Here is a 72,089-nt window from a genome sequence, read left to right as displayed (position 1 = left end):
AACTCACCTGGAAGGAGGTTCCAACTCTGGAGAGAGGTAAGAAACTTCAATGCAGATGTTGTTTGCCTACAGGAAACCAAATTGGCTAGTAAAAATCATCCCAAATTTGAACATAAAAACTTTCCCCATATTTGTAGCTCTCTCAATGAAAGGAAAAAGGCTGGTGTGATTATTATGTTTAGAAACTCGATTTCTTTTGAACCAGTATCAGAAACAAAGGACAATAAAGGACGCTATATCATCATATCATGCCTTATAAACTATTGTCCTTGTACAATTGTTAATCTGCATGCACCCAATTGTGGCCAGATTAGATTTCTAAACATGGTATGTCGTGATATCCATGAAAATCAACGTGGAGACCTGATTATCCTGGGGGATTTCAATTTGATTCCTGACAAATTCCTGGACATGAAGGCTCCTATTAGAACTTATAGACATACCCTGAAACAATGGCTGCTTAATCAGGAATATTTTGACATATTTAGATGTCTAAATAACTCCTCACAGGAATATTCTTACTATTCAGACATCTACTACACCTATTAACATATCGATCTGCCACTAACCAATTCACTATCGATATCTAAATTTAAAAAGATCGAAATAAACCAACGAACATTTTCAGACCATTCCCCTATCCTCTGCGAATTGGCATTAGGCTTCCCAACTCAGAGCAGACCCCTATGGAAAAATAATTCCTATTTAATCAACTCCCCTAAATATAATAAACAAATCCAAAAGACAATTGAAATCTATTTTAAGGAAAATATCACCGAAGATATCTCACCGTTTATTCTTTGGAACGCGCATAAAGCCGTTTTAAGAGGTAACTTAATCCAGCTAGCAGCGACCCATAAAAAACTACAAAAGAAAAAACTTGAAAAGATACAATCAGACGTTAGAGGAAAAGAAATAATACAACAATTACCAACTCCATCCCCTGAACTCCATAAGGAAATCCTATGACTTAGATTAGATTTAAAAGCCCACATTCTTAAAGAGTATGAACAATTCACCAACAGCATGAATGCTAATTTCTACTCCCTAATTAATAAACCTACCTCCCTCATGGCCAAAAGAATCAAATAAATGAGAATCTAAAAACGTATTCACCAAATAAATAAGACGGATGGTTCCCTAGCCATTCACCAGAGAGACATAGTTGACTCATTTGCCGAGTTTTACACAAAAATTTATACTTTGACAAATGATCCTCTGACCCCTCAACCCACTGAAGCCATAATTAAAGGATTTTTAAACAAAGTCAACCTCCCGCAATTGTCCCATTCCCAATTGGAAACACTAAGCGTACCCTTTTTAGAACCAGAGATATTAAAAATAATTTCTGGTCTAAAAAATGGAAAAGCCCCAGGCCCAGATGGCTTCAGTGGTGAATATTATAAGGCCTTTTCCGCAATCTTGACACCTCATCTGGTTGAGGTCTTCAATAACGCATCTCTGATGGGTTCCTTCCCGAAAGAGATGCTTGAAGCGGTTATCATAGTGATCCCTAAACCAAAAGGAGATACTGATCTGGTCAAGAACTATAGACCTATATCACTCATAAATACTAACATAAAAATTTATGCTAAAGCAATTGCCACTAGGCTTAAAGCAATCCTTCCTAAACTTATCAATTTTGATGAGATGGGCTTCATCGAAGGACGTCAAACCTCAGATGGTGTCAGGAGAGTGTTAAACCTCATCTCACATATTAATACTAAGAAAAACCCCTTTTTACTGTTTGCACTCGATGCGGAAAAGGCCTTTGATAGGGTAAGCTGGCAATGCCTTGAATCCACCTTATCTAGATTCGGCTTCATAAACCAAATTATAAAATCCATCATGGCTCTCAGCCAAGGTATTCGCAAATAATCACTTATCACAACCATTTGGAATTACAAATGGTACAACGCAGGGTTGCCCCTTGTCACCGCTTCTTTTTCTATTGGCCATCGAATCCATGGCGGTTTTAATCAGAGAAGATTCGGACATTCAGGGCATAAAAACTTAAAGAATTATCACCATAAGGCCCCTTTCACACGTCAGTGATGTTTCACTGCACGTGTCTCCGTGCGGCGTACCCGCGTGTGCGTGATTGCCGCACGGAGACATGTCCATTTTTTTCTGGCATCACTGATGTCCCACGGACCATGCAGTGGTGTGGTCCGTGAAACACGTGCCAGAAAAAAACATGCTTTTAAAATAAAAAACATTTTAACTCACCCGGCATCCAGCGATGTCCTCTGCAGCCCGTTCTCCCTGCTGCTTCTAAGCCGGCTCATTATTGTCGCGCATATTCATTATGCGCGACACAGCCGACCCGGAAGCAGCTGCTGCAGGGGTCACCGCCGGCCGGATGCTGCACCGCGGGAGCGATCAGCACCATGGACAGCGGGAGCGCGTACAGCAGGTGAGTTGTTTTCTAAGTGCAATCACGGGCCACGGACAACGGAGCCCGGATTGCACTTAGACAACCCACGTGTGCCGTGATTCACGGCACACACAGGGACATGTGCGTGTTTTACACGCCAGTGAAAAACGTCACTGTTTTTCACTGACGTGTGAAACGGGCCTTAGATACGCCTTTTTGCGGATGATGAAATTCTCTCATTGTCTGATCCTGTAAACTCCATCCAAAACGCTCAATCTATACTCCATGAATTCTCCATTGTTTCCTATTACAAACTAAACATAGATAAATCAAAAATTCTCCCATTTTTCGTTGATCACTCAACCATCCAAACCATAAAAAAATTGTCATCTTTTTCCTGGGCAGAGAATTCAATAATATATCTGGGAATTCAAATAACAAACAACCTACATACTTTAGTGAAATATGGAAAACCTCCTAGAAACTACAAGTAAAGAAACAGCCTCCCTGTTCAAAAAGGATATTACATGGCTTGGCAGATTACTATCCTTTAAAATGATCATTCTACCTAAGATTCTCTATTTTTTAGAGCTATTCCGCTCACTATACCCCCGCTATATCTAAACAAACTCCAAAACATTCTAAATGGCTTTGTCTGGGATCACAAGAGGCCTAGAGTCTCCAAATCCATCCTAATGAAGCAAAAAACGAGTGGAGGGTATAGTCTGCCGAATTTAGAATGCTATTACAAGACTACTATCATTAAACAGAGCCTTAATTGGCTACAGAACAACCATTATTTACCTTGGGTAGATCTTGAACTTGCAGCAAACAATTATTCTTCCCTCAAATCACTCATTTTACTTTATATTCTCAATCCTAAACTACCCCTAGCTAAGTCCTCCACATTGGCTTCTACCATATTTGCATGAAAAAATTTGTGCAGAAGAAAAACAAAAACCCCGACATTCCAACAAATTAAAAATTATCCACTAAAATTACTCGCACATATTTCTAAAGAAAACATTTCCTCCAATTGGCATGACTTAGAACTCAGATGTATAGGTGATATACATACTGGCCACAATTACATCCCTTTCTTAGATTTAAAGATAAGACATAAAATTAATGACTTGGAATTTACTCTACTCATTTCCCTAAGAACTTCCCTTCACAAAATTTTAGCCAACAATATCTCTATCCCTGAGACCGTATGCCTTCTTATCTGCAATCCCGACAAGAACACCATCTGGAAAACTAAAAACATTTATGATGCCATAAATGATGATATGGAACCAGTTACCCAAAGCTATATGTTGTCGTGGGGAAAAGACCTCCAAAAGAGTTTCTCAGTAGAAAACTGTCAGTCAAGCCTAAAAATTACATACTCCTCAACCTCCTCTGCTGTCTTGCATGAATCCTATTATAAAGTAGTAGCAAAATGGTACTTTACTCCCTCTAAACTAAACAGAATAAATGCTGGACAATCAGCTTTGTGTTGGCGGAATTGTAATAAAAAAGGCACCCTACTCCATATCCTATGGGAATGCCCGAAGGTTAAAGCTCTCTGGGAAGAAGCTTCAAAACTAATAAATCAGATCACACACTCTAAAATAAAACTCTTACCTCAGATGGCTTTGTTATCACTAGACCTACAAGATATAAACTCCTCTCATATCTCAGTTGTGATTCACATCTTATTAACAACTAAGCAATTAATTTTGTCCAAATGGAGAACAGACCATGTTCCCAACATCTCTGATGTCATTCATCTGGTATCTATCCATCATGATTATGAAAAACGGCATGCGATAATCAATAACTTGTTCCCTTCATACCATAGAAGGTGGAATAGCTGGAATCTCTTTATAAAAGCAATAATCCCTAGAAAATATTGATTATGTACCAGCTCTACCTCCTCTCCAGACATACCTCCCTCCCACCCCTTACATACATACATCCCCCCCTCCCCTGGTGTTCTTTTTTTTATTTTCTTCTTCTCTCTTTTTTTTGTTCTATTTCTTTCTCTCTTTTCTTTCAATATTATACCTAGATTAGTTTACAGTTATTTCCTGTTATTTATAATAAGGTTAAATCACCAATATTAATTAGATACTTATTTGAGAAACCTATGCACTGTAATTAGTAGGTGATTATTCTTCCTTATCCTTTCTCCTTCCAACTTCTCCTTCCCTGTTCCCTTGTTCCCCAAATAAAAAACCTTTTCCTTAATTTTTTCACCCTATATTTCCTCCCCCTCCAAGGTATTGTTAATCTTCATGCTTAGTTCAAATGTTATACTATATGGATTAACAAATTCTTATTTAGAAATTCTCACAACTGTTGTTCCATACTTTACTTTGCCTAGCAAACAATAAAAATTATTGAAACACAGATTCTCAACTAGCTCAAAGAAAGGTCAGTTTTATAGCTTCTCTAATCAGCAAAACTGTTTTCAGCTGTGCTAACATACTTGCACAAGGGTTTTCAAGGGATTTCTAAACATCAATTGGCTTTCTAACTCAGTTAGCAAACACAATGTACCATTAGAACACTGGAGTAGTGGTTGTTGGAAATTGGCCTCTATACACCCATTTAGATATTGCATTAACCCCTTAAGGACGAAGCCAATTTTGTACTTAATCCCCAGGCCATTTTTTTGCAATTTCGACCAGTGTTACTTTCACAGGTTATAACTCTGGAATGCTTCAGCAGATCCTGGTGATTCTGAGACTGTTTTTTGTGACATATTGTAGTTCAAGACAATTATAAATTTGGGATGATATATTTTGTGTTTATTTGTGAAAAAATCGAAAATTTGATGAAAATTTAGCAATTTTCAAACTTTTAATTTTTATGCCCTTAAACCAGAGAGTTATGTCACACAAAATAGTTAATAAATATCTCGAATAATAGTTAATAGTTTACATTTTCCACATGTTACTTTACTTCAGCGCATTGTTTGAAACAAAATTTTTTGGGGTTAGGAAGTTAAAAGGGTTCAAAGTTCATCAGCAATTTCCCATTTTTTCAACAAAATTTACAAAACCATTTTTTCCTTTCGCCACGACAGCACCCACGAGAGAGAGGGATCCGCCCCCTTCAGGACAGGAAACCTACATATAAAAAGGGGTGGTCTCCCTCCCCCATCAGTTGGTTTCCTGTCCTGAACGGATCGGAACCTACAGTACCTGGGTCCGGTAGGGTCCGTGCGGGTTCCGGGAGAACGGTGGAGCTCAGGATCCAGAAGCACGGTCGGTGGAGCTCCCCTCGTGGACTCCATCCTCCTGGTGCAACTGGTCCTCTTTCCCTCGGTCCGGCTTGCCGCCAGGGAAATAACGCCTGCAGGAAAGCGCTGGTGAGTATGCTGTACGCAGTGGGGCCGGAGGCTCTCCCTGTGTCATGTGCCTGCTTCTTCCGGGTTGCATGGTGTGTGGGCGCAGGGGGGGGGGGCATGTCTGGGGCCTGCCGCGTCAGTGCACGCTCTGCACTGCAGTGATCCGGAAGTGCAGAGGAACACTTCTGGGGGTAACGGACCGGGGGAGGTGCCCTGGAGAAGCCCGTGGACCCCTCCCTCCTGACTGAGAACGCGGGCTCTGGCAGAAGCCGCTGTGCGCGGTGGGGCCGGAGGCCCTCTCTGTGCCATGTGCCTGCGACTTCTGGGTCGCATGGCGTGTGCGCGCAGGAGGGGGCGTGTCCGGGGCCTGCCGCGTCAGAGTTTGTCCCCGCTGTGGTACCCAGAAGTGCACAGGAGCCCTTCTGGGGAGGGGAGGAGGAGGAGGTGACTGGAGAATGGACACTACAAAACGGAGAGCGGAGCCTGCAGGAGCGTGCTCCGGCCCTCTCCATAATGGGAAGCCCTCTCACCTCTCCATCCCAGGACCCTTCTCTGTCCAGGGATACTGGACACAAGGACTCCAGCGACTCCAGAGGTTCTGCAGGTCGCAAGAGGAAGGAGGACCGCACCGACTCTGCATCCTCTAAGGGTCGCCTGACGAAGCCCTCGTCTCCACCTCCAAAGCCGGTATCCGTCTTTTCCTGGTATGGGTGAGTGAACTACGTGAATGTCCCCCCATACTGATGTTCCCTTCCGGTTCTGTTCTAGGCCCCTAGGAAATGCGCTGCTAAATTGAATAATAAAGAGTGCCCCCTGTGTGCCTGTGCGCCTGTCCCCTCTCAAAAGATTACAAACAGCGCCTTTGTGGGCCCTGCATCCAGGCTATTTGAGGGGAAGCTACGGCTTCAACTACCCCCCTCCAGATCTACGGGAACTGTTCCGCTCGGAGACTCAGGCCTCTCTTAAGTCCCTTCAGGGCTCTAAGAAGCACAAGAAAGCTCGTCGACAGCCTTATTCTCCCCTGTCTGAGTTGGACTGTAGCCACAGTGACTCGTCTTCAGCTTCTTCTTCGTCGTCTTCTTCTGACGAGGCGGGGAAAGCATGCTTTTCCTTGGACGGAATGGATGGCTTTGTAAAAGCCGTTCGCTCGACCATGGGAATAGCAGAAGAGAAAACCCCCAAGTCTGCGGATCATACCCTGTTCGCTGGTCTCACTCAGAAGAAGCGGAAATCCTTCCCTGTGAATGAGGCCCTTAAATCCCTTGTGCGTAAGGAATGGCAGAAGCAAGATCACCGTGGGTTCCTTCCATCTTCTTCAAAATGGCGATATCCCTTTGATGACGAGGACCTCTCACAATGGTGCAAAGTACCGAAGGTGGATGTAGCCGTGGCGAAATCTTCAAAGAAGTCTGCACTCCCCTAGGATACGGAATTCCTGAGAGATCCTCTGGACCGCAAATCAGATGCCTTCCTGTGGAAAACCTGGGAAGCCTCTGCAGGGGCACTGAAACCGGCCATTTCTGCCACATGCACAGCCAGGTCCCTTTCAGTCTGGCTAGACCACCTGGAGAAACAGCTTAAGTCCGGTACCTATCGGGATAAAATCATTTCATCTCTTCCTCTGCTCAAGGATGCGGCTAATTACCTGGTGGACGCGTCAGCCGATTCTGTCCGTCTGGCGGCCCGGTCAGCAGGCTCCTCTAATGCGGCCCGGAGAGCCCTCTGGCTAAAATCATGGAAGGGGGACTCTTCCTCAAAATCCAGGCTGTGTGCACTTCCCTGTCAGGGTGAGTTCCTGTTTGGGCCCCAGCTGGATGACATCCTCACCAAGGCTGGAGATAGTAAAAAAGGGTCCCCTAACGCGTTTCCTCCTCCATCTAGGCACCCGTTTCGCAAACGCCGCTTCCAGCCCACCAGGCCAGACCACAGGCACAGGTCTGACAATCCCACTTCGGGGTCCAAGGGAGCCCTGTTTGTCAACCCTTCCTTCCGTCGGAAATACCCCAAACAGTGATGAGGTTTTTTCAGTTGGAGGCAGACTCCGTTTTTTCGGGGACGTATGGCAGTCCATCACTTCCAGCTCTTTTATTCTGGACCTACTCTCGCAGGGTCTCCGACTGGAATTCACGTCCCTCCCTCCTCCAATTTTTTGTGTTACACCCACCAGTAGATCGGCGGCACAACATCACGCATTGGTGTCAGAAGTTCTCACTCTCATGGATAAGCAGGTCCTGACACCAGTTCCGTTACATCAGAGAGGCCAAGGGTTCTACTCCCCCCCTTTTCTTGGTCCCCAAACCGGATGGGTCCTTCAGGACCATTATTAATGTGAAGAAAATAAACTTCTTCCTGAAATACCGGCCGTTCAAAATGGAATCCCTCCTGTCCACTATGAAACTGCTCTTTCCCGATTGTTACATGGCGGTCCTCGATCTGAAAGATGCGTATTACTACATCCCAGTCCACCGACATTATCAGCAATACCTTCGGGTGGCACTTGTGATTCACAACTCCGTTCACCATTTTCAATTCACGGCCATGCCCTTCGGCATTTCCCTTGCCCCGCGGATTTTCACCAAGGTCATAGCTGAGGTCACGGCTCACCTTCGCGAACACCAGACCTTCATCGTCCCATATTTAGATGACCTCCTGGTTGTGGGTAGCACGGCAGCGCAATGTTCACTCCACCTCAGTCATGCTGTATCGACCCTGGGAAGTCTCGGGTGGCTATTGTATCTGCAGAAGTCTAGATTCACGCCTTCCACCTTTCAGTCTTTCCTAGGCATGCTCCTGGATTCCCAACGACAGCGTTGTTTTCTTCTGCCAGACAAAGTGGCGAAGATTCAGAGGGTCATACGTCACGCGCAAAGTCACAGCTCACTTTCTCTCCGGACCGCCATGTCTCTGCTAGGGTCACTGACTTCCTGTATCCCCACTGTACAGTGGGCCCAGCTTCACACCATACAACTACAGTGGGAGGTCCTGGCGGCTGTGAGGTCCCATCACGGGTCGCTCGATTGTCCTCTGACCTTGACAAACGCCACCCGTGCTTCCCTCAACTGGTGGCTGTCGAATACGAACCTGACCTGTGGGAAGGAGTGGCATGTTCACCCCACCAGTCTCATCATGACCGATGCCAGCCCCTGGGGGTGGGGGGCTCACCTGGGGGACTCTATGGCCCAAGATCTCTGGTCCGGTCAGGAGACGAAAGCCTCCTACAACCTGAAAGAACTCATGGCGGTCAGTCGAGCACTGATGTCCTTCCTTCCCCTCCTCAGGGGCACCTATGTACGGCTCTGTACGGACAATCGGACGGTGGTCGCCTACATCAACCACCAGGGGGGGGACGTGGTCATGTTCCCTCATGAAGACGGTGGTTCAAGTCCTGGAACTCGCCGAAACACATCTTTTGTCCCTCTCTGCCGTGCACATCCAGGGGGTGGACAACGTGAAGTCAGACTTTCTCAGCCGTCACACTCTCCGTCAAGGGGAATGGGTTTTACATCCGGAGGTTTTCACTCAGATAGTCCAGTGCTGGTGCCTACCGGTTATAGACTTATTTGCTACCAGAGACAACAGGCAGTTGAAACAATTTGGGTTCCTGAACAGGACAGATCGGCCGACGGTCCTCGATGCCCTTCAAGTCCCTTGGCAGTACAGTCTAGCCTATGCCTTTCCTCCGCTGATTCTCCTGCCTGCGGTCCTCCGGAAGATCAGGGAGGAACGGGCTCGGATAATCCTTATAACTCCCTTCTGGCCAAGACGTCCCTGGTTCTCCTTCCTGAGTCACATGTCGTCACAGACCCCTGGGTTCTCCCATCCCGGCCAGACCTCCTGTCGCAGTGTCCTTTCCTTCATCCCCGCGTCGAGGGACTCCACTTGACGACGTGGAATTTGAAAGGGCGTTACTAGCATCCCACGTTTTTTCCAGCCGTCTTATCGATACCCTGCTGCAGAGTAGAAAACCGGTCACCACCCAACAGTATGGTCGGATATGAAAACTCTTCCTTGCCTCCTTTCCTGGTTCCTCGCCTGCATGTTGTCCCGATCTCCTCTATTCTGGAGTTTCTCCAGTCTAGACGAGATATGGGTCTCTCGGTCAGTACCCTCAAGGTTCATGTTTCTGCCCTGGGCGCCCTCTACAATTCCAATATTGCAGGTAATCGGTGGGTCATACGTTTCATTAAAGCGTGTGACCGCAACCAGCCGGTCCATATAACCAGCACATCTCCCTGGGATCTTACTCTGGTTCTGGATGCCCTGAACCTTGCACCCTTCGAGCCCCTCTCCTCAGCGTCCGATAAATTCCTATCCCTAAAGACCTGCCTCTTAGTCGCCCTTACTTCTGCCCGGCGTGTTAGCGACCTTCAGGCCCTGTCCGTAGATCCTCCCTTCCTTAGAATATTATTGGATCGGATCGTTCTCAAGACAGACCCGGCTTATTTACCTAAGGTGGCGTCCCAGTTTCACTGCAGTCAAGAGATCATCCTCCCTTCCTTCTTTCCTGCCCCTGCCACACCGGAAGAAAGACGTTTTCACACCCTAGACGTCAGGGAAACCGTTCTCACCTATATCGCTATGACAACCCCTTGGAGACAGGATAGGGCTTTGTTTATTGCCTTTCAGGGTTCCAGGCGAGGTCGCAGGTGACGAAGCATACTTTAGCCCGATGGATGAGGGATGCTATTTCCATGGCATATACGGTGAAGCAAGAACCTCTGCCTTCCCCTGTACAGGCTCACTCTACTAGAGCGATGGCCTCCTCTTGGGCTGCCATGGCGGATGTCTCCATTGACAGTATTTGTAAGGCTGCGACCTGGTCCTCTCCTTCTACCTTGTACCTTTTACAAACACTACTGGCTGGACCTCTCTTCTTCCTCTGACCTTGTGTTCGGTAGATCGGTTCTTGAAACGGTTGTCCCTCCCTAGGTGTATATTCTCTCTAAGTCTCTCATGGGTGCTGTCGCGGCGAAAGGAAAAGACTAAATTACTTACCGGTAATGGGATTTTCCAGAGTCCACGACAGCACCCTTTACACCCCTACCCTTCTTTTTTTTTTCACCCTTCGGTGTTCTTGGTGTTTTCTTTAATTGTTTACTAATCCATGGCGGTTCCTCTCACGTTCTCTGCAACCAACTGATGGGGGAGGGGGACCGCCCCTTTTTATCTGTAGGTTTCCTGTCCTGAAGGGGGCGGATCCCTCTCTCTCGTGGGTGCTGTCGTGGACTCTGGAAAATCCCATTACAGGTAAGTAATTTAGTCTTTTTTAGGGACCACATCACATTTAAAGTGACATTGAGAGGTCTAGGTGACAGAAAATATGCAAAAGTGACACCATTCTAAAAACCGCACCCCTCAAAGTGCTCACAACTACATCCAAGAAGCTTATTAACCCTTCAGGTGCCTCACAGGAACTAAAGGAATGTGGAATGAAAAAAATATATATTTTACCTAAAAATGTTGCTCTAGTCCCAATGTATTCCCTTTTAGAAAAAATAATACAACAAAATGGACCCCAAAATGTGTTCCTGAGTTTCTCCTGAATGTGGTGATACCTCACATGTGGTTAGAAACCTGTGTTTGGAAAATTGGGAGGAGCCGGAACAGAAGGAGCAATATTTGAATTTTAGAACACAAATTTGGCTGAAATAGATTGTGGGTACCATGTTCCATTTGCAGATCTCCTAAGGAACCTAAACAGCAGAAACCCCCCCATAAGTGACCTCATTTTGGAAACTAGACCCCTCAAGGATTTTTTTCTAGGGGTATAGTGAGCATTTTGAACCCACAGGTACTTCACAGAATTTGGTAACATTAGGCCATTATATTGAAAATGTTTATTTTTTTCCCCAAAAATGTTATTTAGCACCAAATTTCTCACATTTTGTTACCCACTTTCTTATGAGCGCGGTGATACCCCACATGTAGTCAGAAACCTCTGTTTGGACAAATGGGAGGGTGTGACACAGAAGGAGCAATATTTAAATTTTGGAAAGCAAATTTGGCTAAAAAAGATTGCGGGTACCATGTTTAATTTGTAGGACCCGTAAGGTACCTAGACAGCAGAACCCCCCCCCACAAGTGACCCCAGTTTAGCAATTAGACCCCTCCTGAGTTTCCCGATATCTCATATGTACTGTAAATCAACTGTTTAAGTGCATGGCAGGGCTCAGAAGGGAAGGCGTGCCATTTGACTGCAAAATTGTCTGGAATCATTATCAAACACCATGTCGCATTTGGAAAGCTCCTGAAGTGCCTAAACAGTGGAGCTCCCCCACAAGTGACCCCATTCTGGAAACTAGACCCCTCAGGAATTGTATCCAGTGGTATATAGTGCGCAATTTGAAACCACAGGTACTTCATAGAATTTGATAACCTTAGGTCGTCATATTGAAAATTTTCATTTTTTTCACAAAAATGTTGCTTTAGCACCAAATTTTTGACTTTTTCAAGAGGAAACACCAAAAAGTGGACACCACAGTTTGTTATACAATTTCTTATGAGCACAGGGATACCCCATATGTGGCCAAAAACCTCTGTTTGGACAAACGGGTGGGCTTGGAATGGAAGGAGCACCATGTGAATTTTGGAAAAGCTGAAATAGATTGCGGGTACCATGTCGCATTTGCAGGGCCCCTGGGGTACAATAATGACATTCTGCAGCACCGGATGTCAGTTTATGCTGGGGAGAAAATAAGCACAGTGGGCAGGAGATTTTGTTTTAAACAATGCAATTTTTATTCAAGAAAGTTTTAAGTTCACAACCATAAAGCAAAAGTAATATTCCCATCTCGCCATTACATGGCTGATCATGTAAACAATTTTTCAATAACATGAACCAACTAAACAATAGGAGTAGAAGACAAGTAAAGAAAGGAAAATAGAAAGAAAAGAGAAAAAGAAGAGCAGCATTCCTGTGACCTACGAAAACCTATGCCCTGCAGACTTCTAAATCAATATCAGATTCAGCAGATTATCAAGCCAGAGACCCCAAATCTGAAGATATGAGTGGATCGAGTTGTTTGTGTATGCAAACATTTTTTCAAAAGAGCAAGTAGAATTTATGTCTGCTTTTATGTCATCTAATGTTTCTAATGTTGGTAATGTTGAGCTCTTCCAGTGTCTCGTTATAGCTAGTTTGGTCGCTGTGACAAAATGTGCTATTAATGCTCTATTTTTAGGTAGGTTCGCTTGAGTATTTAACAGCAATAACGCTAATGCCGGTGAGGGGTGAATCTCCTTTCCCATAACTGAGGACAAAAGATTAAACATCGATGTCCATATTGGGTGTATCTTTGGACAATCCCATAATATATGCAGTAGTGAGCCCCTACCTCCACAGTCCCCCACAACAATGATCTGAGACCTTGGGGAAGAATGTATTAAGTTTTTGTGGAGTATAATACCACCTTAGTGTTGTCCCAGGCTCTTTTTTTTATAATTATTTATAAACAACTAATAAAAAAAAACATGGGGTCCCCCCAAATTGAATCACTAGCCAAGGTAAAGCAGACAGCTGTGGTCCAGTATTCTCAAGGTGGGAAAGTCCAAAGTTATTGGCCTTTCCTAGCCTAAAAATAGCAGGCCGCAGCCACCCCAGAAGATCCATTAAATGTGCCAATCCTGGTGCTTCGTCCCGGCTCACCCCGTGGCCCTGGTGCGGTGGCAAACAGGGTAATAAATGATACCAGCTATGTAATGTCAACTGGCATCAACACCAGCAGTTAGTGACATCACGGCATCTACCCGCCATCGAACTGTCAGTAATAATAATAAAAAAAGACGAAAAAAAAAAATTAATTGAAAAAAATACTCCCCAAAACATTCCCTCTTTCACCAATTTATTGTAAAGGGAAAAAAAATCCGGTCCGCAGTAATCCAATAAGGGGGTTCCACGACAACTCTGGACCTTCCAGAATGGGGGGGTACACTCAGGGAACGTATCTCCCATTTTCTGGAAGGGCAGACCCTCCATGTAAGGAGTGTGGGTGCAAAGATACTGCATCCACTCTCCCCTGGTCCACAGCAGTAGTGCGCATGCAGCCAGCACAGCATTTCTGAAAGCAGGAAGCTGAGGTGACAGCCGCTCTCTGCGCATGCGGCCAGTGTCCATTGAGAAGGAGGGGGGGATCAATGCTGTGCCAGGTACCGGGAACTCCACGGAACACCGAGGGGGTTATAGGGGTGACATAGCTGGACCCGGGGAGGAGTTTTCTGTCACATGTGTAATGGCACATGCGACAGAAATCAGAGGAAGAGGGTGAATGCGGCAAGCGTGCTAGTATGCGTGCCGCCATCTTGGATTATCGAGAGGGGATTGGGGTTGGGGGGGCACTTTGGCGACACCGGGGGACCGGGGTAGGAGATCTATCTCCCATCTGAGATGTGTGATCATGCCAGGTGGGAGTTAAATCATTTTTTACCAGCACCGCCATTTGCTGTCACGTCATCACGGTTACACGGTGTGTACCGGTGATCATGTGACCGGGGACCAGAAAAACTGGCCTGAATCATGAATTCCAGGGTCTCAGCTACCCCCGGCAGCTGAAATCCCAGAGATTTTCTGATGATGGGGGGCGCTATTCACTTTTTTCTGACCGCCGTATGTGCTTTTTTGACACAATATATTTGTATACAGTGTGTCCACCCATATCCTGTCCACCGCCATTAACTTGAGAACGGTGGCAGCTATAGGCATAAAAGTGGCGTCTAGGTATAGTAAAGTAGCCATGCGCTATGCAATGAAAACCACCTATAGCGCCACCTGGTGGAAAACAACGGAGTTAGGATTTTATCTTGAAAACGGAACGAGATAGAGAAAAAAAGTGAATTACAAAGTTGTAGGGCATCATCAATTCAATACGATTCGACACCTTGCATAGAGAAATGCTATGATATGAAACCCATGACCCCCCCCAAAATATTGAATGCTGGTCACGCACATGGCGCTCATTTAACTTTGATGCTCAAATTGGCCCCCGTCAGCTGCAATACACATCTGAACTCTGGACAGCATACTGTATTTTGCTGCATGTTGTGCAATATGGTAGGTGACACGTTTGCACAAGCATCTGTGATACGTCGTCGTAGGTCCTGCAATGTTGGTGACGGGGTCGCATACACCTGCTGGTTGATATGACTTCACAGAAAGAAGTCCAATGGGGTCAGGTCAAGTGAGCGTGGAGACTACTCCACGCAGCCACCATACCCAATGACTTGTAGGAAGGTCTCCATGAGGTATCGCTTCACGTCCGTAGCCTTGTGAGTTTTACACGTTCTAATCATAGCATTTCTGTAAGCAAGGTGTCGATTCGTATTAAATTGATGACCTACAACTTTCTAATCCACTTTTTCTCTCTATCTCGTTCCGTTTTCGAAATAAAAATGCTAACTACGTTGTTTTCCACCAGGTGGCGCTAAAGGTGGTTTCATTGCGTAGCACATGGATACTTTACTATACCTAGACACCACTTCTATGCCTATAGCTGCCGCCATTATTAAGTTAATGGTGGTGGACAGGATATGGGTGGACACACTGTATAAATGAATTCCTTCCATTTTCTGGTCTGCTATGAGTAAGGACGCACCTTGCCTGAAACATGTCGGCTTTAAAATGGATCCTGCATAAATTTTAATCCCTGGAATAAACTTTTGGATTTATTACCGTACGGATTATGCTGGAAATTGTCTTTCTACTCTGCATTATAGGGATTATTACTATGACCCCATATAGTGCAGTGATCTGTCCAGTGCTTTTTTTGCTGCGGTACGTGGCGGTACGGTGTACCGGAAAATTTGAAGAGCACCTCTGGCTCTGTCCACATGGCTAATTTGTAAACTATACAAATTAGCCATGTGTGGAGTGGAGGCACAAGCCAGAGGCGTATCTAGGGGGGAGCTGGCGGGGCGCTGTCGGGCTACCTGATGCGGCGGTGTGGAAGTCTGCCTGGGTGGGAGCCGCTATTCTCTGAGCGCAGCTGTCACGCTGTCAGCCGCACTCATAGAATCTTCAGTGCACGGCTCCCACTGCTCAATTGTCCTTGTATCTGGCAGACGCGAGGACAATTGGAGCGGTGACGCCGGCACTGACTTCCAGGTCAGAGAGACGGCTTTCATGTGATCAGGTCAGCTGATCACACTGCTGACCCAGAAGCCAGCGCTGCAGTGCGGAGGTGGCAGAGAAACGCTAATAAGTGATCCACTGAGGAGCTGAAGACACGGAGGAGGAACATTATGGGGTGAGAGGGGAGTATTTATGAAACAGTATGGGGGAGAGAGGGTGGGGGAGGGAACTATCTGTGGACACACTATTCGGGGACAGAGGGTGGGGAATGGGAACTATCTGTGGACACACTTTGGGGGGACAGAGGGTGGGAAGGGAGCAATATCTATATACACAGTATGGGGGGTGGGGGAGGGAACTATCTGTGGACAGAGTATGGTGGAAAGAGAGGATGGGGAGGGGGAAGCATCTTTGGACACAGTATGGGGAGAGAGAGGATGAGGGTTCATGCATGGGGACAGAGAGGATGAGGGGTGATGCATGGGGACAGAGAGGATGAGGAGTGATGCATGGGGACAGAGAGGATGAGGGGTGATGCATGGGGACAGAGAGGATGAGAGGTGATGCATGGGGACAGAGAGGATGAGGGGTGATGCATGGGGACAGAGAGGATGAGGGGTGATGCATGGGGACAGAGAGGATGTGGAGCGAACTTTAAAGAATTTTTGAAGACACAGAATAAAGAGTGACATGGTATGAGGAGCAAATGGGCAGGATGGGGAGTGAGGTGGAAACGTATATGGACACACAAGAGGTAATGAGGAGACAGTAAGGGATGAGTAGAATGTGAGGGGCACAGAATAAAGACTGGGTAATGGAGGGGGTGGTATGGAGAGGGGGCAGAATGGGAGGACAGTGTGAGGTTATAGCAAGGAGGGGAGATTGTGATGAAGGCACAGTATAAAGACTGGGCAGTATAAGGGGACACAGTGTAAAGGACACTGTAGACAGTAGGCTCAGTTTGGAAAGAGGGAATATGGAGGGCATGTACCATAAGAAGGACAGTGTGGGTCATATTTTGTGCAGAGAATACTGTGAGGGACCATTATTTATTCTGGGGCACAGCATAGGGCAGATATTTTTAAGTATTATAATCATTCTGCTACTTTTAGGGGCATCATGTCGGGATGTGCTGCAGAAGACCGGAGAAGATGGAAATCTGCAGAGACGAGATGTGAATGTGAAAAGTAATCATGGCGTCATGACAAGATGAAGAATAGAAAGAAATGACTAGAGATAACATCATCTATAAGGTACCTGAATGTAAATATTTATTTGTGATACTGACAATGCCTTATCATTAGGCCTTGGTCCCACTTGCACTTTGCTTCTTATGTGAGCGCAATGGGACCCCCACTGATCAGCTGATTATGGTGCAGGTGGCCGGAAATGCTTATTTCTGGATCTGCTCTGTCCTCTGATGGTGTCCGCGGCCGGGTACTGCACATCCGCCTCATTGATTTTAATAGGAGACTGCTGCCACTATCAGAAGACAGAGCAGAACTGAGCACTTCTGGCCACCTGCCACCACCGACACCTAGAGTAGGGAATTGGCGGGGTTGAGAGGTGCCGGACCCTGACCAGTCAGACATTGGTGACCTATCCTAAGGAAAGGTCATTAATGTTAAAGTAGTGGACAATCTTTTTAATAAAGTCTTGTGCTGTCTGACAAGTTAAGGGTTACTATGTTTTTATTTATGTTGTTAGGAGCATTAAAGGTGTTCAAATTTGTGATGAGTCTGCAGTCACTCCATGTATCACTCTGTGACTGCAGCCTTCTGAGTTCACACAGTGCGCACACTGCATGCTGTCAGAATTCTCTGGTGCCGGCAGTGAGAGTGGGAGGTTACGAAGCTGCAAGTATGCGATTTACATACATGTGGTCACGTGCTGAACAGCCATGCTCAATGAAAATGAATTGACTGAGGCTGGACACATCAAACCCAAATGTGGCCAGAAGTAAACAAATCTCTCACTTGTGCTCACATGATCGTCCACTCTCTCCACTGGCACCGGCCGGTGGCGCATGACAGCACCCCCCCTCCCACCCAGAGATGCATACCGGCAAATATTTTTTTAGAAAATAAGAACTGGATCTGTCCATGTTCTTTGGTGCAATGTATGGTTATATCTTCTTCTATGTACTCTTTACATTAGTATATTGTATGTTCCTCTCTATTCCTCCTGGATACTCTATACATACTTTTAGGGGCCCTTTGCACACTACGACATCGCAAGCCGATGCTGCTATGCCGAGCGCAATAGTCCCCGCCCCCGTCGCAGCTGCGATATCTTGTGATTGCTGCCGTAGCGAATATTATCGCTACGGCAGCTTCACATGCACTTACCTGCCCTGCGACGTCGCTCTGGCCGGCGACCCGCCTCCTTCCTAAGGGGGCGGGTCGTGTGGCGTCAAAGCGACGTCACATGGCAGGCGGCCAATAGAAGCGGAGGGGTGGAGATGAGCGGAACGTAAAAATCCCGCCCACCTCTTTCCTTCCGCATTGCAGACAGGACGCAGGTAGGAGATGTTCCTCGCTCCTGCGACTTCATACACAGCGATGTGTGCTGCCGCAGCAACGAGGAACAACATCGTACCGTCGCTGCAGCCAAAATAACGAAAATGACCGACACTACACCGATCATACGATAACGACGCTTTTGCGCCCGGTAAATCGTAGTTAAAATGATTTACACACTATGATGTCGAGAGCGACGCCGGATGTGCGTCACTTCTCGACTTGACCCCACCGATATCGCACCTGCGATGTCGTAGTGTGCAAAGGGCCCCTAATACTTAGTGGATACTTATACACATATATGTCTCCATAACTTGCATCCTATTACTGCTGTATATATTGCACTATGCTTCTACCTTTCCTTCATTTATTGTGGGTGTATATATGTGCATATTATGATGGGTCTATATAGCTTTGTCCCATGGTAGATATTATTACTCTGATGTTTGCCTGTCCCCGTCTCTTCTTCATACAGACCTTGTCTTACACGCTAACCTTTGCATGTTATATTTGTATTCCATATATTTATACCTTCTGAGATATTTATTCTGCCTCCTTTTCCTTTGGAGACTTGAACCTGCAATGGTCGTTACAAAAGTGTAAAGAAAAAATCATTGTGGGATAGAAATTGTGTGTAATTGTGATGTAAAATAAAACCCTGAGGAGATAAAGGCCGCACTTTTTATACATCTGTGGGGAACAATCAGACCCTTCCTGAATTCCTACATCTAGATGGGTGAGAAATGGATTTCATCAGGTATTACGAGACTCAGCCGCCTATTGTCCAATAATGATTTCTGCTCGTTTCAGCAATTAGAAGAATTTATCCTCCTCATAGATGTTGTTATCGATATATTCAGGTCTGATCCAGTAACTAGATTTTAATACACAAAATACAATTAAAGACAGGGGAGTAATTACCGCAATCGCAGAGGTCGCCATTGTGACCGGGCCCGCAGGGTTAGGGCCCAGCCTGCAGAGAACCAGCCGGTTCCTCTCTGTGGTTGAGCTGTTCTGTAGCAGACCACACGGCCGCTACGTCCCTGTCAGACAGGGGTCTGAATAAAAAGTAAAAACAGGGAGCGCATGTAATGGGAGTCTCAGGACAGGAGTAACTGTGAGACCGGTAATTAAAACTGCTCACCTGGAGTGGTTGTGCAGCCCTCGCACAACCACAGTGTTAGACAGGAGTGTATTATTCCGCTGTCAGGAGGATTATCCGTGAAATCCTTGAGATCCTTCCAGGGAGACAGATTCCTGTAAGCCTGATCCAGCCGCGGGTTAGTGGAGGGAATAGGCGTCTAAAAGGTCCTGGTTTTGATGAAGCCTCCGTTCAAGCAGCTCTTGCCATGGACCCCCAAAGAGGGAAATAGGTATCAATAAAGGTGAACCATGGTGTAATAGAGCGCTAAGGAGGCCACAAAATCATTTAGTAAGATTTGTTTTATCAAAGCCACAACGCGTTTCCATATACACAATATCTTCGTCATGTGGATATAAAAAATGAAGTGTGGAGAGTATCATTTAAAGGGGCAGGTGTAATATCATTGGCCAGCGACATTCCAAACCGTTAACCCTTGGTGTGTTACACTGAAAACTCTAACATTTGTGTTATGGAAATAGTTTAAAAGTTATATATAATGAGAACAAGATTAAAAGAAAAAACATCAATATTGGTATTAATATAATCATAAAATTATACTCATATTAAAATTTTATATATATATATATATATATATATATATATATATATATATATATATATATATATATACACACCTTCTTATCTTAAAATTTTTAATTTTTATTTTTTTTTTAGCATACAGAAACATAAGAACAAAAAATTAATAAAAATTCACAGTGGAAGAGATATATAAAAGGATAAAATTAAAACCGGTATATATGGAGTAAGGGTATATTCAGAGAATAATCAGTATTTGTGAAATAGGAGTATATTCAGAGGAAAAAACCCTGAGGGCCTTAATTTGACAATTGAAAATGTGGTTAAACATTGAAAGATTTTTTCCTCATTTTTTCCAAGGGAATCATAGCACCTATTGTGCTGACCAGTCTATTCGGTTTTAATGTGTGGTGATCACTCGAATTCACCATTAGGTATTATCAAAATAAATGAATTTCATTTTTTCCTCTGCATATACTATTTCACATATATTGATTTTTCTCTGAATATACCCTTACTCCATATATACCGGTTTTAATTTTATCCTTTTATATATCTCTTCCACTTTGAATTTTTATTAATCTTTTGTTCTTATGTTTCTGTATACTAAAAAAAAAAAAAAAAAAAAAAATTAAAAATTTTAAGATAAGAAGGTGTATATATATATATATATAATTTTAATATGAGTATAATTTTATGATTATATTAATACCAATATTGACGGTTTTTCTTTTAATCTTGTTCTCATTATATAAAACTTTTAAACTGTTTCCATAACACAAATGTTAGAGTCTTCAGTGTGACACACCAAGGGTTAACGGTTTGGAATGTCACTGGCCAATGATGTATTCCAAAAAGGTAGAGCAGAAAGCAGGTTTCAAAATCCGCGCCAGACCACAAAGAATCCAGATGCTTGTCAGTAAATTCTTTCTTTATTTATTTTTTCACAGGTCTACGCGTTTCGAGGACATATCCGTCCTCATCATCAGGACAAAGTACAAAGAAAGACTTAATAGTATAATACTACATCTATACTGCGGGACTGCTGCCTTCCACAGTTACTACGTGCCTTCATAGGGGTTGTGACTTGCACAACCCCTTCAGGTGAGTGTACTAACCCACACTTGCCCCCACGTGTCATACCGGGTAAGACCCTATTTTGCGCCTTTTTTTTCCACAGTTATCCTTATCACTGGCCAATGATGTTACACATGCCCCTTTAAATGATACTCTCCACGCTTCGTTTTTTATATCCACCTGACGAAGATATTGTGTATATCGAAACGCGTTGTGGCTTTGATAAAACAAAACTTACTAAACGATTTTGTGGCCTCCTTAGCGCTCTATTAGACCATGGTTCACCTTTATTGATACGTCAGACAGGTCATCAGCAACTTGTGAAGAAACAGAGATGTGAGTATATACTGATTGGGTCTGTCTGTTTGCTTTTACATACATACCTATGTTGCTTGTACTGTATATAATTGTGCATGTGTCTGTCTATATATGTATGTGAATGTATATATAAGTGAAGGTGCATGTGTGCATACAGTAGATATCTCTGTGCATAAATAGTATGTGTATATATAGTATGTATAGTATATGTACTTCTGTGCATAAATAATGTGTATATGTGTGTGTCTGTATATGTGTGCGTGCATGACTGTGTATTTATCCTCCTCTGAACCAGCAATTCCTCTTTGCCGCTGCTCTGGTCTATGTTTGCAGCTGTGATGTCATGACTAAAACATGTGACTGCTGGAGCCAATCACTGAGCTCAGCCGTCACGCCATGGTAGATGGTGTCAGTTGCGGAGCCCTGTGATTAGGTAAAGTGGTCACACGTGTGACATTATTACTGCAGCCTGTAAACATAGACGGAGCAGCAGAGAGACATCACTGGACCAGGTGAGAATGAGTAACTCTCATTTTATTATTTTTTCCAAGTGCAAGATGATGAGCACAACAAAACTTAAAATGGTAAATTGGAAAACCCCAAGAGGCAGAGGGAGGGGTTTGGGAGGGGTTCGGGAGGGGGGGCATGGTCAATTCTTACACAGGGGCTCTTTGCTCTCAGTGTCCGCGTCCGCCCCTGGAGGATTTGTTTATTATTATTTATTTATTTATTTTTTTTAATCAGTGAGTATACGGTGGCCAAAGGGCTATGGGGGTGCATTAAACGGTATGGGGGCTGCATAATACAGTATCAAAAGACAAATTATGCATACTTTGGGGGGTGCATTATAATATATGGAGGCCTATGGGGGTGCATTAAATGGTATGAGGACTGTATAATACAATATGAAAGACACCTTATATATACTTTGGGGATGCATTATAACACATGGAGGTATATGGGGTGCATTAAATAGTATGAGGGCTGCATAATATAATATGAAGGACTATGGGGTGCATTATAAAACATTCAGGACTATGGAGCTGCATTATAATATATGGAGGACTAGGTGTGTGCATTAAATTGTATGTGGGCTGCAGAATACAATATGAAGCTCTATGGGGGCTGCATTATTATTATTATTATTTATTATTATAGCGCCATTTATTCCATGGCGCTTTACAAGTGAAAGAGGGTATACATACAACAATCATTAACAGTACAAGACAGACTGGTATAGGAGGAGAGAGGACCCTGCCTGCAAGGGCTCACAGTCTACAGGATTATTATTATTATTATTTATTATTATAGCGCCATTTATTCCATGGCGCTTTACAAGTAAAAGAGGGTATACGTACAACAATCATTAACAGTACAAGACAGACTGGTATAGGAGGAGAGAGGACCCTGCCTGCAAGGGCTCACAGTCTACAGGATTATTATTATTATTATTTATTATTATAGCGCCATTTATTCCATGGCGCTTTACAAGTAAAAGAGGGTATACGTACAACAATCATTAACAGTACAAGACAGACTGGTATAGGAGGAGAGAGGACCCTGTCCGCGAGGGCTCACAGTCTACAGGATTATAATATATCGAGCACTATAGGGGCTGCATCATAACATATGGAAAACAGCAGGGTGAATTATAATACATGGAGGACTGTGTGGTGCAGTATAACATATGGAGGACTATGGGGTGCAGTATGATACATGAAGGACTATGGGATGCATTATAATACATGGGGGACTATGGGGGCTGCATTATAATATCTGGGGGACTATGGGGTGCAGTATAACATATGGAGGACTATGGGGTGCATTCAAATATATGAAGGATTATGTGGGACCCATTATACTATATGGAATGGTATGTGGGGGGCTATTATAGTACTTGGAGTGCTATATACGAGGGAGGACAAAGATACAAGCATGGGATGAGGTTTTGAGGCTCTTTCCCTCAGCACCCAGGTTTCCCATGCTCTGATATGGGAAAGCTGGGTACTGAGGCAAAATGTATAGCAGAGCATGGGGAAGGTGGATGCTGAGGACAAGATATCAGAACATAGGAAAGCTGGGTGCTGATAAAAAAGGAATTTCAGATCATGGGAAACCTGGGTGCTGAAGGAAAAGAGCCCAGTATCAGCCACACTATCCTGTACCCCGAATGTCAGCGTTATTATCCCATACCCCAAGTGTTGGTGTATGGTTGGGGGTGCGAGGTACAAACTTTGCATCGGGGCCCATCAAACTCTTGCTTAAAGAACTTGGACTGCGGTCAGACTTGATGTTGAGCCCAATATCTAATTCATGGAGAACGTCTGGCGAAATTTCTGGATTTTATCAAGTGCCGCTATCGAAATATGCGGAAAATTATGCTCCTGCTATTATGTGTAAATGGGAAAGGAACATTTGGTCGTTACTGACACACAAGGATCCCTGAAAAGCTTAGATCTGTATCCCCAGTGGACATTGTAGACTGTCAGATCTATAAATCATCTATAAGAGATATATGACCCTCTGTTCCTCCACAAGGTCGGCCATACGTACAGAGGACAAAGGTGGGAAGTGCTGAGCGGAAGCTGCAGATCTTATACACAGGCTGCGGAGTATAAATACTTTTTTGGAGTAAAGTTATTACGATTGTAAAATCCTAATCAGCAGGTTTGGTCGGAGACACCAAGTTTTTACATAAGGGAATATAGAAGAACTGACACTGGAAACAAGTGGGAAATCTGCGGTAGGACGATTATTGTTTCTTACACATAAATTGATAACATTTAGATGGATTGAGTAAAATAGAAACTGCCTAAATATGAGGAGCTTGTCTGATCTATAAGTCAATGTATAAAGAACTATGGAGACAGCACTACTCTTCTGTATAACATATGTGATGTCGCTGTAGCCCTAATATTTCTGTACATGACGTCTCTGTATAGATAAACCTACACCAGCATTCCGGATTGGGAAAAGGTGGAAGGGGAGGGGGAGGGGCATTTTATTATCATTTCTCTTAAAAAAAAAATAGAATGATCTAAATAGGAAAAAAAGACTATATTACGTACCGGTAATGGGATTTTCCTGAGTCCACGACAGCACCCACGAGAGAGGGATCCGCCCCCTTCAGGACAGGAAACCTACAGATAAAAAGGGGCGGTCCCCCTCCCTCATCAGTTGGTTGCAGAGACCGGGAGAGGAACCGCCAAAGAATTAGGAAATAACACAGACCAATCCCAGGACACCGAAGCGTGAGAAAAAACAAACAAAGAAAGGGCAGGGGTGTAAAGGGTGCTGTCGTGGACTCAGGAAAATCCCATTACCGGTACGTAATATAGTCTTTTCCTTTCGTCACGACAGCACCCACGAGAGACTTAGAGAGAAGACACACTAAGGGCGGGATAACCACGGGAAGAGCCAAGCTGCCAAACGGAAGGTTAGTGGAAGAACCAAAGGCCAGCCGGCAGAGCCCGGAAAAGTGGAAGAAGACCAGGTCACAGCCTTACAAAACCGTCGAGGAGACATCCGCCACAGTCACCAAGTAGGAGGCCACCTCGCAGGAGAACGATCCGTCACTGAGGAGGACAGGAGAACAGGCTGGACCACAGACGCGAGGGAAACAGTAGTCCACAGCCATCGGGGCAAGGGACAGCACGACACCAGAGGAGCACAGCCGGAACCCTGAAAGACAAAAAACAAAAGACCCATCCAGCCGCCAAGGGGCCGCCGAGCGACCCAGAAGGGGGGGTGGGGACAGCGCCCCCCCAATCAAGGACGCGAAAAGAAGGAAGGGAGAAAGAGCACATGACAGAGAGGGGCTAGAAGGGCGCAAAGGGTAGGGCGCCCAACCCCAGAGCAAGACCCCAGGGAGGAGAGCCGGTAGACGGACCGGCTGGCAGCGGCCCCCAGCCGGAAGGAAGCGCACAACCCCTCAGAACCCGCAAGACGGGATGTAAACAGGGCGCCCAGGGCAGAAACAGTCACCCGGAGGGGACCGACCGAGAGACCCATAACCCTTCCTGACAGGAGAACGGCAGAACAGAGGACAACGGAAGACAGCAGATGAGGAGGGAGGAAGGGAGGGCAGGATGAGCATCCACAGCCGACCACAAGGTTGGGTGCGGACTGGCGGCCTACAACGCAGCAAGGACGGGAAGGCAGCAACGCCCCGACAAAAAACACACCGGCAAGGGGAGTCCTGTGACGCGAGGGGAAGGAAGGGACTCCGTGACAGGAGGGCTGGCCGGGACGGAAGAACCTAGGGGTGCCCGAACAAGCACGGCACCCAGGAGAGAGAACCAGGGACGGCAGGGCCAGATGGGAGCAGCAAGGAACACCAGAAGCGAAGCAAGAAGCCCAAGGCGCCAGGCCCGGCACAAGGCCAAGGAGGCGCAAGGCGGCAGAGGCGGAAGACCAGAACACAGGCCCCCGCGGTACAAAGGCCAAGAGGCACAGAGGCCAAGAGGCCCAGAGGCCAAGAGGCCCAGAGGCACAGAGGCACAGAGGCCCAGAGGCACAGAGGCCCAGAGGCACAGAGGCCCAGAGGCACAGAGGGCCAGAGGCACAGAGGGCCAGACGCACAGAGGGCCAGACGCACAGAAGCCCAGAGGCACAGAAGCCCAGAGGCACAGAAGCCCAGAGGCCAAGAGGCCAGGAGGCCAAGAGGCCAGGAGGCCAAGAGGCCCAGAGGCCCAGCTGCAGGAGACGCAGAGGCCTAGAGGCACAGAGGCCAAGAGACACAGAGGCCAAGCGGTACAGAGGCCAAGAGGCACAGAGGGCAGAAGGCACAGAGGGCAGGAGGCCAGGAAACACAGAGGGCAGGAGGCCAGGAAACACAGAGGGCAGGAGGCACAGAGGCCCGAGGCCAGGAGGCACAGAAGCAGGAGGCCAGGAGGCACAGGGCCCGGAGGCCCAAGGCCGGGAGGTCCAGAGGCCAGGAAGCCACAGAGGTCAAGAAGCCACAGAGGCCACAAAGGCCAGGAGGCCCAGAGACCAGGAAGGCCGGAGGCAAGGAAGCACAGAGGCCAGGAGGCCCGGAAGCACAGAGGCCAGGAAGCACAAGACCCGGAAGCACAGAGGCCGGAGACAAGAGACCAGGAGGCAACAGAGGCACGCGGCCATGAAGCACAAGGCACAGAGGCCCGAGGCCAGGAGGCACCGAGGCAGGAGGCACCGAGGCCAGGAGGCACCAAGGCCAGGAGGGAGAGAAGCCCAAGGCCAGGAGGCACAGAGGCCCGAGGCCAGGAGGCACAGAGGCCCGAGGCCAGGAGGCACAGAGGCCCCAGGCCCGGAGGCACAGAGGGACAGAGGCACGAGGCCAGGAAGCACAAGGCCAGGAATCACGAGGCCCGGAGCACGAGGCCAAGAAGCACGAGGCCAAGAAGCACAAGGCCAGGAATCACGAGGCCCGGAGCACGAGGCCAAGAAGCACGAGGCCAGGAAGCACGAGACCAAGAAGCACGAGGCCAAGAAGCACGAGGCCTGGAGGCACAGAGGACCGAGGCCCCGAGGCACAGAGGACCGAGGCCCCGAAGCACAGAAGCCCGGATGTACCGAGGCCAAGCGGCACAGAGGCCAAGCGGCAGAGGCCAAGCGGCACAGAGGCCAAGCGGCACAGAGGCCAAGCGGCACAGAGGTCAAGCGGCACAGAGGCCAACAGGCACAGAGGCCAACAGGCACAGAGGCCAACCGGCACAGAGGCCACAGAAGCCCGGAGGCCCAGAGGCCACAGAAGCAAGGAGGCCCATAGGCCACAGAAGCCAGGAGGCCCAGGAGGCCACAGAAGCCAGGAAGCCAGGAGGCCAGAGGCCACAGAAGCCCAGAGGCCACAGAAGCCAAGAGGCCCAGAGGGCACAGAAGCCAAGAGGCCCCGAAGCCACAGAAGCCAAGAGGCCCAGAAGCCACAGAAGCCCAGAGGCCACAGAAGCCAAAAAGGCCCAGAGACCACAGAAGCCAGGGGGTCCGGAGGCCACAGAAGCCAAGAGGCCCGAAGGCCACAGAAGCCAAGAGGCCCGGAGGCCACAGAAGCTAAGAGGCCCGGAGGCCACAGAAGGCAAGCGGCCCGGAGGCCACGAGGACACAGAAGCCAGGAGGACACAGAGGCCAGGAGTCCACAGGGGCCAGGAGTCCACAGGGGCCACCGAGGCCAGGAGTCCACAGGGGCCAGAAGGCCACAGGGGCCAGGTTCCACCGAGGCCAGGCCACAGGGGCCAGGAGTCCACAGGGGCCCAGGAGCTCAGAGGCAGGAGGGCACAGAGGCCACCGAGCACAGACCAAGAGGGCACCCCAGCGCACACCCCAGTGCAGACACCACCAGGATGCCTGCCACAGCACAGCATGAGGGACGCTGACGGCAGAGGGACCGTCCCAGAAGGGGACTAACCCCGGACAGAAGGGCAGGGGGAAGGGCTGGCAGAGATCCACAGCCGAGCCCCCCCGATCCGCAGAAGCAGGAGCACAGCCGGGCCACCGTCGCGGAGACAGAACGCGGACGCGGCAGGCCCAGGACACCCCTTCCCGCGTGCACACGCCGTGCAGCGGTGAAGACGCAGGCACGCGTCAGGGAGAGGCTCCGGCCCGACCGCCATAGCAACTCACCAGCACCGCAGCGTCCGGCCAGGATGAAGGGGACCACGGGCTTCACCAGGAACCTTCCCGGCCGCTCCCCCGGAAGCGCTCCTGCATACTTCCGGGTCACTGCAGCAGGGAGCGTGCGCTGACGCGGCAGGGCCCCCCCCGCCGCGCACACGTACCGGTAGAAGCACGCTCTGCTGCAGGCGTCATATCCCTGGAGGCAAAGCCGGACCAGGAGAAAGAGACGAGGTGCACCGGAGGACGGAGTCCACGAGGGGAGCTCCACCGACCGTGCTTCCGGATCCTGAGCTCCGCCGTTCCCTTGGAGACCGCACGGACTCAACTGGACCCAGGAACTGTAGGTTCCGATCCCTGCAGGACAGGAAACCAACTGATGACGGAGGGGGACCGCCCCTTTTTATCTGTAGGTTTCCTGTCCTGAAGGGGGCGGATCCCTCTCTCGTGGGTGCTGTCGTGACGAAAGGAAAAGAATACTTCTTTTCCCCATTTTTGTTGTGTGCTCAAAGCTAAATTTGGAATTTAAAAAAGTATTTAAAATAATAGAAAATGTAATCAAGGACCTCGTGTGGAGAAGTAAATAGCCGAGGAAAGGAAGGAAAAGAACGAGGAGTTCGTATTGTGTTAAAAAGGCCAAGAGTATAGGGTTAAATTGTTACGTCAGGCCTTACAGAGGAATAATGGTAATACTTTTGGAACAATTAACAGACAGTTAAAGCTTTGTTAGTGAGAAATTGCAGTAATAAGAGTATTGTATCCAAGACATTTACTGCCATAATGAGGGAACAGGTTGGGCGACCTCTGCTCCAGCAAAAAGAAATGAAGGAAGAAGAAATGAAGAACATTAGTTTAGATACTCAGACTTTATTGGAAAAAATGTTTTGAGTGACAGGTTATTGGGACAATTTAGTAAGTATTTATAATCAAAGCCCCCTTAGAGCAGGGGTCTCAAACTCATAGAAAAAAAAATGAGAGGGGACGAATACTTTGCAGGTCAAAGTGACATTTTTAATTATTCCATGTTTTTGTCTATACACCTTTGGATCACTTTTTTTAACATTTTGCTTGTTTCTTATGACATGACAAACCAGCACTTTTTTGTTTAGTTAAGTTTATATATAAAAAAACATTTTAATGCCAAAAAAAATTTGTGCTCTATTTTGTTGTTTTTTTTTTACATTTTATCCCCTTCTTGTAATATTGTTTTACAATTAACAACATCATACAGTAATCTTAGCTAACATCTTTTAGTAATGTCCCCCATCCTTGTAGTATTGTGCCCATCCTTGTGCCCTGTAGTATTGATTATTTTTGTGCCCTGTAGTATTGTGTCCATCCTTGTGCCCTGTAGTAATGTGCTCATCCTTGTGCCCTATAGTATTGTGCCCATCCTTATGCCCTGAAGTTTTGTACACAATAGTATTGTCCATCCTTGTGCCCTTTAGTATTGTGATCATCCTTGTGCCCTATAGTATTGTCCATTCTTGTGCCCTGTAGTATTCCATCCATCCTTGTGCCCTGTAGTATTGTATCCAATCTTGTGCCCTATAGTATTGTGCCCATCCTTGTGCCCTGTAGTAATGTCCCCTATCCTTGTAGTATTGTGCCAATACTTGTGCCCAGTAGAATTGTGTCCATCCTTGTGCCCAGTAGTATTGTGCTCATCCTTGTGCCCATCCTTGTAGTATTGTGTCCATCTTTGTGCCCTGTAGTATTGTGCCCATCCTTACGCCCTGTATTGTTCCCATCCTTGTAGTATTGTGCCCATCCTTGTAGTATTGTGTACATCCTTGTGTCCTGTAGTATTGTGTACATCCTTGTGTCCTGTAGCATTGTACCCATCCTTGTAGTATTGTGTCCATCCTTGTGCTCATCCTTGTAGTATTGTGCTCATCCTTGTACCCTGTACTATTGTGCCCATCCTTTAGTAATACACCAAAAAAACCATTCTCCTCACCTTTCCTCACTTCCCTCTTATTAGGCTGTGTGACAATGATCACTGTTGGCAGCGTTTTGGGTGCAGCATATTTCAGCTGCGTCCAAAACGCTGCGATATACAGTACAAGCAAAAAGGATTCTTAAAGGGCCAGCATGCCCTAACCTGGAATAACATCTCAGCCAAGGGCTGAGAGGCACTAGATAGTTAAGGCATCCTCCCTCTATGGTAGATACCTGAGCAATATGGTATAATCTTTGAAACAAGAAGAGGGAGGAGGAATGTTGGGTATTTTTGGGGGAGGGTTACAATACTCTTGTCCATATAGTGAATATATAACAATGTGAAATGTTCAATGTACATGGAATATTACTTTGATTTTTAGAAAACAGACATCTATTAGTAACTGTATATATTATAATACTAATGTAACTTCTAGCAAGCTTTCCCTTTCTAGTTCACTTGCTTTTTTTTTTACACTATCTCTTGTGTTTTCTTGTTCAGTTTGTCAAATATATAGTTTCTTCTCATGTGAATTTTCTTAGTGGTCATCAAATTAAAATTTAAGTAACACATTTGTCATCTTCTAGGTATGATAATGGCTTCTGCCCTTGTGAGTTTTGTGATGTTTAAAAAGATCACATTTGTGTGTAAAATATTTACCTCATTCTAAACATGTCAAGGGTTTCTCCCTTGTGTGAATTCTTTGGTGTTTAGAAAGATTAGATTTTTTGTTAAAACATTTCCCACATTCTGAACATGAATATGGCTTCTCCCCCGTGTGAATTATCTCGTGTTTAACAACACATGTTTTAGATGCAAAACATTTCCCACATTCTAAACATGAGAATGGCTTCTCCCCTGTGTGAGTTCTCTGGTGTATAACAAGATATGATTTCTGTACAAAACATTTCCCACATTCTAAACATGAAAAAGGCTTCTCCCCCGTGTGAGTTCTCTGGTGTGTAACAAGATCAGGTTTTTTGTTAAAACATTTCCCACATTCTGAACATGAATAAGGCTTCTCCCCCGTGTGAGTTCTTTGATGTGTAACAAAATTTGATTTCTGTGCAAAACATTTCCCACATTCTGAACATGAGAATGGCTTCTCTCCTGTGTGAGTTCTTTGATGTATAACAAAAAGTGATTTGTGTGCAAAACATTTCCCACATTCTGAACATGAATATGGCTTCTCCCCAGTGTGAGTTCTCTGGTGTGTAACAAGAACTGATTTATTGTTAAAACATTTCCCACATTCTGAACATGAATATGGCTTCTCCCCCGTGTGAGTTCTCTGGTGTCTAGCAAGATCAGGTTTTTTGTTAAAACATTTCCCACATTCTGAACATGAAAATGGCTTCTCCCCAATGTGACATCTTTGATGCACAACAAGATCTGATTTTTGAATAAAACGTTTCCCACATTCTGAACATGAGAATGGCTTCTCCCCCATGTGAATTCTCTGGTGTTTAACAAGACATGTTTTAAATGCAAAACATTTCTCACATTCTGAACATGAATATGGCTTCTCCCCAGTGTGAGTTCTCTGGTGTTTAACAAGATCGGATTTATAGTTAAAATATTTCCCACATTCTGAACATGAGAATGGCTTTGCCCCTGTGTGAATTCTCTGGTGTATAACAAGATTTGTTTTAAATGCACAACATTTCCCACATTCTGAACATGAGAATGGCTTCTCCCCTGTGTGAATTCTCTGGTGTATAACAAGATATGTTTTAAATGCAAAACATTTCCCACATTCTGAACATGAGAATGGCTTCTCCCCTGTGTGAGTTCTCTGGTGTATAACAAGATTTGCTTTTTGTGTAAAATGTTTCCCACATTCTAAACATGAATATGGCTTGTCTCCAGTGTGAATTTTCATATGTGTAACTAAATGTGATTTATGTGCAAAACATTTACTACATTCTGAACATGAATATGGCTTCTCCCCCGTGTGAATTCTCTGGTGTATAACAAGCTCTGATTTTTTGTTAAAACATTTCCCACATTCTGAACATGAATATGCCTTCTCCCCTATGTGATTTCTCTGGTAACTAACAGAGTCTGAAGAAAATTGTTTCTCCCCTGTGTGCATTTTTTTATGGATTTTTCGATATTCTGAAATTGAAAATGGCTTCTTTGAAATATGAGCATTTTGATTTTTAATGCCTCTTTTGTTTCTGTTAATAGTATGTGATGAATCAAAAGGTAAGACTTGTTTAAAAGAATCAGATGATAGATCTTTGCTGTGAAGGGATGATGGTATATCTTGAATAGTGGGATTTGCTTCAGTTATATCTTGTGGCATATTAGGGTCATCTGATTTAAAAACTGAAGATGTCAGTTGTGCCTCTAATCTCCTGGTGTAGTCATCTGCCAAGAATAAAAATAATTTTTAATAATATATACAAATTTAAGGATATAATTTATAAAATAGCTTGTAACACCGTAACCAGCATCCCCTTACTGTCCTGCCCCCTTTCCTAGGTAGAGACACCGGCACACTTACTATCCCGGCTGCTTATAATGGTTTCCATGTCCCCGCTGCCATCTCCCAGGGCCTGCGCACACCAAGCAGGTCTCCTGTGAGTTTGCACAAATGTATTCTTAAAGGGCTAGCGTACCATAACCTGGAACAGCATCTTAGCCTAGGGCTGAGAGGCACCAGATAGTTAAGGCATCCTCCCTCTATGTTAAACCTACATTAGACCTGCATCTTAGTACAAGTATATCAAAGAAGCAAAATAAATCCAAAAACTAATTACATCTTTATTAATATGATACAAAAAACATCATAAATTTATCACATAATCAGAGATGGGTATCAAAACACACACAGTTAAAAAATAACCCCTTAAAAACAGAAAAAATCCTGGAGCAGTGTGGTTATTAGCTATTTCATAAGGGTGGTCAGAAGAGAGAATAATGCAATCAATTAAATATACCAAACATGATACCACAAACTGACAATCTGGCAGTTTTAAAGGCGAACTTATTCACCCATAATGGGGTTTCAATTTTAAAGTGACGATGCCTTAGAGGTACATGATATACAGGAGCATCACTGCAACCTTACACATATATACATAAAATAGTATGGCACAATGTTATTATAGAATTCCCCATATATGCAAAATGCCCACATTCAATTCAATATACCTCCATATATCATCATCATCAATCCTGCAGAGCAGCCAAGAGAAGGGGAACATCAGGCTGCCAGAAGACAATTTGAAAAGTTAGAGACCTCTACCTGAAGAACCACACTGCTCAGCACCTCTACGCGTGTTTCACACTCGCTTCGTCAGGAGGTGCTGTGACAGGGGAATGGTCACCATTATATAGCGCTAGACTCACCTGAGGCCCATTAGTGGCGTGCACTGCATGGCGGCGGCCATGCCGCCCACTTCAGCTGGCGTCCCGGAAGGTACGATGCGCATGCGCGCTAATCGCTTTACATCTGGATGATGATCTTATAATGATGACTGCTGATGTAAAATCATTATATACGTCTATTGCACACTCTGATGGGTTAAGGGCTGTTGAATTCTATTTGGGCACTACCTCTCTGGATAGTGATCTTGTTTCTCTCCTGCTCACCCTGCTGAAATTTATCCTCACCCACAACTTCTTCCTGTTTAAGGGGCGCTACTATCTCCAGGAGAGGGGCACTGCCATAGGGGCGTCTTGTGCGCCCTCGCATGCGTGCCTCTTCTTGGGCTATTGGGAGCGCTCCATTCAATATCCTGACAGTGATAATGGTTCAGTCTTGTTGTGGGTAAAGTATATAGATGATGCGTTTGGCAGGGTGGGCAGGAGGAGCTAAAGGGGTTTATGCAGGGGCGTAACTACCGCGGTCGTCATTGCAACCAGGCCCGGGAGCTTAGGGGCCCGGCGGCCGCCCGGAAGTTCAGCATCCAGCTCCTGTCAGTGAGGGAGGAGCTGCGCTGATCTGTCACAAACCACGTGGCGGCTACATGACCGGCTACCGCCGACATCGGCCCCCCCTGCCTGGTGTCAGCGGCGGCAGCGGGGCCCCCTCCCCCGTCACCGCGCACAGTAATGTTGAAGCATAGAGCTGCCGGCGGCACTCTATGCATTATCATTCCCCTCCCCCCCTGTGCCTGCACGGTGACGTCACTCCTGTGCGACTGCTGTACTCAGTGTGCAGAGCGCACAGAGCGCAGGACGGGAGGATGCCGACCGGAGCACCGGGAGAACGAGAAGGGGGGAGGACGAGCAGCGGTGGAAGAGGAGGGCGGTCAGGACACAACAGCGGCTGGGGAATGAGGGGAGCAGTGAGGACGAGCAGCGGCTGGGGAATGAGGGGAGCAGTGAGGACGAGAAGCAGTGGCATGAGGAGATGTGAAGACAGAGCAGGAAGAGAAAGGGTGAGTACTTATATATATATAAATTAGTGAATACACGGTGGCCAGAGGCCTGAGGAGGCTCATTATACATGGAGGCCTGGAGAGGCTGTCTGCATTAGTATACATGGAGGCCTGGAGAGGCTGTCTGCATTAGTTTACATGGAGGCCTGGAGAGGCCGTCTGCATTAGTATACATGGAGGCCTGGAGAGGCCGTCTGCATTAGTATACATGGAGGCCTGGAGAGGCCGTCTGCATTAGTATACATGGAGGCCTGGAGAGGCCGTCTGCATTAGTATACATGGAGGCCTGGAGAGGCCGTCTGCATTAGTATACATGGAGGCCTGGAGAGGCCGTCTGCATTAGTATACATGGAGGCCTGGAGAGGCCGTCTGCATTAGTATACATGGAGGCCTGGAGAGGCCGTCTGCATTAGTATACATGGAGGCCTGGAGAGGCCGTCTGCATTAGTATACATGGAGGCCTGGAGAGGCCGTCTGCATTAGTATACATGGAGGCCTGGAGAGGCCGTCTGCATTAGTATACATGGAGGCCTGGAGAGGCTGTCTGCATTAGTATACATGGAGGCCTGGAGAGGCTGTCTGCATTAGTATACATGGAGGCCTGGAGAGGCTGGCTGCATTAGTATACATGGAGGCCTGGAGAGGCTGGCTGCATTATTATACATGGAGGCCTGGAGAGGCTGGCTGCATTAGTATACATAGAGGCCTGGAGAGGCTGGCTGCTACATTACACATGGAGGCCTAGAGAGGCTGGCTGCATTAGTATACATGGAGGCCTGGAGAGGCAGGCTGCATTAGTATACATGGAGGCCTGGAGAGGCTGGCTGCATTAGTATACATGGAGGCCTGGAGAGGCAGGCTGCATTAGTATACATGGAGGCCTGGAGAGGCAGGCTGCATTAGTATACATGGAGGCCTGGAGAGGCTGGCTGCATTAGTATACATGGTGGCCTGGAGAGGCTGGCTGCATTAGTATACATGGAGGCCTGGAGAGGCTGGCTGCATTAGTATACATGGAGGCCTGGAGAGGCTGGCTGCATAAGTATACATGGAGGCCTGGAGAGGCTGGCTGCATTAGTATACATCGAGAGAGGCTGGCTGCATTATTATACATGGAGGCCTTGAGAGGCTGGCTGCTATATTATACATGGAGGCCTGGGAAGGCTAGCTGGTATATTATACATGGAGGCCTGGAGAGGCTGGCTGCTATATTATACATGGAGGCCTGGGGAGGCTAGCTGGTATATTATACATGGAGGCCTGGAGAGGTTGGCTGCATTATCATATGTGGAGGCCTGGGGGGGCTGCATAATAAACATGAAGGACACCTTATACATGGACTATAGGGGTGTATTATACATAGAGGTCTATGAGGCTGCATTATACTGGAGGTCTATAGGGCTGCATTATACATGGAGGTCTATAGGGCTGCATAATACAAAATGAAGGACACCTTTTACGTGGAATAAAGGGGTGCATTATACATGGAGGAGTATGGGGCTGCATAATACAATGTGAAGTTTTATGGGGTTGCGTTATAATACATATAGGTCTATGGGGGATACATTATAATATATGGAGGACTATGGAGCCTACCTTATACATGGACTATGGGGGTGCATTATAAAACACGGAGGACTATGTGGTGCAGTATAATATATGGAGTACTATGGGATGAATTATAATACATGGAGAACTATGGGAAATGCATTATAATAGATGGAGGACTATGGAGCTGCATTCTAATATGAAGGGTTATGTGGGACCCTTTATATTATATGGAGGGCTTTGCGGGGGCCATTATTGTATTTAGAGAACTTTATACAAGGGGGACAAAGATACAATCAGGGGATAGGAACGTTTTGTGCTGAGTGAAAAAGGCTCTTTCCCTCAGCACCCAGCTTTCCCATGCTCTGCTATACATCTCTCAGCACTCAGCTTTCTCATGCTCTGATATGGGAAAGCTGGGTGCTGATAGAGGGATTTCAGGGTGCTGTGGGCGAGAGCCAAGTGTCAGCGTCATTATCCTGTACCCCAAGTGTCAGTGTCATTATCCCCTACCCCAAGTGTCGGTGTATGTGGAGGGGGGGAGCAGGTCTGAACTTTGCACCGGGGCCCATCCAACTCTAGTTACGCCACTGGGTTTATGTGCTCATTGAATGTAAATGATTCTAATATAAAACTAACTTATTACAGCACTGACTCAACAGAGTTTCTGGACATCAGAATAAAGAAGGGAGCGGATGGTTCCGTTGTGACGGATATCGTTAGAAAAGGAACAGCTGTAAACTCCCTTCTTAGTGCAAAATCATCTCATCCACCACAAGTTATAAATTCTATACCAACAGGTCAGTTTTTAAGAGCCCGCAGGGTATGGTCAGACATTGAGTTATTTGAGGGGCAGGCGAGGGATCTTAAGAGACGGTTTAAGTCCCGCCACTATAGTGATAGGTTGATTCAATCTGGCTATGAGAGGGCAAGAAATACCCCGACGGATAACTTGCTTAAATCTAACATCAAAAAATAGGATAATCAAGTCAGATTTATTACGGCCTATCATTCTCAGTGGAGGAAAATGAATGAAGTTGTTGCACGCTATTGGCCGATACTCCTATCTGATGGTGATCTAGCAAAAGTCAATTCGGATAAACCATCAATAACACCACAAAGGTCAAGGACCCTTAGGGACATGATAGTGAGAAGTCACCATGTCCCACCCCCCTCTACGTTTCTGGGTGTGTCAAAAGGACCCAGATGGGGTTCATATTCTTTTGGAGACTGTGGGGCTTGTTCCCAAATGGAAAGGTTTCATAGTTTCATAGTTTTTAAGGTTGAAGGGAAACTCTAAGGGGTACTTTGCTCACTACGACATCGCAGGTGCGATGTCGTTGGGGTCAAATTGAAAGTGACGCACTTCCGGCATCGCAGGCGACATCGTAGTGTGTAAAGCCTAGATGATACGATTAACGAGCGCAAAAGCATCGTAATCGTATCATCGGTGTAGCGTCGGCGTAATCCATAATTACGCTGACGCGATGGTCCGATGTTGTTCCTCGCTCCTGCGGCAGCACACATCACTGTGTGTGAAGCCGCAGGAGCGAGGAATATCTCCTACCGGTGTCACCGCGGCTCCCGTAGGATATGCGGAAGGGAGAAGGTGGGTGGGATGTTTTCATCCCGCTCATCTCCGCCCCTCCTGGCCGCCTGCCGTCGCAGTGACGCCGTACGATCCACCCCCTTAATAAGGAGGCGGGTCGCCGGCCAGAGCGACATCCCAGGACAGGTGAGTCCATGTGAAGCTGCCGTAGCGATAATATTCGCTACGGCAGCTATCACGAGGATATCGCAGCTGCGACGGGGGCGGGGACTATCACACTCGACATTGCATCGGCTTGCGATGTCGTAATGTGCAAAGCCCGCCTAAGTGCATCTAGTTCAACCCGTAGCCTAACATGTTGATCCAGAGGAAGGCAAAACAAAAATCAATGTGGCAAACAAGCTCCAATGGGGAAAAAAAATTCCTTCCTGACTCCACATACGGCAATCAGACTAGTTCCCTGGATCAACACCGTCATAAAATCTAATATACATAACTGGTAATATTAAATTTTTCAAGAAAGGCGTCCAGGCTCTGCCTAAATGTTAGTAGTGAATCACTCATTACAACATCATGCGGCAGAGAGTTCCATAGTCTCACTGCTCGTACAGTAAAGAATCCTCGTCTGTGATTATGATTAAACCTTCTTTCCTCAAGATGTAGCGGATGCCCCCGTGTTCCAGTCGCAGGCCTAGGTGTAAAAAGATCTTTGGAAAGGTCTCTGTACTGTCCCCTCATATGTTTATACATTGTGATTAGATCCCCCCTAAGCCTTCGTTTTTCCAAACTAAATAACCCCAAGTTTAATAACCTGTCTTGGTATTGCAGCCCACCCATTCCTCTAATAATCTTGGTCGCTCTTCTCTGCACCCTCTCCAGTTCAGCTATGTCCTTCTTATATATCGGTGACCAGAATTGTACACAGTATTCTAAGTGCGGTCGCACTAGTGACTTGTACAGAATAAGAACTATATTTTTTTCATGAACACTTATACCTCTTTTAATACATCCCATTATTTTATTAGCCCTGGCAGCAGTTGCCTGACACTGTCCACTAAAGTGAAGTTTACCATCCACCCATACACCCAAGTCTTTTTCTGTGCCTGTTTTACCCAGTGTTCTACAATTAAGTACATAATCATAAATATTATTTCCTCTACCCAAGTGCATGACCTTACATATATCTACATTAAACTTCAATTGCCACTTCTCAGCCCAATCCTCCAATTTACATAAATCTCCCTGTAATATAAAATTATCCTCCTCTGTATTGATTACCCTGCAGAGTTTAGTATCATCTGCAAATATTGAAATTCTACTCCGCATGCCCCCAACAAGGTCATTTATAAATATGTTGAAAAGAAGCGGGCCCAATACTGACCCCTGTGGTACCCCACTATGAACTGAGTGAGCAAGGATGGTTGACCTTAGGGAGATCAACATCCACCACTGCGGAGACACCATCACGTGTTTCTCAACGCAGTGATTCTAGAGCAATGCCCCCTGGGAAATATTCAAAGCAAGAATGCCTGCGGAGACACCATCACGTTTCTCAACGCTGGCAGGAAACTAGCCAGGTCTTTCACCGGGAAGGAACAACCACGGGAAGGGCAGTCTCCAGTCAAGGAGACCACCTATGCCAAACATGGTATCCATCCACAGACAGCCGTTTCGGGGTATTTGCCCCTCATCAGTGTGGAGTAGGAATCTGGCTAGTGGGACATTGCCTAGTAAAAGACTATGTGAGCAAGGATGGTTGACCTTAGGGAGATCAACATCCACTACTGCGGAGACACCATCACGTGTTTCTCAACACAGTGATTCTAGAGCAATGCCCCCTGGGAAATATTCAAAGCAAGAATGCCTGCGGAGACACCATCACGTTTCTCAACGCTGGCAGGAAACTAGCCAGGTCTTTCACCGGGAAGGAACAACCACGGGAAGGGCAGTCTCCAGTCAAGGAGACCACCTATGCCAAACATGGTATCCATCCACAGACAGTCGTGGTTGTTCCTTCCCGGTGAAAGACCTGGCTAGTTTCCTGCCAGCGTTGAGAAACGTGATGGTGTCTCCGCAGGCATTCTTGCTTCCACTATGAACTGAGACCCAGTCCGAGTACGTACCATTAACCCCTTAACGACCGTGGGCAGTAAAATTACGTCCTAGCGGTCATAACGTTACTGTCCGCGGTCTGCTTGCAGCAGCATGCTGCGATCGGCACACATCTCAGCTGATTTTCACAGCTGAGATGTGTGCCTGCTAGGCACGAGCAGAATCGTTATCTGCTCGTGCCGTTTAACCCCTTATATGGCGCTGTCAATATGTGACAGCGCCATTATAAGCGCGATCGTGGTAAAACTTTTATACTTACCGCCCGATACCGGAAGTCACGTGACGCGATCACGTGACTTCCGATAGTTGTCATGGTAGCACAGGGTCATGTGATGACTCCTGTACTACACATGACTTGCTTTCACTTTCGCTGTGCCCGCTGCACAGTGAAAAAGACAGTGAGCGTATCTGCTGTTTACAGCTAGGTAGCTATGATCAGCAGATAGTGCAGAGCGATCGGATTGCTGATCGCAATAGCCCCCTAGGGGGACTAGTAAAATAAAAATAAAAGTTAAAAAAAGTTTTAAAAAATTAAAAAAAACAAACAAAAAAACCTAAAAGTTGAAATCACCCCCCATTCGCCCCATTGAAAATTAAAGGGTTAAAAAAATAAAAAATACACACATTTGGTATCGCTGCGTTCAGAAACGCCCGATCTATCAAAATATAAAATCAATTAATCTGATCAGTATACGGCGTAGCGGCAAAAAAATTCCAAACGCCAAAACGTTTTTTTGTCGCCACTACTTTTGCGCAAAATGCAATAAGAGGCGATCAAAACGTAGCATCTGCGCAAAAATGGTACCGTTAAAAACGTCAGCTCGAGACGCAAAAAATAAGCAGTCACTGAGCCATAGATCCCGAAAAATGAGAACGCTACGGGTCACGGAATATGGCGTAAAACGTGCGCCACTTTTTTCGGACAAACTTCCGATTTTTTTTAACCCCTTATATAAAAAAGTAAACCTATACATGTTTGGTGTCTACGAACTCGCACTGACCTGAGGCATCACACCCACACATCAGTTTTACCATATAGTGAACACAGTGAATAAAAAATCTCAGAAACCATAGTGCTATCGCACTTTTTTTGCAATTTTTCTGCATTTGGATTTTTTTTTCCATTTTCCAGTACACTATATGGTAAAACTGATGGTTTCATTTAAAAGTATAGCTCGTTCCGCAAAAAATGAGCCCTCACATGACCATATTGACTGAAAAATAAAAAAAGTTACGTCTCTCAGAAAAAGAATAGCGAAAAAAAATACGGAAAGCGAAAAATCGGCCGGTCGTGAAGGGGTTAATAACCACCCTTTGTTTCCTATCACTGAGACAGTTTTTAACCCAGTTACACATATTTTCCCCTATCCCCATTATTCTCATTTTATGTACCAACCTTTTGTGTGGCACCGTATCAAAAGCTTTTGAAAAGTCCATATACACAACATCCACTGCATTTCCCTGGTCCAGACTTGAACTTACCTCTTCATAGAAGCTGATCAAATTAGTTTGACAGGATCGATCCCTCATAAACCCATGTTGATACTCTGTCATAAGGTTATTTTTCTTGAGATACTCCAGTATAGCATCTCTCAAGAAACCCTCAAGGATTTTACCAACCGTAGAGGTTAAACTTACCGGCCTATAATTTCCCGGCTCAGTTTTTGTCCCCTTTTTGAATATTGGCACCACATTTGCTATGCGCCAGTCCTGCGGTACCGACCCTGTTATTAAGGAATCTGAGAAGATTAAAAATAATGGTCTGTCTATCACAGAACTCAATTCCTGTAGTACTCTGGGGTGTATGCCATCCGGGCCCGGAGATTTGTCAACCTTAGTGATTTTGAGGCGGCGGCGTACTTCCTGCTGGGTTAAGCAGGTAATATTCAAGGGTGAATTTATGGTATCACTGGTCATGTCATCTGCCATGGCATTTTCTTGTATAAAAACCGTAGAAAAAAAGTCATTCAGCAGGTTGGCTTTACCCTCATCCCCCTCCACCAAGACTATTTTTAAGGGGGCCAACACTATCGCTTTTCACTTTTTTACTGTTCATGTAGTTAAAAAATATTTTAGGATTATTTTTACTTTCTCTCGCAATGAGTCTCTCTGTCTCAAACTTAGCTAACTTAATTTGCTTTTTACATATTTTATTTAAATTTTCTATAATTATATAATGCCTCATCACTACCTACCCTCTTTAATTCTTTTAAGGCTTTCTGTTTTTCTTTTAATACTTCCCTTACAGCTCTATTTAGCCATAGGGGTTTCCTCCTATTTCTAGCATGTTTGTTCCCATAGGGTATATTTTCTGCACAAGCCCTATTCAGGATGCTCATAAATGTCTCCCATTTGCTTTGTGTACTTTTATTACTTAGTACATCATTCCAGTTTATTGCACTAAGATCATCTCTCAACCATTTAAAATTTGCTTTCCTGAAGTTTAGTGTCCTTGTAGCCCCTCTACTAGACATCTTACTAAAGAATACATGAAAACTTATTATTTTTGATTACTATTCCCCAAGTAACCCCCAACTTGTATATTTGATATGCGGTCTGGCCTATTGGTTAGTACAAGGTCTAGTAGTGCTCCCCCTCTTGTGGGGTCCTGTACCATTTGTGAAAGGTAATTATCTTTCATTGTTATCAAAAATCTATTTCCTTTGCTGGAACTGCAAAGTTTCTGTAACCTAATTTATATCAGGATAGTTAAAGTCCCCCATAATAATTACGTCTCCGAGACTCGCTGCTTTATCAATTTGCTTGATTCCTCCAATACTAAGTCCTAAAAAATTGTGCATAACATCAATTGTAGGACAACTTTTGTAGTCTACTGGGCAAAGTGTCCTTGTGGACTTATATATGTAGGATTGATCTCCTGGGAATTTAGGGTTGGGGTCCTTATCACATTAGGGATATCAAAAAAACGGCAAAGGTTGAGAAACCAGAAGACTTTGAGGCCCTTAACAATATACCTAAACATTTTAGGGAAAAACATAGCTGTAACTGGCGCCTCCTCAAGTTTAGAGGGATAGAGTTTATTTTGGTACAAGGGGAGGTGATCACAGGAGGGTTTTGGACCAGAAGGAGGTAAAGTGGATCACCATGCTGGAACCTGTGAAATCACAGGGTTTGAATGATCTGGTGTCTTTTAAGCCTTTCCTGTGATCATCTTCCCTTTAAAATACTAATTGAATTTTGATCTATGTCCTCGTGCGTTTGTTGTACGTTCTCTTGACTAATTCATGTTCTGCACGTTATCTGCTATTTGAGCCCTTGACCTGAGTGGCCCCCACCAATTCTTCACTCTCTGTTTGATTTTTATGGTCATTATTTTAATTTTTTATTTTTAATTTTATGTTGTCCTATTTTGTACATCGTTTGGTGGGAGCAGCCGTTTAAGAAAAAAGGGAATTTTGTTTACTTACCGTAAATTCCTTTTCTTCTAGCTCCTATTGGGAGACCCAGACAATTGGGTGTATAGCTTCTGCCTCTGGAGGCAAAAGGCACAAAGTATTACACATAAAAAAGTGTAACCCCTCCCCTCTGCCTATACACCCTCCCGTGGATCACGGGCTCCTCAGTTTTGGTGCAAAAGCAGGAAGGAGAAAACTTATAAATTGGTCTAGGGTAAATTCAATCCGAAGGATGTTCGGAGAACTGAAGACCATGAACCATAAGAACAATTCAACATGAACAACATGTGTACACAAAAGAACAACTAGCCCAAAGGGCACAGGGGCGGGTGCTGGGTCTCCCAATAGGAGCTAGAAGAAAAGGAATTTACGGTAAGTAAACAAAATTCCCTTTTTCTTTGTCGCTCCATTGGGAGACCCAGACAATTGGGACGTCCAAGAGCAGTCCCTGGGTGGGTAAAAGAATACCTCAATCGAAAGAGCCGAAAAACGGCCCCCTCTTACAGGTGGGCAACCGCCGCCTGAAGGACTCGCCTACCTAGACTGGCGTCTGCCGAAGCATAGGTATGCACTTGATAGTGCTTCGTGAAAGTGTGCAGACTAGACCACGTAGCTGCCTGACACACCTGCTGAGCCGTCGCCCGGTGCCGCAAAGCCCAGGACGCACCTACGGCTCTGGTAGAATGGGCTTTCAACCCTGAAGGAAGTGGAAGCCCAGAAGAACGGTAGGCCTCGAGAATCGGTTCCTTGATCCACCGAGCCAAGGTTGACTTGGAGGCCTGAGAGCCCTGACGCTGGCCAGCGACAAGGACAAAGAGCGCATCTGAACGGCGCAGGGGCGCCGTGCGAGACAGGTAGAACCGGAGTGCTCTCACTAGATCCAAAGAGTGCAAATCCTTTTCACACTGGTGAATTGGATTAGGGCAAAAGGAAGGCAAGGAGATATCCTGATTTAGATGAAAAGGGGATACCACCTTAGGGAGAAATTCCGGGACAGGACGCAGAACCACCTTATCCTGGTGAAAAAGCAGGAAGGGAGCTTTGCATGACAGCGCTGCAAGCTCAGACACTCTCCGAAGTGACGTGACTGCCACCAAGAAGGCCACCTTCTGCGAAAGACGGGAGAGAGAGACATCCCGCAGCGGCTCAAAAGGCGGCTTTTGAAGAGCCGTCAGGACCCTGTTAAGGTGCCAAGGTTCCAACGGACGTTTGTAAGGTGTGACTATGTGGCAGACCCCCTGCAGGAACGTGCGGACCTGCGGGAGCCTGGCTAGACGCTTTTGAAAAAACACGGAGAGCGCCGACACTTGGCCCTTGATAGAGCCGAGGGACAAACCCTTGTCCATTCCAGATTGGAGGAATGAAAGAAAAGTGGGTAAGGCCAACGGCCATGGAGAAAAAACGTTATCAGCGCACCAGGACAGGAAGATTTGCCAAGACCTATAATAGATCTTGGCGGATGTTGGCTTCCTGGCCTGTCTCATGGTGGCAATGACATCCTGAGATAACCCTGAAGACGCTAGGAGCCAGGACTCAATGGCCACACAGTCAGGTTGAGGGCCACAGAATTCAGATGGAAAAAACGGGCCTTGTGACAGCAAGTCTGGGCGGTCTGGAAGTGCCCACGGTTGACCCACCGTGAGATGCCACAGATCCGGATACCACGACCGCCTCGGCCAGTCTGGAGCGACGAGAATGGCGCGACGGCAGTCGGACCTGATCTTGCGTAGTACTCTGGGCAGCATTGCCAGAGGGGGAAATACATACGGCAGTCGGAACTGCGACCAATCCTGGACTAACGCGTCCGCCGCCAGAGCTCTGTGATCCTGAGACCGTGCCATGAAGGCCGGGACCTTGTTGTTGTGCCGTGACGCCATGAGATCGACGTCCGGCGTTCCCCAGCGGCGACAGATCTCTCGAAACACGTCTGGGTGCAGAGACCATTCCCCCGCATCCATGCCCTGACGACTGAGAAAATCTGCTTCCCAGTTTTCTACGCCCGGGATGTGAACTGCGGAGATGATGGAGCCTGTGTCTTCCACCCACTGCAGAATCCGCCGGACTTCCTGGAAGGCTAGACGACTGCGAGTGCCGCCTTGGTGATTGATGTAGGCGACGGCAGTGACGTTATCCGACTGGATACGGATCTGCCTGCCCTCCAGCCACCGATGGAAAGCCAATAGGGCTAGATATACTGCCTTTATCTCCAGAATATTGATCTGAAGGGACGATTCTATCGGAGTCCAGGTTCCTTGAGCCCTGTGGTGGAGAAAAACCGCTCCCCAACCTGACAGGCTCGCGTCCGTGGTGACCACAGCCCAAGTTGGGGGTAGGAATTATCTTCCCCCCGACAGAGATGTGGGTAGGAGCCACCACTGAAGAGATGTTTTGGTCGCAAGGGAAAGAGACGTTCTTGTCGAGGGAAGCCGCACTCTTGTCCCATTTGCGAAGAATATCCCATTGGAGTGGCCATGGATGAAATTGTGCAAACGGCACTGCCTCCATAGCTGCCACCATCTTCCCCAGGAAGTGCATGAGGCGCCTTAAGGGGTGTGACTGACTCCGAAGAAGTGATTGCACCCCTGCCTGCAGCGAAAGCTGTTTGTCCCGCGGTAGCTTGACTAACGCTGGCTGTGTGTGAAACTCCATCCCGAGGTAAGTCAGTGATTGGGTTGGGGTCAACTTGGATTTCGGGAAGTTGATGATCCACCCGAACTGCTGGAGAGTCGCCAGAGCGACGGTAAGGCTTTATTGACACGCCACCCGAGAAGGGGCCCTTACTAGGAGATCGTCTAAGTAGGGGATCACCGAGTGGCCCTGAGAGTGGAGGACCGCCACGACGGACGCCATGACCTTGGTGAAAACCCGTGGGGCTGTCGCCAGGCCAAAGGGCAATGCGACGAACTGAAGGTGTTCGTCCCCGATGGCGAAACGTAGGAAACGTTGATGTTCGGGTGCGATCGGCACATGGAGATAAGCATCCTTGATGTCGATCGATGCCAGGAAGTCTCCTTGTGACAACGAGGCGATGACCGAGCGGAGAGATTCCATCCGAAACCGTCTGGTTCTCACATGTCTGTTGAGTAGCTTGAGGTCCAGAACGGGACGGAATGACCCGTCCTTTTTTGGCACTACGAACAAGTTGGAGTAAAAGCCGCGACCACGTTCCTGAAGGGGAACGGGGATCACAACACCTTCTGTCCTTAGAGCGTCCACTGCCTGAAAAAGTGCGTCGGCCTGAGCGGGGGGCGGGGAGGTTCTGAAGAAACGAGCCGCAGGACGCGAGCTGAACTCTATCCTGTAACCCTGAGACAGAATGTCTCTCACCCATCGGTCTTGAACATGTGGCCACCAGGCGTCTCCAAAGCGGGAGAGCCTGCCACCGACCGAGGATGCGGTTAGGGGAGGCCGAGAGTCATGAGGAGGCCGTCTTGGAGGCAGTGCCTCCTGCGACCTTTTGGGGGCGTGACTTGGACCGCCACGCATAGAAGTTCCTCTGGCCTTTCTCCGGCCTGTTGGACGAGGAGGATTGGGGCTTGGCGGAGGGACGAAAGGACCGAAACCTTGATTGTATTTTACGTTGCTGAGGCTTCTTAGGTCTGGACTGGGGTAAGGAGGATTCCTTAATAATCTCATCCAATCGTTCGCCAAATAAACGGTCGCCAGAAAAAGGCAGACCAGTTAAGAACCTTTTGGAAGCAGAGTCTGCTTTCCATTCGCGCAGCCACATGGCCCTGCGGACTGCCACGGAGTTAGCAGATGCTACAGCCGTACGGCTAGTGGAGTCCAGGACGGCGTTCATGGCGTAGGACGAAAAGACAGATGCCTGGGAGGTCAAAGACGCAACATGCGGAGCAGAATTCCGTGTGACAGCATTAATCTCACCCAGACAAGCCGAGATCGCTTGGAGAGCCCACACGGCGGCAAAGGCCGGGGCGAAAGACGCGCCCGTGGCCTCATAGATGGACTTCACCAAGAGCTCTGTCTGTCTGTCAGTGGCATCCTTCAGGGATGAGCCATCTGCAACAGACACAACGGACCTAGCAGCCAATTTGGAGACTGGAGGATCCACCTTGGGAGAGTGAGCCCAGCCCTTAACAACTTCAGATGGAAAGGGATAACGCGTGTCAGTATGCCGTTTAGCAAAGCGCTTGTCCGGGACCGCTCTGGGTTTCTGGACAGCATCCCTGAAGTTAGAGTGATCAAAAAACGTATTGCGTGTACGCTTGGGGAACCGAAACTGGTGTTTCTCCTGCTGAGAAGCCGACTCCTCCACGGGAGGAGGCGGGGGAGAGAGATCCAACACCTGGTTGATGGATGAAATAAGATCATTTACTAAGGCATCCCCCTCAGGTGTATCAAGGTTAAGGGCGAAGTCAGGGTCAGAGCCCTGAGCTCCCACATCCGCCTCGTCTTCCTGAGAATCCTCCGAGCAGCGTGAGGAAGACGGGGAAGAGTCCCAGCGAGACCGCTTAGCCGGTCTGGGACTGCGGTCCGGGCAGGAGTCCTCCGCCTGAGACCTAGGGGCCAACCTGGGAGCGCGCTGCGGCGCGGACCGAGAGGGGCCTGGAGGAGACAAGCTAACAGGAGCCGGGGCCTGTGAAGGGTCCGGTCTGGACTGCAATGCCTCCAGGAGCCTAGAAGACCATTTGTCCAAAGACTGTGCCATGGATTGAGAAAGAGACTGAGAGAGTTTCTCAGCGAAAGAGGCCAACACCGGTGACTCTGTCCCTGCAGCCTGCTCAGGGGGATCAGGGGAGTCTCCCTGAGCCGAGGGGTCCACCAGTGCCCGAGGCTCCGGCTGAGCAAGCGTGGCAGGAGTCGAGCACTGCTCACAGTGAGGGTACGTGGATGCCACAGGCAACATAGCCCCACAAGAGGTACAGGCCGCGAAAAAAACCTGTGCCTTAGCAGCTTTGCTCCTTGTGGACGACATGCTGTTGTCTCCTAGGAGAGTGACCACTGAGGGTATATGGGGAAAAAAGTATACGGACTGACCGAACAGATATATATATCTATTATATATATATATATGTATCTATTCCGGCACCCCAGGGGGGCCAGCACCGGGTGACCGGTGTGGCTTACCGACCGCTAACGAGCAGAGTGTGTCCTCCAGATTCCCTGCCTTGGATCCCCCGGAGCTGCTGAGCTGTGTTCACTGAGAAGCATCCACCGGCAGAATGCCAGAAAATGGCCGCCGGAGCTCTCAGGGGAGGAGTGGGGCCGAGGGAGGCGCCAGCAAAGAGCGGGAATCTGGGGTCCCCACAGTGGTCAGTGAGGGGGGAGGAAGACATGCAGGATGCTCCAGCCCTCACATCCGACGTCATGTCGGAGAACCCGCCCTTACCCCTGACAGGCAGGCCCGGGGGCGGGATTTTTGCGACTAGGCCGCGGTGAAGCCGGGGACTAAATTTGAGGCCGCGCCTGACAAGCAGGCACGGTCGGCGCGGAAGTCCACCGGCCTCCTCAGTTTTACAACTACCACGGCTTCCAGGAAGAAGGTGCGCTCTCTGCACGATCCCCTACGGGGACACAGAGTACCTTTAAGTTGCAGGGCCCGGTCCCTGGGGTTGAAGAGGCTCCGGTCCGGCAGGTTCCCTCAGGGGCTGCGGATGGAGCACGGTCCCGGTAAATGGAAGACCGCTCAGGATCCCACTTCTCCCAGAGCCGCATAAGGGATGGTGAAGGAGACGGCATGTGGCTCCAGCGTCTGTACCCGCAATGGGTACCTCAACCTTAGCAACACCGCCAACATAGTGGGGTGAGAAGGGAACATGCCGGGGACCCCGTGGGGGTCCTCTTTTCTTCCAACCGACATAACTAAGTCTGAGAATTCATGAGTGGATGTGTGCCTCCTTCCACACAAAGCATAAAACTGAGGAGCCCGTGATCCACGGGAGGGTGTATAGGGAGAGGGGAGGGGGTTACACTTTTTTATGTGTAATACTTTGTGTGGCCTCCAGAGGCAGAAGCTATACACCCAATTGTCTGGGTCTCCCAATGGAGCGACAAAGAAAACTACCATATGTGAATATGTGCTCTACATCTATGAGGGAATTGTACCTGAATGATCCATTAATTAAACTGTTGTATTGTAATATGTATTTTTGTATGATAATATACTTGGATTTGGTTCATATGCATTATCTGGTTATGGCTATGTGGCGCACAATCTTATCTTGGGATAATTAATGGGTTTTTTTTATAACCTATATGGGTGAATGGGTGTCCCTTGGAACCCTTATGTGCTATATTGCCATATCCTCTTTGTTTTCCTGTATGGATTTAACTGAATTGAAATAATGATTGATTTGTACCCAATCTGTGTATTTTCTTATGTGCACAATAATGTCGTTGTCTCAGATCATTGGTACTGTATATATTTTTCATAAACTTTCCCGTTTATGGTGGGTTGCCAGTACTGCTGCCCTCACCTAAGATGGCGCTGGACGCGCTGATGCCTGTGCGCACTCTGTGTGCTGGTTTCTGTCCCTCCCCTCCGGTTGGCGCCCAATGAGTGAAGCGTTTAGCGCGCATGTGCATCGTACCTTCCGGGACGCCAGCTGGAGTGGGCGGCATGGCCGCCGCCAAGCGATGCGCACCACTAATAGGCCTCAGGTGAATCTAACGCTATATAATGGTGACCATTCCCCTGTCACAGCACCTCCTGACGAAGCGAGTGTGAAACGCGCGTAGAGGTGCTGGGCAGTGTGGTTCTTCAGGTAGTGGTCTCCAACTTTTCAAATTGTCTTCTGGCAGCCTGATGCTCTGATGTTCCCCTTCTCTCCCTTGCTCTACAGGGTTATATGATCATATATGGGGGTACATTGAATTGAATGTGGGCATTTTGCATATATGGGGAATTCTATAATAACATTGTGCCATACTATTTTATGTATATATGTGTAAGGTTGCAGTGATGCTCCTGTATATCATGTACCTCTAAGGCATCGTCACTTTAAAATTGAAACACCATTATGGGTGAATAAGTTCGCCTTTAAAACTGCCAGATTGTCAGTTTGTAGTATCATGTTTGGTATATTTAATTGATTGCATTATTCTCTCTTCTGACCACCCTTATGAAATAGCTAATAACCACACTGCTCCAGGATTTTTTCTGTTTTTAAGGGGTTATTTTTTAACTGTGTGTTTTGATACCCATCTCTGATTATGTGATAAATTTATGATGTTTTTTGTATCATGTTAATAAAGATGTAATCAATTTTTGGATTTATCTTGCTTCTTTGATTATACTTGTACTAAGATGCAGGTCTAATGTAGAGTTAATATGTTTGGTTTGGTAGATATGCATTCATAAAATATGGATCTCTATTTCCGTTTTTGAATTTATCCTCCCTCTATGATAGGTGCCTGAGCACATCGGATCGCACACACAGTCAGATCGCACACATAAGCAGATCGCACACACAAACATTGGATCACACGCAAACATCAAATCACACACACACACAAACATCGGATCGCACACACACACACACACACATCGGATCGCATACACACTCACCTCATCCAGCGACACCGATCTCTTCTCGCCGGGAGAATCCTGGGAGGCAGTGCAGTGGAGCGCACTGAACAGGACCTGCGGCGGGACACGTGACTTGTCTCATTCCCTGCTGCCGTAAGTGCTGGATGTGATGTGAGTGTGTGTGTGTGTGTGTGTGTGTGTGTGTGAGATCTGCTGTGTCTGCAATCGGCTGTGTGTGTGCCTGCGATCGGCTGTGTGTGCCTGCGATCGGATGTGTGTGCCTGCGATCGGATGAGTGTGCCTGCGATCGGCTGCGTGTGCCTGCGATCGGCTGCGTGTGCCTGCGATCGGATGCGTGTGCCTGCGATCGGATGCGTGTGCCTGCGATCGGCTGCGTGTGCCTGCGATCGGCTGCGTGTGCCTGCGATCGGCTGCGTGTGCCTGCGATCGGCTGTGAATATCTGCGATCTGCTGTGTGTGTGTGATCGGCTGTGTGTGTGTGTGCCAGCGATCTGCTGTGTGTGCCAGCGATCTGCTGTGTGTGCCAGCGATCTGCTGTGTGTGCCAGCGATCTGCTGTGTGTGCCAGCGATCTGCTGTGTGTGCCAGCGATCTGCTGTGTGTGCCAGCGATCTGCTGTGTGTGCCAGCGATCTGCTGTGTGTGTCAGCGATCTGCTGTGTGTGTCAGCGATCTGCTGTGTGTGTCAGCGATCTGCTGTGTGTGTCAGCGATCTGCTATGTGTGTCAGCTAGCAGCAGGGTAGGACGGCGTGCAGCACCCACCGGAGATCACAGGAGGACCTTGGAACCACGCAGACGTCCTGGTCTGGTGAGTATGAGTCTCCTGGGAAGTGGGCGTCTGCTTTTTTGGGGGGTAAACTTACCCCCAACCTTGTTTCTCCAAGAATAAGACCTCCTCCAAAAATAAGCCCTAGTTCTTTTTTGGGGAGCAAAAAAATATAAGACAGTGTCTTATTTTTGGAAAAACACGGTAGTTGTCAGGTCCCATTAAACTTTTTGAGTTGTATGCTGTCTGTGCAAATGTAGTGCCTATGACTATATCAGGGTGCTGCAGGGAACTGCACCTTCTCTTTTCTGGTGCAGGGCCCACCTCCCATGGTTCCAGGTACCTGAAAACTAGTGTCACATCCACTAGCACCACAAATTCCAAATCACATCTCACATCATGACCTGTCAGACACACCAGTGGGTTGGTCTAGCTGGAAAAGGGCCACTCACGTAGGGGTCAGGCAGACTGGTGGGAGGAGACAGAGTGTGTGCTCCAGGGGAGCAAGAAGAGAGGGAGTTCAGTGAGAGCCCTCAAAGAGTGAGGAGCTGGGGAGTAGTAGCTCCCGGGGAGCGAGACCAAGGTTGGGTCGCAGGCAGTGGTCCCCAAGAGTCGGGGACCGGTAGCAGTGACATTGGAAAAAGGGTGCGACGGACATAGTCGTGAAGGACTGTCGGCATCAGAGAGTACAATAAACGGAACGGTACCGAGCACAACGGGGTACAGGACCCTAAGTCAGGAACAGATTCAACGACCTGATAATTAACCTGGAGGGAGAGTGTCTTTATGAACTTTTCTAAGAGCTCAGAGATTGAAGGCATCAGCACAACCAAAGGGATAGGGCTTTCCAGACAAAGCAATTTACTACACATACTACACATACCACTACACATAGGGACGAGGGCCCTGACAGCTTCAAGCCAAAGGGCCACAACAGACAACTAAAATTGTGCACGGAGGCAGGGTCCGGACTATCAAGTGACACCGGTAGGAGTATTACCTGGACGGGCTCCCCGCAGCGGCAGTGGTACACAGAGACCTTGGTTTACTACAGTGTGTGCGTCTGCTTTATAATCCTCATCCAACACCACAGCAATCACAGTGAGCACTCTGACCCTGCACCCTGTCCTCCCTATCGTACCAACAACCCTGAGCCCGGGGCCATCCCTACCTGTGGAGGGACTAACAACTGGCTCCTTAACGCCATCTGCCCCAGTGCTCCCCACAGCAGCGGCGGTACTCCCATTACCGCAACCCACAGATGGCGTCACAAACTCTTCCCCTGTAAATATCCCACTTTTAAAAAAAGATTCAAGTGTCCGCCAAACCGGGTCCGGAGACCCCCCCCTGATCCTGGAACCAAGCAGCCCGACCAACACCGGGGCGGTACACAAACATGTATGGAACCTATTATCCGCTGTGCCAGCTGTACCTGCTGCATCTATCTATCTGTACCAGCTGTGTCTGCCGGACCTGCAGAATCTACCAGTAGACCATGATGTTCAACCCTCTTTGTTCATTTTGCCTCCTCTATACTGGAATAATAAGCCATTAGATAGTGTTTTGTTGGCCAAAATTATACCAAACTGCTACTTTGTCAGTGGAGTAATGGAGGGTTCCACAATTGTGGTAGCTGAAAGACTCTTGATTATAAAGAGATATGGCTTCATCATCCAATCCAGCAAAATCCCAAAGACAAATGTCCTCGATGTTTCTCAGCCTTGTAGTGGCTCAAACACTGTTAGTATCTACATGTTTGGCATTGCAAGAAACCACATAAAAATTTACAGATTGCGTGTCTCGTGGAGCAAGAGATGGGTACTGTATATTCTGCACTAAAATGCCATTAATACAATTTTCAGTCTACATCATCCACTTCTTGCTAATTTACTGAGACTGTCTGTGGAGTCAAAAGTAGTCATTTACACTAAAGAAGAAAACAGTAAATGCTATTTACTGACTGTATGTTGTGGTATTTGACCACTTTTAATTCTTTAAATGTTTTGTCGAATTTCAGTTTTTATATTTTTTTAAATAAATGGAAAACACATCAACCTTACATTACAGCTAAGAAAGTAGAATATGCCACAGAAAAAAGGTCTCAGAAACACTGGGATCAGATTCAGCATTACAAAGGTGTTATCATGTAAAGTGACAGATGTCAGATTGGAGAAATGGGGCCTGGATAGGAGCAGAAAACTGGCTGCAGCGGAAAGCCATGATATAAGAGCGGCTTTGGTACTAACTACTATAGAGAAACTGTGACTATAGACAATAACACATCTACTAAAATGACCGCCCTCCCCCCGACAGCCTTCACCGTCAGTGATTTAGTAACTAGAGGTGACACATCTGGAGTAATTACAGTATGTGGCTCGGGGGCTCTCGGCAATCCAAACTATTGTAGGGGCCAATATCTTCTGTCAGATGAGTTTCTTGAAGAAATATTAGACATTAACTTTCTGCCTCTCGGACTCCACAATGGACGGCTCCAGTACAAGTTCTTATATAATGGACATTTGTAGAATTCAGAGAAAATATCTTTCAGGCTCTTCAAGGTAAAAATATCAGATCTTTGTGTGTTATTACTTTCCTTTTTTTTCTAATTATATCTTTGAAATCATGTGGGTGGGCTGCCCGGCCTCCATGTACCCACTGTGGGGTAATTCTAACCTCCCTCATATGTTACAGTTACCCTGTGCCAAACTCTGGATATAAACGCCCCTATCAGCACATTCATCAGAAGGGAGAGAAGGAAGATCCATCAATAAGATGCTGAGATTCTAGGAAGATGGAGTCATTGCTCTCAGTGGGAGAAACAATAAGAATCTTGTAGTTATGATACTTATTAATGAAGAACAAAAATAAAATAAATGATGTTACAAAGCAAGCTTTCCAGATACTGAGGACTCTTCATCAACTACAAGATTATTATTCTGTTTCTCCCACTGAGAGAAATCAATCTTTATTCACCTGGTGAACACGGCACCAAACTAAGAATCTAGGACGTCATCAGCATAATTACCCTCCGCTTTCTCTTAGGGGTCCACCATACAGATTAGATTTTTCTTTGCAGATTAGAAATCTGGGCAGCTAAAGCCTGCTTTACACGTTACGATTAAGCATACGATGTCGTATGTGATCGTAACCGCCCCCATCATTATGTGCGGCACGTTCAATTTGTTGAACGTGTCGCACAAACGATTATTTCCCGTCACACGTACTTACCCGTCCATACGACCTCGATGTGGGCGGCGAACATCCATTTCCTGGAGTGGGAGGGACGTTCGGCGTCACAGCGACATCACGCGGCAGCCAGCCAATAGAAGCGGAGATGAGCGGGACGTAAACATCCCGCCCACCTTCTTCCTTCCGCATAGCCGGCCGGGAGCCGCGGGACGCAGGTAAGCTGCTGTTCATCGTTCCCGGGGTGTCACACACAGCGATGTGTGCTGCCCCGGGTACGATGAACAACCTGACGTTCAATTTTTAGGAATTGAACGACGTGCATGCGATGAACGTTTTACCTTTCAATCGCAATTGCACGTAGCTGTTACACGCTACAATGTAACTTACGATGCCGGATGTGCGTCACTTGCGACGTGACCCCGCCGACACATCGTAATATATATTGTAACATGTAAAGCGGGTTGAAGAGTCAACAACTTCTATTTCAGGGGATAGGATGGATCCTACCTGTAAGATCTGGCTGATACAGATCTCACTCCAACAGAAGGGCGTCCAATGCCCAAAATAATGAAGATACTTTTGGGTGGAGGAGCATGTGGTGGTCTAGCAGCAGAATGGTGACCATTTGATATGGCCGTACTACAACCCTGATAAAGCAGCCACAGCCGGTGACTTAGAAGAATCTGTGACTTCTCTGCATTTAGTGGTCACTACTCACCTGGGCGGTCATATGTAGGAATCTCCTCTTTACTCCGCTCATCACCCCTCACATATGTCTCTGTAGTATTAATATGGGGCAGATCTTCCCCCTGAAACAAATATTGTAAAAGTCACAGACAGATGGAGAAGTCCCATCTATGATCAGCTCTAATCCTGCCATCTCCACCGCTCTCATTACACAAGTATAACACATATAATACTGGAGGATAAAACAAGACTGAGCACAAGACCTTCACAGCCGTCTACACATCATAGGGAGATTTCATGGCTCCTTCTCTCCATCTACCTGATGGTCCTGAGGAACATCGGGATCTTCTTGGTTACAGTCCTGTGGGAGAAGAGGACGGGGACATCTCTCTGGTGTTGTCCTCTTACTGGATAGACCTGGAGGAGACACATACAGGGACTGAATTCATTCCTTACATACAGATAATTATAGGCCGTGTGTATTTAGTCCTGTATTACCTGGTGATGTGAGGGGCTGGGGATCCTCCATCATGACGTCCTTGTACAGATCTTTGTGTCCTTCTAAATACTCCCACTCCTCCATGGAGAAATAGACGGTGACGTCCTGACACCTTATAGGAACCTGACACATACAATGATACCGTCACCCCCGATCCCTTCATAGCGTTACTGTATAATGTCCCAGCATTCCCAGCAGTGTCACCTCTCCAGTCAGCAGCTCAATCATCTTGTAGGTGAGTTCTAGGATCTTATTGTCATTGATGTCCTCATGTATCGAGGGGTGAGGTGGAGGCCCCGTGATTGGGCTCAGGGGTATTCCCCATCCCTCAGACACCGGGGCCTGACAGCGCTCACTAGAGGTCTTCTTCACTACTGTGTAATCCTGGTTATGGAGAGACACAGTAATAAATCTCACTCCAGACATTTCCAGAGTCCTCACCTCTCCAGTTCTGTCCATCTGTTATTCCCATAGATAAGAATGATGTAATGTGACGTCATCAGAATCTCTCACCTCTCCAGTAAGCCGGAAGAGGATCTCTAGGGTGAGGTGTAATATCCTCTCCGCCATCTTGTCCCTGTCCATATCCATCCTTGATGGGGCAATCAGGAGAATTCTCTTATATAGATCTCCACTGAGAGAATCCGATATTGTAGGGACCTGAATGGGGAGAAGATGACGATGTAACTTCATAACGAATCCTGTATAGTAATATAATTATTGGAGACTTTATATCCGATCACTGGCCGCAGAAATAACACTAACATGTATGACATGAAGAAGAAGACAATTCATGGTTTTGGGCTGCGGGAACCGAAATTAAGATTCTTGATTCAATAATATTGAGAAGTGGGTTTTACTCCACATGTATGGCACGTGACTATTTTATAAGTATTCGCCTGTTGGGTTTTTTGTATGTTTGCAGGGTTTTAGCTTCTCAGATTTTTTCGTCTGACTCTTAGACTGCAATGTTTTTAAACTGTCTCAAAAATACTGTAGAAAATTGACACTAAAAAAGACGTGGCTGGACGAGAAAACCAACCAGTGCCAGGAAGCTGCTGCCAAGGCAGATAACATAATAGGATGCAGTGAATGAGGCACAGATGCTCCGGACAAGAACAGTTTTGCCTCTATACAAGTCACTAGTTCGGCCACACTTACAATATTCTGCACAATTTCGGGCTCCAGTGAATGAGGAGGACATAACTGAACTAGAGCGGGTGCAGAGAAGAGCGACCATTAACCCCTTCATTACCATGGACGGATATATCCGTCATGGAGCGTGTCCCGTTAAGCCCCGCCCCCTGCCGCGGGCAGGCAGCGGCGGTCGGCACACATATCAGCTGTTTTCAACAGCTGACATGTGTGCCTGCTAGCTGCGGGTGGAATCGCTTCCACCCGCGGCCATTAACCCCTTAAATCTTGCTGCCAAAGTCTGGCAGCAAGATCTAAATGCGCGCGGCCATGTTTTTTACTTACCGCTGCCCCCACCGGAAGTCACGTGCGTGATCACGTGACTATCGGTGGTTGCCATCGTAGCACAGGGTCATGTGATGACGCCTGCAGCTACGAAGTTTCAGTTTTGTTTTTCCTCGGCCGGGAGCAGAGGGAAAAAGAAAGTGACTATTTCTGCTGTTTTCTGCTGTATAGCTGTGATCAGCAGATAGCGATCAGCAATCGGATTGCTGATCGCGATAGCCCCCTAGGGGGACTAGTAAAATAATAATAAAAAAAACCTAAAAGTTCAAATCACCACCCTTTCCCCCCATTGAAAATTAAAGGGTTAAAAAATAAATATACATACACATATTTGGTATCGCCGTGTTCAGAAATGCCCGATCTATCAAAATATAAAATCAATTAATCTAATTGGTAAACAGCGTAGTGGCAAAAAAATTCCAAACGCCAAAATTACGTTTTATGTTCGCCGCAAGTTTTACGCAAAATGCAATAACAAGCGATCAAAGCGTAGCATCTGCGCAAAAATGGTACCATTAGAAACGTCAGCTCGAGACGCAAAAAATAAGCAGTTACTGAGCCATAGATCCCAAAAAATAAGAATGCTACGCGTTTCGGAAAATGGCGCAAAACGTGCGCCACTTCTATTGGACGAACTTGTGAATTTTTTTTAACCCCTTAGATACAAGTAAACCTATACATGTTTGGTGTCTACAAACTCGCACCGACCTCAGGCATCATTCCCACACATCAGTTTTACCATATAGTGAACACAGTGAATAAAACATCCCAAAAACTATTGTGCCATCACACTTTTTTTTTGCAATTTTTCCACATTTGGAATTTTTTTGCTGTTTTCCAGTACACCGTATGGTAAAACTTATGGTTTAATTTAAAAGTACAACTTGTCTCGCAAAAAACAAGCCCTCATATGGCAAGATTGAGGGAAAAATAAAAAAGTTACGGCTCTCGGAAGAAGGGGAGCAAAAAACAAAAACGCAAAAACGGAAATTGCCACGGGGCTGAAGGGGTTAAAGGAATGGAAGGACGGCAATAGGAGGACAGGTTAGCAAGTGTTTGATTATTTTGGAAACAAAGGCTATGGGGTGATTTCATTACAATGTACAAGTATATCAGGGGCATTACTGAGATACAGTGCCTACAAGTAGTATTCAACCCCCTGCAGATTTAGCAGGTTTGATAAGATGCAAATAAGTTAGAGCCTGCAAACTTCAAACAAGAGCAGGATTTATTAACAGATGCATAAATCTTACAAGCCAACAAGTTATGTTGCTCAGTTAAATTTAAATAAATTTTCAACATAAAAGTGTGGGTCAATTATTATTCAACCCCTAGGTTTAATATTTTGTGGAATAACCCTTGTTTGCAATTACAGCTAATAATCGTCTTTTATAAGACCTGATCAGGCCGGCACAGGTCTCTGGAGTTATCTTGGCCCACTCCTCCATGCAGATCTTCTCCAAGTTATCTAGGTTCTTTGGGTGTCTCATGTGGACTTTAATCTTGAACTCCTTCCACAAGTTTTCAATTGGGTTAAGGTCAGGAGACTGACTAGGCCACTGCAACACCTTGATTTTTTCCCTCTTGAAGCAGGCCTTGGTTTTCTTGGCTGTGTGCTTTGGGTCGTTGTCTTATTGGAAGATGAAATGACGACCCATCTTAAGATCTTTGATGGAGGAGCGGAGGTTCTTGGCCAAAATCTCCAGGTAGGCCGTGCTATCCATCTTCCCATGGATGCGGACCAGATGGCCAGGCCCCTTGGCTGAGAAACAGCCCCACAGCATGATGCTGCCACCACCATGCTTGACTGTAGGGATGGTATTCTTGGAGTCGTATGCAGTGCCATCCAGTCTCCAAACGTCACGTGTGTGGTTGGCACCAAAGATCTCGATCTTGGTCTCATCAGACCAGAGAACCTTGAACCAGTCTGTCTCAGAGTCCTCCAAGTGATCATGAGCAAACTGTAGACGAGCCTTGACATGACGCTTTGAAAGTAAAAAGGTACCTTACGGGCTCGTCTGGAACGGAGACCATTGCGGTGGAGTACGTTACTTATGGTATTGACTGAAACCAATGTCCCCACTGCCATGAGATCTTCCCGGAGCTCCTTCCTTGTTGTCCTTGGATTAGCCTTGACTCTTCGGACAAGCCTGGCCTCGGCACGGGTGGAAACTTTCAAAGGCTGTCCAGGCCGTGGAAGGCTAACAGTAGTTCCATAAGCCTTCCGCTTCCGGACGATGCTCCCAACAGTGGAGACAGGTAGGCCCAACTCCTTGGAAAGGGTTTTGTACCCCTTGCCAGCCTTGTGACCCTCCACGATCTTGTCTCTGATGGCCTTGGAATGCTCCTTTGTCTTTCCCATGTTGACCAAGTTTGAGTGCTGTTCACAAGTTTGGGGAGGGTCTTAATTAGTCAGAAAAGGCTGGAAAAAGAGATAATTAATCCAAACATGTGAAGCTCATTGTTCTTTGTGCCTGAAATACGTCTTAATACTTTAGGGGAACCAAACAGAATTCTGGTGGTTTGAGGGGTTGAATAATAAATGACCCTCTGAATAAACTTTTCACAATTTAAAAAAAAAAATAAAAAAAGAAATAACATTCTTTTTTGCTGCAGTGCATTTCACACTTCCAGGCTGATCTACAGTCCAAATGTCACAATGCCAAGTTAATTCCGAATGTGTAAACCTGCTAAATCTGCAGGGGGTTGAAAACTACTTGTAGGCACTGTATTTCTAATGAGTTTTTTACAACTGAGGCCTGCAATGATGACAAGGAGGTTCAATCATAAATCACAGATAGTGATTCTCTACTGTAAGAGCAGTGAGAATATGGAACTGTCTGACACATGATGTGATAATTGTTGATAGACTACAAAAATTCAAGGTGGGCTTGGATGCCTTCCTTAAAAAGTATATTATGGCAGGTTATCAGGACTAGATTTTGTGATGGGACATTGATCCAGGGATCTGGTCTGATATTTTTAGTCATGAAGGATTTTTGCCCCTTGAAAAAGGTATTCACACCCTCGGAACGTTTCCACTTATTTTTACGTTACTCCCACAAACCAGGGCTGTGGAGTCGGAGTCGTAGCTCATTTTGGTGGAGTCGGAGTCGGTATAAAATGCACCGACTCAGACTCCTAAGATATATAATAAATTGAGGACAGTAGTGCAATGCACAGGGTGATGAAATTTTTTTCATAGGAATTTGGGAAAGTAATGAAATGTCCTATAAATGGCTGTTCTAGGGGGGCGTGTCCTGGCTATGAAGGAGTGAGGACGTGACTTGTCTTAGCTCCTGCCACTGGACTTTATAACTGATGATCCACGCAACTGAGGACTCTGCAACACAGGCTATGCAGCGGAGGAGACGAGGGAGATCCCAGGGGTGCAGCAGCAGAGCTTCACAATCGGAGGAGAGAGGGATCAAACACTTTTTATCCGGGCCGGGGCAGAGAGAAGCTTCACAGGTGGCACCCAAGATGGCTGCTAAGGCTACACACGAGGTGAGCTCAGCATGCAGCAGTGAGATGGCAGCTATGGAGATGCAGGGAAAGGCTCAGCAGCTGATGTGACTGAGAGGAGAGACCACCCGGAGTGAAGAGGAGATACAGAAGATAAGGCCAGACAGCCCAAGATTGCAGGTACAGGGGAAACCCGGAGTGAGAAGCACGGGGGAAGTGCCTGCTGATACAAACAGTAGCCCTGAAGCCTGGAGGCCTCTGGAGGGGGAAGTAACGTCCTCTCCTATAACACACATGCAGGAGTGTGAGGAATTTCAGGAGGGGGGACACTGCACTGCAAATGAGTTACAGGTCTCTGACAGAAGTGAGACCGTACCCAGGGAGAAGCACAACATAAATCTAAAGTTACCAGATGCAGACAAGCATGCAGGGTCAGGGCCATCCATAACAAAAACACAAGAGTCAGGAGTTCTGACAGAGCTTAATGAGATGCGGGCACGTTTCTCAGCTATACCCACCAGGGAAGATATGGAGGCATATATAACCAGGCTGGAGCAGGCGTACCGCACAGAGCTGTCAGCCCTGAAGGGGGAGGTGGAGAGAGTGGACACCCAGAGTCAAGTGCAGGCAGCTAAAATTCAGAATATGGAGGACACTTCACAGGCCCACGGGGCACTATTAGAACAACACTCCCGCCAAATACAATACGTGGTTGAAGCAATGGATGATGCTAAAAATAGGGGCCGAAGAAACAATCTCAGAGTGCGCGGCCTGCCTGAGTCTGTCGAGTCCAAGGTACCCTTCAAGTGATCTTCAATAATATTCTGGGTGAACCATCAAGCCAACCCCTGGAATTGGATAGAGCGCATAGAGCGTTGGGCCCCAAACCAGCCCAGAACGACCGACCTCGGGATGTGATCTGTAGGGTCCACCGCTATGTTATTAAGGAGGCCATTCTGTTTAAGCTCCGCAGTGGAGTATCACCATCGTATGAGGGGAGCCAAATCCAGATTCTACAAGATCTATCCCGTTTTACCTTACAAAGGAGAAGAGCTCTTAAACCTCTGCTGGACATTCTCCGCTCATACGAGTTTCCATATAGCTGGGGGTTCCCCTTCCGCCTGCAGGTTCGGCACGCGGGACGAATGCATGTTCTTCGGTCTCCGGCGGATTTACCCTCGTTCACCGCGGCCTTGGACATTCCATTAGTGGCTATAGAGGACTGGCCGGACTTTCCAATGGGGGGGTGGGGGGGTGGTGGGGAGTCACCGTCCCAGCCGGCGATCGGATGCGTGGCTCTCGTAGAGAAAGAGGAGGGAGGCCGGTCTGATGTATAAGAGAATGGTGGATTAAATTGTTCTAGTATGTTTTTGGTTATAGGATCACAGTACGATAGAGTTTATCCCCTGGTCCTGATGGGAATTTCGCGTTGTGGGGTTATTGTATCGCCCTGGACAGGGGAGGTGGGGGGTTCCCTCCTTCCATCCTGGGTGTAATGGGGGGCGCCCCTCAACATTATAAGGTACAATACCCTCTCAAAGCCCCTTCTCCCTTCTTTATACAGAGCTTTAGTTGCAAATCAAAATATATATAGTTAAAAGTTGTTTTTTAGTCCAGGGCAGGGGGCTCCTTTGTGGAAAGTTCCCTCCCTGATTGGGATAACACGCCACAGGGTAGTGGCGTAGGATTAACATCCCTGGTATATAGAGATTCTTATTTTTCTGCATTTACCTCTAGTTTATTTGACCAAGTATAAGGGTCATGTTACGACCCTACAGGCAAGAGGTGCTTTGACCTTTTTGCCTACGGTACTCTCTCTTTGTTTGTAGTTTCCTTCATATACTTAATCCTTCTACCCCCCCCCCTCTTTTTTTTTTTTTCTCTCCCCCTCTCCTAACCTTTTCTATTCTCTCCACCCACACCTCTCTTCCCATCCCCATCCTCTGACCCTACTTCCCGGTTCCTCACCGTTCCTCCTCCTCAGAATGACGCAGATTACCTTTGGCTCATTGAATGTGAGGGGCCTCAATGTCCCGCAAAAACGGTCTCAGGTATTCTTTGACATGCATAAGAAACGAGTCCATATATTATTGATTCAGGAAACACATTTCAAAACTGGTCACCTCCCTAACTTTAAAGACAGATATTACACCAAATGGGTCCATAGCACCAACCCAGAGTCAAAATCAAAAGGGGTGTCTATAGGCATCCATAAAGCCCTGGTGCACACGGTTCTGGACACGAGAGTGGACACTGAGGGAAGATTCATTTTTCTGAAAATTAATGTTAATTCATCTATCTTTACCATTGTCAATTGGTATTTACCAAACAGAGATCCGGCGACGTCCTGCTCCTCTCTCCTGTCATCATTGGATGAATTCGCAGAAGGGACCGTGATCGTGGGTGGCGATTTAAACTTCACTTTGGACCCTAAGGTAGATACAACTTCGGGACACAATTTTCTCTCTCTCAGAAAGCTAACAAAAGTTAAACGCTCAATACAAGAGCTTCGATTGGTAGATGTGTGGAGAACGTTACACCCAGTGGAGCGTGACTACACCTACTTCTCCCCGGCTCACTCCTCGTACAGCCGCGTAGACCTGTTTCTTGTGAGCCAAAAGGCTCTGACATGGCAGATACAGGCCTCTATAGGCAGTATATCCTGGTCTGACCACGCTCCTATATTCCTGAGCCTTACTATCCCAGATGGGGCAGGGAGGCCGTGGTCTTGGCGGCTGAACGATAGTCTGCTTGGGGATCAGGGGTGCATGAAGGATCTACAGAACACGATTGATGAATTTTTAGAAATACACTCAGAAGACCCCACAGCCCTTCCCGTGCAGTGGGAGGCACTTAAATGTGTGTTGAGAGGGGTTTTGATCAAACATGGGGCTCGGCTTAAGAGAGAGAGAGCCCAAACCATTTTGTCCCTACTTCAGAATATTTCAGATCTGGAAAGGGCCCATAAGAAGACATTATCACCTTTGACACTGGCGGAGCTAGTCAAAAATAGAGAGGAGCTTAAATCGATTCTCGACCGACAGTATGAGCGACATAGGACTAGAATAAAAAGATTCCTCTATGAGTATGCAGATAAATGTGGTAGACCACTAGCTAGGATTCTACACCCTAGGGGAGACCCCAGCCACATTCCCATGATTAAACAAGCAGACGGCTCTTCGACTCAGAACCCCACTCTCATCGCGGAACAGTTCCAAAAGTATTATAGAGACCTATATAACATAAAGGGCAAATTTGGAGACATGCCACATGACAAATTAGAAAATAAAATAAACGACTACGTATCCAGAACGGCCCTACCGGTTATACCCAGCGCTGAGGTTGAAAATTTAGAGACGGACTTTACAGAAGCAGAAGTGGCATCTATCATTAAAGAATCTCCCTCAGGCAAAAGTCCGGGTCCAGATGGGTTCACCCCTAAATTTTATAAAATATTCCAAACTCAGCTATCCCCGTTCTTGACTAAAGTATTTAATTCCATCTCAGAAAATTCCCAATGGGTGGCGCAATCTCTCGAAGCCCATATATGTGTTATCCCCAAACCGGGGAAGGATCACATGTTAGTTACAAATTACAGACCCATTTCACTGATCAATCTAGACCTAAAACTTTTTTCCAAAGCCTTAGCCAACAGACTTGCTCCTTCCTTGCCCGGGATAATACACACAGATCAAGTGGGGTTCGTACAAGGTCGGGAGGCGCGTGACAATACCAACAAACTGTTCCTCCTGATGACCCGGTCGAGGGCTCATTCTCTTCCCATGTGTTTACTCTCAGTGGATGCGGAGAAGGCCTTTGACCGGGTCAGTTGGAATTTCATGATGGCCGCTCTAAAGCAGGTGGGTTTGGGCAAAAATTTTTTTAGATAGGATTGTGTCTCTTTATTCGAGACCCTCAGCAAAAGTTAGGACAGATGGGTTTCTGTCGTCATCGTTTCAGGTCCACAATGGAACAAGGCAAGGATGTCCATTGTCACCTCTGCTCTACGTCATTGTCATGGAGCATCTCGCGGTCGCCATAAGAAATAATGCTAGTATCCATGGGATCGAGGCCGGGGGAGGGAATCGCAAGTTAGCTTTATTTGCTGACGACCTTCTCATGTTTATTTCCCAGCCACACATATCCTTCTCGTCTTTGCTCAAAGAGTTCGAGGAGTTTGGTAACTTAATTTTAAAGTGAACTTCTCTAAATCAGAGGCTATGAATGTGACCCTGTCGGCGGAAGATCTAGCCCGTACAACCCAAAATTTTCCCTTTAAGTGGCAACCGTCAGCTATAAAATATCTGGGGGTAGTTGTACCTCGGGATCCAACAAAAATTATGCATCATAATTTTCTACCCCTGTTAGAGAGGACAATTAGGGATTTAAAGAATTACGACAAAAAAAGAATATCGTGGTTTGGGCGTATCAACGCTATTAAAATGGATGTTCTTCCTAGGTTTCTTTTCTTGTTCCAAACGGTACCTATTCAGCTGCCGGGGAGTTACTTTTCCAAAATTCGGACAGCTTTGTCAAGGTTCGTTTGGGGGAATGGGAGACCTCGGACAAGCATAAAAACTCTTACCAGACACAAAAATAATGGAGGGGCAGGGCTCCCAAATTTCCAGTTATACTACAGGGCAACTATTCTAACGAGGATAATGGATTGGCACTTCCATAGGAACTCGAAACAATGGGTCGCGATCGAACAGGACGGATTCGGAGTCCCTTTGCACTTCCTATCATGGATGGGAAAGGAGAGTAGGTCACAGATAGAGAAGGGAATGGAGTTTATTTGGACAGTGATGGGGACGTGGGACGGTGAGGTTAAGAGGGGTTCTCTCTCACAGGGGAGGGGTCCACTTACCCCCCTCTTTGGCAACCAGGAGTTCCCTCCGGGGCTTCATTCCAATAAATTTCTGGGATATGCTCGGGTGGAGGAAACTCGTTTTTTTCATGTGCTCCAGGGAAATACCCTGCCCCCTTATGCATCTCTACGGGCCACAGGGAGAGAGGTTTCCTGGATAGAATATATGCAGCTGAAATCATTTCTATCCAAACAGGACAGGGAGAGGAAGTTGAGGACCCCCCCTACTCCATTTGAGAAATTGTTCTTGCAGGGTTCGTCACCTGGGCATGTCATCTCTCTTATTTATAAAATGCTGAACCAGAGAGACATGTCGGACAAACCCAAATTTGTCTATAGATGGGGAGAGGAACTGGGAGAGGACATTTCGGAGGACAGATGGAGCAGGGCGTTTCTGTGGACCCACAAACTTTCTCTGGCTTGTGCCGCCCAAGAGAAAAACTATAAAATTCTCACAAGGTGGTACCAATACCCGACCAAATTGCATGCTATCTTTCCCTCAGTGTCCGACATGTGCTGGAGATGTGGTACAGAAAAAGGGTCTATGTTACATATATGGTGGAGCTGTGCTAAATTGCAACCATTCTGGGACTCAGTGTTTTCTCTGTATAAAAAGATGAGTGGGGGTGAGGTGGAGAGATCTCCCCAGGTGGCCCTCCTCTCTATCCTCCCAGGTTCATTCAAGTCACAAAAGAGGGACCTGCTGCGATTTTGTTTAGCAGCAGCCCGTATAATTACTTCCAGATACTGGAAACAGACTAGATGCCCCACGTTAGCTGACTGGGTAGAGGAGATGGCAAACCTCCAGAGAATGGAGGAACTCACAGCTGAACTTAATGGGCTCACGGAAAAAATTATCACAGTGTAGGGACCGTGGATTACGTTCATGGAGTCTCTTGAGTTCACGGTGAGTCTGGCAGGTTATTTGGGATGAGAAATGGTGACATACCTTGTCTTCCCCTCTCCCCACACACTTTTTTCCCCCACCCCCTCTTTACCCTACTTTCTTCACTCTATTTGATTCCTTCTTTTCTAAGCTTATCTCTGTTTTTTTTTCTAGTTTTCTACTTTTTCTTAAATGTTTATTCAATAACTTAAAAGGGGATTGTTTTATGCTGAGAGTGGTCTTGTCAATTATCAGGAAGACATGTTTAGCTGGAACTCTGATTTCTAGTGTATGGTTTGTCATGGAGTGTTAGCATAAGGATAGCTTATAGAGTTCCAATGAAATCTACAATGTGATGTTATTTTTGTCATTCCGAAACTGAGAGATCACTGTTTATGTTTTATAATCTTTATAAATGTTCAAGATGTATGCTTGATTTATAAACTTAATAATAAAACAGATTTGAAATAAATGGCTGTTCTATTCCTGATCTAAGGCTACAGTCACACACACCCTTTTTTTGAGGATACGTTTTTCAGCTGCAAAAGCAGATCAGCTTTTTATAAAACTGCATCACCTGAAAGGTTTTTCAGCTCATAAATAATGCTTTCAATAGCAAAAGCAGATTAGAAAACTGCCACAAATTGACTGCTCATTCTTTGTGAGGATCCTCACAAAACGATGTGTCTGAATGTCCTATCTTTTCACCCATTGCCTTTGCTGGGATGCCCAGAGTCCCTGCATTTCACTGCATTATTTTGCCATCAATGTTCAATATGTTTGTGACAAGAAAGAAGTTGTTAGCAAGACACTGGCAGTAAAAGATGGTAAAGCTCATCACACCGGCCAGTTTCTCCAGGCCTTAGTGGAAAAAGGTCTGCAAGATTACGAACTCAAAAAAAGAACAGGTTCTTGCTATTGTAACGAACAATGCTTCAAACATGATAAGTACAATTACACTGATGAATGAGAGTAATGAACAACAGCTAGAAGAAAATGTAGGATTCAGTATGTGTGAGATGGAGCCACAGCGCTGTTCATGTAACTGAGGAACAAACAAACAGAAGAACAGCAAAATGATTCTTTAGGATTAGATGATCTTGATGAAGCTGCTTCAAAACACTTTCATATTCATCACATGCGCTGTGTTGTGCACACGCTGCAGCTGGCAATAAGAGATAGTCTGCAAGAGAGACCCCGGTTTCACACATCCGTCTTTTCGCCGGTTTGGCAGATGCGGCGCACTCCAGTACAGTGTATACAGTACAGTGGCAGCGTGACAAACGACGGTCACATGCTTTCATGTGACCGGAGCATGTGACCCGGACGTTGTGGCGCTGTCACTGTACTGTATCGCACTGTACTGGCGTGCACCAAATCCGGCGAAATGCTGGAAACCTATTTGGAAAAGTGAGGAAGTTGGTTATTGCCGCCAGAACCCTTAAAATTGATTCCATCTTGAAGAAATGTGCTGGGAAAGGGGCAATTGTTGATCAAGCCACTCGGTGAGGCAGCACTTATTTAATGACTGAGCGATTGCTTGAACTAAAATCATTTCTTATAGATATGGTGAACTCTCAAGTAACATTAAATGAAGGTCAATGGACACAGGAATTGAAGAAGTTACTTAATCACCCATTTACCGTGACTAAAAAGAAGGGAATTTTGTTTACTTACCGTAAATTCCTTTTCTTCTAGCTCCAATTGGGAGACCCAGACAATTGGGTGTATAGCTACTGCCTCCGGAGGCCACACAAAGTACTACACTTAAAAGTGTAAGGCCCCACCCCTTCTGGCTATACACCCCCCCGTGGGATCACGGGCTCCTCAGTTTTAGTGCAAAAGCAAGAAGGAGGAAAGCCAATAACTGTTTTAAATACAAATTCAACCCGAGAAACAACCTCGGAGAACTGAACTGTTCAACATGAACAACATGTGCACCCGAAAAAAACAAATTTCCTAAGAAAACAGGGCGGGTGCTGGGTCTCCCAATTGGAGCTAGAAGAAAAGGAATTTACGGTAAGTAAACAAAATTCCCTTCTTCTTTGTCGCTCCTAATTGGGAGACCCAGACAATTGGGACGTCCAAAAGCAGTCCCTGGGTGGGTAAAAGAATACCTCGTGATAGGGCCGTCAAACAGCCCTTTCCTACAGGTGAGCCACCGCCGCCTGAAGGACTTGTCTACCTAGGCCGGCATCCGCCGAAGCGTAGGTATGCACCTGATAATGCTTGGTAAAAGTGTGCAGACTCGACCAGGTAGCCGCCTGGCACACCTGCTGAGCCGTAGCCTGGTGCCGTAATGCCCAGGACGCACCCACGGCTCTGGTAGAATGGGCTTTCAGTCCTGATGGAATCGGAAGCCCAGCAGAACGGTAGGTGTGAAGAATTGGTTCCTTGATCCAACGCGCAAGGGTGGATTTGGAAGCTTGCGACCCTTTACGCTGACCAGCGACAAGGACAAAGAGTTGAAAGGAAGATACCACCTTGGGAAGAAATTCTGGAATTGGACGCAGAACTACCTTGTCCTGGTGAAACACCAGGAATGGAGATCTGCATGATAGCGCCGCCAGCTCGGACACTCTCCGAAGAGACGTGACCGCCACTAGAAAGGCCACTTTCTGTGAAAGACGAGAAAGGGAAACCTCCTTCATAGGCTCGAAAGGCGGCTTTTGGAGAGCAATTAGAACCTTGTTCAGGTCCCAGGGCTCCAATGGCCGCTTGTAAGGGGGGACGATATGACAAACCCCTTGCAGGAACGTGCGTACCTGAGGAAGTCGCGCCAGGCGTTTCTGAAAAAATACGGATAGCGCGGAGACTTGACCCTTGAGGGAGCCAAGCGACAAACCTTTTTCCAACCCAGACTGCAGGAAGGAAAGAAAAGTAGGCAATGCAAAAGGCCAGGGAGAAACTCCCTGAGCAGAGCACCAAGATAGGAATATCCTCCACGTCCTGTGGTAGATCTTGGCGGAGGATGGTTTCCTAGCCTGTCTCATGGTGGCTACCACTTCATGAGATAAACCTGAGGCCGCTAGGATCCAGGACTCAATGGCCACACAGTCAGGTTTAGGGCCGCAGAATTCAGATGGAAAAACGGCCCTTGAGACAGCAAGTCTGGACGGTCTGGTAGTGCCCACGGATGGCCTACCGTGAGGTGCCACAGATCCGGGTACCACGACCTCCTTGGCCAGTCTGGAGCGACGAGAATGGCGCGGCGGCAGTCGGACCTGATTTTGCGGAGCACTCTGGGCAACAATGCCAGAGGTGGGAACACATACGGTAGCCGGAAATGCGACCAATCTTGAACTAAGGAGTCTGCCGCCAGAGCTCGGTGATCGTGAGACCGTGCCATGAAAACCGGGACCTTGTTGTTGTGCCGTGACGCCATCAGGTCGACGTCCGGCATCCCCCAGCGGCGACAGATCTCCTGAAACACGTCCGGGTGAAGGGACCATTCCCCTGCGTCCATGCCCTGGCGACTGAGAAAGTCTGCTTCCCAGTTTTCTACGCCTGGGATGTGAACGGCGGATATGGTGGATGCCGTGTCTTCCACCCACGTCAGAATCCGCCGGACTTCCTGGAAGGCTTGCCGACTGCGTGTTCCCCCTTGGTGGTTGATGTATGCCACCGCTGTGGAGTTGTCCGACTGAATTCGGATCTGCTTGCCTTCCAGCCACTGTTGGAAGGCTTGTAGGGCAAGGTAGACTGCTCTGATCTCCAGAACATTGATCTGAAGGGTGGACTCTTTCCGAGTCCACGTACCCTGAGCCCTGTGGTGGAGAAACACTGCTCCCCACCCTGATAGACTCGCATCTGTCGTGACCACCGCCCAAGATGGGGGTAGGAACGACTTTCCTTTTGACAATGAGGTGGGAAGAAGCCACCACCGGAGAGATTCCTTGGCCGCCTGAGAGAGGGAGACCTCCCTGTCGAGGGACGTCGACTTCCCGTCCCATTGGCGGAGAATGTCCCATTGTAGTGGACGCAGATGAAACTGCGCAAAAGGAACTGCTTCCATTGCTGCTACCATCTTCCCTAGGAAGTGCATGAGGCGCCTCAAGGGGTGCGACTGGCCCTGAAGGAGAGATTGCACCCCTATCTGTAGCGAGCACTGTTTGTCCAGTGGAAGTTTCACTATCGCTGAGAGAGTATGAAACTCCATGCCAAGATATGTTAGTGATTGGTTCGGGGTTAGATTTGACTTTGAAAAGTTGATAATCCACCCGAAACTCTGGAGAGTCTTCAGTGCCACGTTCAGGCTGTGTTGGCATGCCTCCTGAGAGGGTGCCTTGATAAGTAGATCGTCCAAATACGGGATCACGGAGTGACCTTGCGAGTGCAGGACTGCTACTACTGCTGCCATGACCTTGGTGAAGACCCGAGGGGCTGTCGCCAGCCCGAAAGGTAGAGCTACGAACTGCAGGTGTTCGCTTCCTATAACGAAGCGTAGAAAACGCTGATGCTCTGGCGCAATTGGCACGTGGAGATAAGCATCCTTGATGTCTATTGATGCTAGGAAATCTCCTTGAGACATTGAGGCGATAACGGAGCGGAGAGATTCCATCCGGAACCTCCTGGTTTTTACGTGTTTGTTGAGCAGCTTTAGATCCAGGACGGGACGGAACGACCCGTCTTTCTTTGGCACCACAAACAAATTGGAGTAAAAACCGTGACCTTGTTCCTGAAGAGGAACAGAAGTCACCACTCCTTCCGCCTTTAGAGCGGACACCGCTTGCAGCAGAGCATCGGCTCGGTCGGGCGGTGGGGAAGTTCTGAAGAAGCGAGTTGGAGGACGAGAGCAGAACTCTATCCTGTACCCGTGAGACAGAATGTCTCTCACCCAACGGTCTTTGACCTGTGACAACCAAATGTCGCCAAAGCGGGAGAGCCTGCCACCGACCGAGGATGCGGATAGAGGAGGCTGAGAGTCATGAGGAAGCCGTCTTGGTAACGGTTCTACCGGCTGGCTTTTTTGGGCGTGATTGAGTCCGCCAAGAATCTGAGCCCCTCTGATCCTTTTGAGCCCTTTTGGACGAGTAGAATTGGGACCTGCCTGAGCCTCGAAAGGACCGAAAACCAGACTGTCCCCTCCTCTGTTGAGGTTTGTTTTGTCTGGGCTGAGGTAAGGATGAATCCTTACCCTTGGAGTGTTTAATAATTTCATCCAAACGCTCACCAAACAATCGGTCACGAGAAAAAGGCAAACTGGTTAAGCACTTCTTGGAAGAAGAATCTGCCTTCCATTCTCTCAACCACAGGGCTCTGCGTAAAACCACAGAGTTGGCTGACGCCACCGCCGTACGGCTCGTAGAGTCTAGGACAGCATTAATCGCGTAAGACGCGAATGCAGACATTTGAGAGGTCAAGGGTGCCACCTGCGGAGCAGATGTACGTGTGACCGTGTCGAGCAGTGTAAGCCCAGCTGAAATAGCTTGGAGTGCCCATACGGCTGCGAATGCTGGCGCCAACGACGCTCCAATAGCTTCATAGATGGATTTTAACCAGAGCTCCATCTGTCTGTCAGTGGCATCTTTAAGTGCCGCCCCATCTTCCACTGCAACTAGAGATCTGGCTGCAAGCCTGGAGATTGGAGGGTCCACCTTGGGACACTGTGTCCAGCCCTTGACCACGTCAGGGGGAAAAGGATAGCGTGTATCTTTAAGCCGTTTGGAAAAACGCTTATCTGGATAAGCGTGGTGTTTCTGGATTGCGTCTCTAAAGTCAGAGTGGTCCAGAAAAGTGCTTAATTTACGCTTGGGATACCTGAAATGGAATTTCTCCTGCTGTGAAGCTGCCTCCTCCGCAAGAGGAGCTGGTGGAGAAATAT

The 72,089-nt window shown here is 47.0% G+C and overlaps 1 protein-coding gene across 1 annotated transcript; it reads right to left on the bottom strand.

Moving 5' to 3' along the window:
* Positions 1-28,687: 28,687 nt before the first annotated feature.
* LOC142258817 (uncharacterized) lies at positions 28,688-55,904 on the bottom strand. Its single transcript, XM_075331408.1, has 5 exons — positions 55,773-55,904; positions 55,568-55,691; positions 55,389-55,486; positions 55,101-55,191; positions 28,688-32,275 (listed from the first exon to the last, which is right to left on the bottom strand). Exons 1-5 carry the CDS (start codon positions 55,794-55,796, stop codon positions 30,564-30,566), a joined length of 2,049 nt encoding a protein of 682 aa, XP_075187523.1. The 5' UTR covers positions 55,797-55,904; the 3' UTR covers positions 28,688-30,563.
* Between the last annotated feature and the right edge of the window lie 16,185 nt (positions 55,905-72,089).

This window comes from Anomaloglossus baeobatrachus (genome assembly GCF_048569485.1).
Source record: "Anomaloglossus baeobatrachus isolate aAnoBae1 chromosome 5 unlocalized genomic scaffold, aAnoBae1.hap1 SUPER_5_unloc_12, whole genome shotgun sequence".
Classification (NCBI taxonomy): domain Eukaryota; kingdom Metazoa; phylum Chordata; class Amphibia; order Anura; family Aromobatidae; genus Anomaloglossus; species Anomaloglossus baeobatrachus.
This window is presented reverse-complemented; position numbering and strand designations above follow the sequence as displayed.

Coding starts and splice junctions, on each gene's coding strand:
- LOC142258817 (XM_075331408.1), bottom strand. CDS start 55,796: ATGATTGAGCTGCTGACTGGAGAG. Junction 55,192..55,388: donor ATGTTCCTCAGGACCATCAG/GTAGATGGAGAG, acceptor TATTTGTTTCAG/GGGGAAGATCTGCCCCATAT. Junction 32,276..55,100: donor TCCTACATATGACCGCCCAG/GTGAGTAGTGAC, acceptor TATTCTTGGCAG/ATGACTACACCAGGAGATTA.